The sequence below is a fragment of the Coregonus clupeaformis genome, chromosome 20 (genome assembly GCF_020615455.1).
Source record: "Coregonus clupeaformis isolate EN_2021a chromosome 20, ASM2061545v1, whole genome shotgun sequence".
Taxonomy (NCBI): Eukaryota; Metazoa; Chordata; class Actinopteri; order Salmoniformes; family Salmonidae; genus Coregonus; species Coregonus clupeaformis.
In genome coordinates this window covers 25,929,773-25,996,357 of record NC_059211.1, presented here as the reverse complement: position 1 = coordinate 25,996,357, position 66,585 = coordinate 25,929,773, and the positions used below count along the sequence as shown (strand labels likewise).

The 66,585-nt window shown below is 44.9% G+C and overlaps 6 protein-coding genes and 1 pseudogene across 9 annotated transcripts in view; 3 read left to right on the top strand and 4 right to left on the bottom strand.

Moving 5' to 3' along the window:
• The window catches only part of mpl (MPL proto-oncogene, thrombopoietin receptor), a 6,991-nt gene extending 2,526 nt beyond the window's left edge, over nucleotides 1-4,465 (top strand). Inside the window, exons 4-12 of the mRNA XM_041838637.2 lie at nucleotides 464-615; nucleotides 858-1,023; nucleotides 1,437-1,548; nucleotides 1,705-1,865; nucleotides 2,127-2,269; nucleotides 2,541-2,700; nucleotides 2,933-3,014; nucleotides 3,133-3,220; nucleotides 3,737-4,465. Coding sequence (XP_041694571.2) covers nucleotides 464-615; nucleotides 858-1,023; nucleotides 1,437-1,548; nucleotides 1,705-1,865; nucleotides 2,127-2,269; nucleotides 2,541-2,700; nucleotides 2,933-3,014; nucleotides 3,133-3,220; nucleotides 3,737-4,141 — 1,469 coding nt within the window. The 3' untranslated portion in view covers nucleotides 4,142-4,465. The remainder of the gene's footprint in view (nucleotides 1-463; nucleotides 616-857; nucleotides 1,024-1,436; nucleotides 1,549-1,704; nucleotides 1,866-2,126; nucleotides 2,270-2,540; nucleotides 2,701-2,932; nucleotides 3,015-3,132; nucleotides 3,221-3,736) is intronic.
• Nucleotides 4,466-6,040: 1,575 nt separating this feature from the next.
• orc1 (origin recognition complex, subunit 1) lies at nucleotides 6,041-16,117 on the bottom strand. 4 transcript variants are annotated; one of them, XM_045205440.1, is made up of 20 exons: nucleotides 15,916-16,117; nucleotides 15,632-15,739; nucleotides 15,382-15,509; nucleotides 14,993-15,165; nucleotides 14,308-14,740; nucleotides 13,924-14,173; nucleotides 13,444-13,581; nucleotides 13,019-13,084; nucleotides 12,813-12,917; nucleotides 10,973-11,207; nucleotides 10,696-10,868; nucleotides 9,982-10,083; nucleotides 8,961-9,132; nucleotides 8,785-8,892; nucleotides 8,376-8,525; nucleotides 7,610-7,729; nucleotides 7,230-7,399; nucleotides 7,058-7,145; nucleotides 6,708-6,928; nucleotides 6,041-6,566 (listed from the first exon to the last, which is right to left on the bottom strand). In XM_045205440.1, exons 2-19 carry the CDS (start codon nucleotides 15,727-15,729, stop codon nucleotides 6,728-6,730), a joined length of 2,910 nt encoding a protein of 969 aa, XP_045061375.1. In that variant the 5' UTR covers nucleotides 15,730-15,739; nucleotides 15,916-16,117; the 3' UTR covers nucleotides 6,041-6,566; nucleotides 6,708-6,727. The 4 variants fall into 4 exon arrangements, with proteins under 4 accessions (XP_045061375.1, XP_045061374.1, XP_041696424.2 ...); XM_045205439.1 differs by having other exon boundaries at nucleotides 6,041-6,928; XM_041840490.2 differs by having other exon boundaries at nucleotides 6,041-6,928; nucleotides 10,988-11,207.
• Nucleotides 16,118-16,190: 73 nt separating this feature from the next.
• Nucleotides 16,191-19,893, top strand: prpf38a (pre-mRNA processing factor 38A). The gene is made up of 10 exons (XM_041838638.2): nucleotides 16,191-16,391; nucleotides 16,899-17,058; nucleotides 17,222-17,343; nucleotides 17,441-17,526; nucleotides 17,612-17,722; nucleotides 17,866-17,972; nucleotides 18,106-18,132; nucleotides 18,353-18,444; nucleotides 18,600-18,648; nucleotides 19,595-19,893. Exons 1-10 carry the CDS (start codon nucleotides 16,262-16,264, stop codon nucleotides 19,638-19,640), a joined length of 930 nt encoding a protein of 309 aa, XP_041694572.1. The 5' UTR covers nucleotides 16,191-16,261; the 3' UTR covers nucleotides 19,641-19,893.
• A 1,402-nt stretch (nucleotides 19,894-21,295) lies between these two features.
• Nucleotides 21,296-23,027, bottom strand: LOC121532846 (interferon-induced protein with tetratricopeptide repeats 5). The gene is made up of 2 exons (XM_041838639.2): nucleotides 22,968-23,027; nucleotides 21,296-22,797 (listed from the first exon to the last, which is right to left on the bottom strand). The coding sequence occupies exons 1-2, from the start codon at nucleotides 22,970-22,972 to the stop codon at nucleotides 21,456-21,458; spliced, it is 1,347 nt and encodes a 448-aa protein (XP_041694573.2). The 5' UTR covers nucleotides 22,973-23,027; the 3' UTR covers nucleotides 21,296-21,455.
• A 14,948-nt stretch (nucleotides 23,028-37,975) lies between these two features.
• LOC121532847 (interferon-induced protein with tetratricopeptide repeats 5-like) lies at nucleotides 37,976-39,677 on the bottom strand. Its single transcript, XM_041838640.1, has 2 exons — nucleotides 39,642-39,677; nucleotides 37,976-39,476 (listed from the first exon to the last, which is right to left on the bottom strand). Exons 1-2 carry the CDS (start codon nucleotides 39,644-39,646, stop codon nucleotides 38,135-38,137), a joined length of 1,347 nt encoding a protein of 448 aa, XP_041694574.1. The 5' UTR covers nucleotides 39,647-39,677; the 3' UTR covers nucleotides 37,976-38,134.
• A 3,421-nt stretch (nucleotides 39,678-43,098) lies between these two features.
• Nucleotides 43,099-52,980, top strand: LOC121533017 (annotated as a pseudogene).
• Nucleotides 52,981-61,673: 8,693 nt separating this feature from the next.
• The window catches only part of LOC121532848 (tetraspanin-1), a 24,935-nt gene continuing 20,023 nt past the window's right edge, over nucleotides 61,674-66,585 (bottom strand). Inside the window, exons 4-7 of the mRNA XM_041838641.1 lie at nucleotides 64,476-64,574; nucleotides 63,578-63,721; nucleotides 62,569-62,652; nucleotides 61,674-61,782 (exon numbers count right to left, since the gene is read on the bottom strand). Of these exons, the coding sequence (XP_041694575.1) occupies nucleotides 61,723-61,782; nucleotides 62,569-62,652; nucleotides 63,578-63,721; nucleotides 64,476-64,574 (387 nt within the window). The 3' untranslated portion in view covers nucleotides 61,674-61,722. The remainder of the gene's footprint in view (nucleotides 61,783-62,568; nucleotides 62,653-63,577; nucleotides 63,722-64,475; nucleotides 64,575-66,585) is intronic.

Here is a 66,585-nt window from a genome sequence, read left to right as displayed (position 1 = left end):
AGAGAGAGAGAGAGAGAGAGAGAGAGAGAGAGAGAGAGAGAGAGAGAGAGAGAGAGAGAGAGAGAGAGAGAGAGAGAGAGAGAGAGAGAGAGAGAGAGAGAGAGAGAGAGAGAGCGAGAGAGAGAGAGAGAGAGCGAAACAGAGAGAAACAGAGAGAGAGACAGAGAGAAACAGAGACAGAGAGAGAGTGAAACAGAGAGAAACAGAGAGAGAGACAGAGAGAAACAGAGAGAGAGAGAGAGAGAGACAGAGAGAGAGCGAAACAGAGCGAAACAGAGAGAGAAACAGAGAGAAACAGAGAGAGAGAGAGAGAGAGAGCGAAACAGAGAGAAACAGAGAGAGAAACAGAGAGAGAAACAGAGAGAGAGGATTTTAGTAGTTTGAAATCTAAAGCTCTTACTGTCCAGTAACAACACATCCTCCCTGCTTCATTCTTTCTTCTCTCTTCTTTCTCCTTCCTTAGGTCTCCTGGAACCCCCTGTGAATGTATCCCTTCACCCGACAGGGCAGGCTGGGCAGTTCCAGGTGTCTTGGCACGCACCAAGAGATTGGGAGAACAACGTGCAGTATGGGATGCGTTACTCCTCCCAGGGACTGAGGGAGAGGACAGAACTGGTACTGAAACTCAGAAACACTAAATCAACAATAATTAAACCAGTCAAATTCGCTGCAAGGGGAAAAAGACAGACAAAGTGTTTGGTAAAAAATCCATCATGACTGCTGCATTCACTATTAGTACCCACCTTGATGGTAGGCTACAGGGCATCCATTTTGTGCCAGAACGTCATCACTCAAATTCCATTCACTGTGCTGCTGCTGTAGACTTCTTGTGATATTTCTTCCCTCTCTGTCCCAAGATAAAGTCAGTGAGGTCCCCCATCCACAGCCTGGTTTCTCTGGTGCCAGGGGAGGTGGTCAGCGTCCAGCTGAGGGTCAAACCCAACGGCTACAGTGAGACGGAGACCAGCGGTCACTGGAGCGACTGGTCGGTTCCCATCACTGCCATGGTACCTCAGAGCGCAGGTGGGTGAGCTACTGAGTATTGGCTAAAGACTGATAAAGACTGATAAAGACTACAGTGCACATGTGGGGCGGCAGGTAGCCTGGCGGGGGCAGCAGGTAGCTTGGCGGAGGCGGCATGTAGCCTTGCGGGTAGGAGCATTGGGCCAGTAACCGAAAGGTTGCTGGATCGACTCCACGAGCTGACAAGATAAAAATCAGTCGTTCTGCCCCTGAGCAAGGCAGTTAACCCACTGTTCCCAGGGCGCCGTGGATGTCGATTAAGGCAGCTCCCCCGCACCTCTTAAATGCGGAAGACACATTTCAATAGAATGCATTGTTGTACAACTGACTAGGTATCCCCCTTTCCCTAGATGTTGTTTACTGACAGCACTGTTTGAGTAAGAGTGATGGAGTTTACTACCTCTGTTTTCCAGCTGATATCTCATTGTTGTGCCATACCTCTGACCTGCAAAACATCACCTGCCAATGGAATGGGCAGTCCTACAGAGATGCTACCTACACCTTAAACTACAAGCTGGGATCCAGGTAGCTGTTAACATACAAATGACCTCAACAAACACGCTACTCTACATGCAAAATGTTCCACAGTGCGACATAAATCAAGGCTAAAGCTCATATTGCATTGTAAAACATACTTGATGATTATGTATCATTAAACCTCTGGTTGTATAATCTCTGCAGTGAAAGGGAGGGCTGGAGAAAGTGTCTTCAGAATGAGAACACCTCCTACCACTGCCGTTTCCATGGAGCGGAGTCCAGTGAGATACTGGTCAAACTCAGTACTGGTCCTGGTTCTCTCAAACGGACCTTCTACACTGAACCCTTCAGACTCAACAACAGCAGTGAGTCACACTGGTAATAGACCACTTGGCAGCTGTGAAAGCTTCCCTTCAATCAAAAAAGGAGAGTACCGGTATGCTACATTGCCATTAAGAGTTAAACAAATGGAAAGAGGTTGAGTCTAGCATGCATTTTACTTAATGTTTTAAGAACCCTTGTTGACATAAATCTGTAACAGTACAATCTGTATTGCTGGATATACACTAATCATCTCTGTAAAACTCATGTTATGTCTCTCTCTCCTGTCCCTATGTTGCGGTCAGTTCAAACAGCCCCTCCAGGGAGGCTGAGGGGACAGTGGGAGGGGGGCAGGCTGTGTCTGAGATGGGGCACACCCCTACTGGCTCTGTCTCTCCACCTGATGTACCAGCTCCGCTACCAGCCTCAAGGGGAGGCCGTCTGGAAGGTACAGTACAGAGCCTGCCTACAGAAATACCCTCACTACATCTCATATCCAAAATTATCTACTTCTGTTTACTTCATTCTGTTGTGTGGTAAAACCATAAGCCTGGCTCTGTCCTTATCGCATATGTAAACAGGGAACTACATGTTTTGTCATGAGTTTGTATTTTGCAGTACAAACAAATAACTGGGTGCAATTCAGTGGAGGCTGAATTTAGCAGTTCTCCCCTCAGCAGCCTCCACTGGTGTTTTTGTGTGTTGTCCTCGCTCTCCAGCTGGTGACTCTGCAGGTCCCTGAGAACAGTACTTGTCTGGACGTTCAGACTGGCGGTCAGTACTTTATCCAGGTCAGAGCCAGGCCCAACGGGTCAGTCTATGCTGGCTACTGGAGCAACTGGTCACCCCCCCTCACTGTGGACACGCCTTCGGATATAGGTAAAGTAACACCACTATGGAGATAATCAAGATTCTTTTTTCCCATATCTGATTACATAAAATGCCTACTGTACATGGGAAGGTTGGTTGATAGGTCAAGCTTTTCGTGTATTCTGTGACGTTCAGGTAGGCCTAAAGAGGGGAAACCCATGAATAGTAGATATTACAGTCACTGCACTTCTAATCAGGCAGGCTATTGTCATTCTCAAACTCTGCTTCTTTATTTTATCAGCAGGGTTCCTCATCCTCTGCATTCCTCTCATGATGCTCATCCTATCAGTTGTGTTCCTCTCAATGTTCTCCAGCTATCTCAGGTAAGATGCTTTTTCAGTTTGCTTCACACTAATGCAGCGGGTACCATCTACCGTAAACACATTTATCTTTTCCACCCTATTCATGGACATGTTGTGTACTGAATGATTTTTCCACCAGTAAGCTGAAACGGTATCTGTGGCCACCAGTCCCAAAACTTGACAAAGTACTGCATGGCTTCCTCACAGACATCAACCGACAGACTTGGGTAAAAACGTAATTGATTGCAGTACACAGTAGAATAACATTATGGAACTATACTGAACAAAAATATAAACTCAACATGTAAAGGGTTGGTCCCATGTTTCACGAGCTGAAATAAAAGATCCCAGAAATGTTCCTTATGCACAAAAAGCTTATTTCTCTCAAATGTTGTGTACAAATTTGTTTACATCCCTGTTAGTGAGCATTTCTCCTTTTGCTCCCAAGTGGGTGGGCCTAAGCCCTCACAGGCCCACACATGGCTGCACCCCTGCCCAGTCATGTGAAATCCATAGATCAGGGCCTAATTTATGTATTTATTTATATTGACTGATTTCCTTATATGAACTGTAACTCAGTAAAATCTTTGAATTTTTTGCATATTGCGTTTCTATTTTTATTCAGTGTAGATCAATTGAAGGGGTCACATCTTAACTGTGTGTTCAATGTGGTTTATCTTTATGAGTACGTGTTGGAAACCATTGAATCGGAGTCTCCGTATGTACCTGTGTTCCCTCCATAGGACCCTCCCTTTATTACCAAGCAATGTTCAGAGGAGACCCCAGCCTGTGTGGTGGAGATTATGTCTGAGAGGGAGGCTCCAGGTGGAGGGAAGCTTCCCATGGAGTCCTCCTTTCTACTCTCCTCAGAACGAGGCTCCGCTGGCGGGGAGGAGGAGAGGCTCCCCACCCTGGCCCTGGAGCTCAGCCGGGACTACGTGACCCTGGCCACGGATGACGTCATCCCCTGGCTCCGAGGGAACGAGTATGTGTACGACGGGGAGGTGGGGGCGGAGTCTCGAAGCCTGGGGGAAGAGGAGGTTCTCCAGATGAGGTGTCACTGCCCCTCCAGCTTCCCATCATCCTCCAGTACCACGGACATCCTCAACCGCTCCTACATGCTGCTGGCTGAGCAGCCTATAGATTGACTGGACTGTCAGGGCAGCAGTAGGGCCAGCAAACGCCTGATTGGCACAGCTCAACAAGGGCACACAGAGTGGACAGTTAGAAAACATCCAACACAATATCCACAACTAAAACAGGTCCTTGCATATTAAAGATCTATCTTATGATTCATGGGATAATATATAAAGTGTACCCAAATCTGGATGAAAAGAGATGGATTGATATGTTCCATGGACATACCATATACTGTAAATATATCTATTTCACTTGTCATATACCTGGCTTAAGTGCATTCCGAAAGTATTCAGATCCCTTTACTTTTACCACATTTTTCAGCCTTATTCCAAAATGGATTTTAAAAAAACATCCTCATTAATCTACACACAATACCCCATAATGACAAAGCAAAAACAGTTTTGACATTTTTGCAAATGTATTCAATTGAAATATCACATTTACATAAGTATTCTGACCCTTTACTCAGTACTTTGTTGAACCACCTTTGGCAGCGATTACAGCCTCGAGTTTTCTTAAGTATGACGCTACAAGTTTGGCACACCTGTATTTGGGGAGTTTCTCCCATTCTTCTCTGCAGATCCTCTCAAGCTCTGTCAGGTTGGATGGGGAGCGTCGCTGCACCGCTATTTTCAGGTCTCTCCAGAGATGTTCGATCAGGTTAAAGTCCAGGCCACTCAAGGACATTCAGAGACTTGTCCCGAAGCCACTCCTGCGTCGTCTTGGCTGTGTGCATAGGGTCATTGTCCTGATGGAAGGTGAACCTTCGCCCAAGTCTGAGGTCCTGAGCAGGTTTTCATCAAGGATCTTGCTGTCCTTTGCTCCGTTCATCTTTCCCTCGATCCTGACTAGTCTCCTAGTCCCTGCCGCTGAAAAACATCCCACAGCATGATGCTGACATCACCATGCTTCACCGTAGGGATGGTGCCAGGTTTCCTCCAGAAGTGACGCTTGGCATTCAGGCCAAAGAGTTCAATCTTGTTTCTCATGGTCTGAGAGTCCTTTAGGTGGCTTTTGGCAAACTCCAAGTGGGCTGTCATGTGTCTTTTACTGAGGAGTGGCTTCCGTCTGGCCACTCTACCATAAAGAGCTGATTGGTGGAGTGCTGCAGAGATGGTTGGCCTTCTGGAAGGTTCTCCCATCTCCACAGAGGAACTCTGGAGCTCTGTCAGAGGGACCATTGGGTTCTTGGTCACCTCCCTGACCAAGGCCCTTCTCCCCCGATTGCTGTTTGGCCAGGTGGCCAGCTCTAGGAAGAGTCTTGGTGGTTCCAAACTTCTTCCATTTAAGAATGGAGGCCACTGTGTTCTTGGGGACCGTCAATGCTGCAGACATTTTTGGTACCCTTCTCCAGATCTGTGCCTCGACACAATCCTGTCTCGGAGCTCTATGGACAATTCCTTCGACCTCATGGCTTGGTTTTTGCTCTGACATGCACTGTCAACTGTGGGACCTTATATAGACAGGTGTGTGCCTTTCCAAATCATGTCCAATCAATTGAATTTACCACAGGTGTACTCCAATCAAGTTGTAGAAACATCAAGGATGTTCAATGGAAAAGGATGCACCGGTGCTCAATTTCGAGTCTCATAGCAAAGGGTCTGAATACTTATAAATTAGCAAACATTTATAAAAACCTGTTTTTGCTTTGTCATTATTGGATAGTGTGTAGATTGAGGGGCAAAAAAATATTGTATCCATTTTAGAATAAGGCTGTAACGTAACAAAATGTGGGAAAAGGGGTCTGAATACTTTCCGAATGCGCTGTATGTCTATCATTAGCTCCTCCCTACAAAATATGCTTTGTTCATTCTAACCTCTGGAAAGCAATACCTGTGCAGGTAAATTGTTCAAGTAATGTAATCAGGAGTACATGAAGAATGGAAAACTAGGCCTTCATACACAAGTATTGTTCAATATCTTTATTACATTTGTAGATACAATATTCACACATAACAATAATCAAGAACATCCTAAAACCAACAAGAGCAACTTTAAAATGTTTGAATAAGGATAAAGAGGAAAGTCAAATTGCTAACTGATGGGAAACTAGCTCTCCTCCCATCAACGAGTTAAAACCAGATCTAAATATCCTTAAAGTTTGTAACAAGGGCAATTTTCAGTAAACAAACGTAAAACATATTTAATAGAAGTCATGATTTCTTGTGTTCTTGGATTATGACAGAATTCCATCAAATATTTAAGTACACTGCAAGAGCTTCCAGAAATGTATTGTGCTGACAACGATGACATTGAAAAGCATTCGTAAAAGAATACTAAAACAGAGGATGTCCTAAAACCTCTCAGAAGACGGCATCAAACCAAACTGAGCCACCATAGACACAGATGTCCGTCTGTGGGATTCCCATTCCTGAGTGGTACAGTACTATTGCATGTGGTTGAGGCATGGGACTATGTGGTCCAACGGTGGTCCTGATGAGTTGTAGTGTGAGAGAGGGATATTGGTTGTTGTAAAACAATAAGTTGACTGGTATAGATGGAGCAGGTTCCCTTCTAGGCCCCAATAACACATTCTTGAGTTAGGACCACAGACCCTCATCCTCCCCCCTGTACCTTCAGACACCCGGTGGTGCTCAGTCTCTGACAGCTTTGAGTGCGTAGAGCACGTCATCCTGGCTGACGTTGAGTCTGACCCGCTGTAGCACGTCTAGACGGCTGGCCTCCAGCAGCAGCAGACGACACGCCCCCAGACGCTGACACACTGCCAGACCCTCGGACACGCTGATGGGCTGCAGGCCATCCACACGACACAGAGCCCGGTGCTGCACAAACACCTGGGACAAGGGGACAGTGGACTTTAGATAAGGGAACTTCAGGAAAACTCCACAATGCAGCTAAAAGAGGGAAAGATGTGTTGAGCAAGAGCTGTAGTAAATCAATGTTGTCCTCATTAGGGCCTTTACCTGTTGGAAAGTGGCCTCCTCCAGTCCCAGCCGCCTGAACTCAGCAATGACCGCCCTCAGGAAGAGCTGCTCCTGCAACGATGCACACCTAACACAGAGATTTCAGACTGACAGTTCTCTGGGCCAATTCATTCAGACTGACAGCTCTCTGGGCCAATGGGATGTCTCTTACCTGATGGCTGTGATGTAGGAGGAGGAGAACATCTCATCCAGCGCCTCCATCACATGACTAATTCCCACCAATCCCGTGGAGGACGGGTGCGAGGCGGCGTGTTCGCAGATCTCAGTGGCGCGACGACAGATGTCCAGACAGCGTCGGGCATCTCCTGACAACGCTGCCACCTGGAGGACGGGAGGGGGACAGCGCTCAGAGACAGACACCACTGACCGATGGGTAAAGCCACACAGAACACTTCTCAGTATGGATCCAATAGATTCCATTAACTGACCAATTAAGAGGCAGGGAGAAATTAAAAAACAGCAGGACTGTGGAACGCAAGGATCTGAGTTGTACACCCCTGGGCTGAATAATAGAGCGACAACATGACCTACCTTTCTGGAGACCAGCTGCATAGCGTCCTCCTCGAAGGCCTTGACCTTGTTCAGTCTGGACATGATGATCTGCTGCAGCTGCTTGAAGCTGTATGGCTGGAATGACATCCTGGTCAGGCCCTGGACACACACACACAGACAGAGGGAGAGAGAGAGACACGCACAGGAAGTTACAGTTAAACACAAACACTCCCATATTGACACTGGTTTGATCTGCACTTGAAGAGGCCCGCATACACGCTGAAAGAATTTCACAGCAATACAGACTATATACAGTAAAAGCTGCCACATGGAAGCTCATATGAAAGCAGTGGTGATTGCCAGCCCAGCCCCACCAATCTAACAGCGCCCTCGTGTGGTGGGGAGTGTCCTTAATAGAGAATTAAAATGGAACACTAATGCAGTGGTTCTCCAACCGCTCCTCTGGAACCCCAGCAGGCCGTTCCATAGACGGGTTGGTTGTATAGCAACAAAATCGACACGTGCTTCTTGTCATTGTTGCTAGCTATCCGACCGTTCAGAATAATAACAAAGCTTGCAGTCCGACCACGTCGATGTACGTACATCATTTTCGTAACATTGTCAGCCAACACGTCTATGCGTTTGATCTATTCCAGAGCTAGCAAACCTGATTCAACCGGTCATCAAGCCCTTGACTAGGAGAATCAGGTGAACTAGGTCAGGCCTACTTCCAAATTGTGAAACGTCTGGGTCCCCGAGGAGATGTTTGACAACCACTGCGCTGAAGTATCTCCATGGTCTTTACCAGTCTGCTGGCCACCCTGTTGATCATGATCCTCTCGGGCAGGTCCATGGTGTTGGCGATGGTCAGCACCACCAGGCGGGCGTGGCGCCGCGTCGGCCAATCAAACAGGTTGTACATGACATTCTGCTTCCTGGTCCACAGCAGGTCCAGCTAGAGGGGGGAGGGAAACACAGGGTCAGTCATAAAAAAACAGAATGAACGGGCATCTCCATTCAAGTCAATGATGCGTAATTCTATTTCTAATGGAGTCAGTCATAGAAATATGTAGAGTAGAGCGAATGAGTATAGAACGGAGACAATTCTCTGTCTTGAAATCCATCATCAGCATCTCCCAGTTGGGGTCAACAATGGTTACGTCCAAAATAAAAACGTATTCTCCTATCCTTAAGAGTCGAGACAGTGGCCTTACCTCGTCCACCAGTAGCACGGTGGTCTCCTTCTTGGGGGCGGGGTTACTGAACCTCTTCTCCAATAGGGCTGCAGCGTGGTCAGCTGTCGCCTTCTGGTCTGTCAGTTTCTGGAGGAGAACACACGGTCAGGAGTTACACTGATACTTGGTGTGTGTGTCTAGGTCTGTGTGTGTACCTGTAGAATCTGGACGTAGGCCTGGTGAGGGTCTGTCATTTTCATGCCATTGATCTCAATGAATCGGAACGTGGGGATTTCATCCATATCAGAGGCGTGCTGTAGACAGCGGATAACCTCGTGGACAGTGGCGGTTTTCCCAGTTCCCGGAACACCAGAGATGTACATACACCTGGAGGACAGACAACAGGCTACTGTAACCCGTTTTCCATCAAGTTAAGGAACGTTGACATTACTCGCAGCGACATAAGAAACAAAAGTCAATTTTCCATCAAAAACAATCACAGGTGGAAACATTATGCTTTGGGGTGTTTTCCTGCTAAGGGGACAGGACAACTTCACCGCATCAAAGGGACGATGGACGGGGCCATGTACCGTCAAATCTTGGGTGAGAACCTCCTTCCCTCAGCCAGGGCATTGAAAATGGGTCGTGGATGGGTATTCCAGCATGACAATGACCCAAAACACACGGCCAAGGCAACAAAGGAGTGGCTCAAGAAGAAGCACATTAAGGTCCTGGAGTGGCCTAGCCAGTCTCCAGACCTTGATCCCATAGAAAATCTGTGGAGGGAGCTGAAGGTTCGAGTTGCCAAACGTCAGCCTCGAAACCTTAATGACTTGGAGAAGATCTGCAAAGAGGAGTGGGACAAAATCCCTCCTGAGATGTGTGCAAAACTGGTGGCCAACTACAAGAAACGTCTGACCTCTGTGATTGCCAACAAGGGTTTTGCCACCAAGTACTAAGTCATGTTTTGCAGAGGGGTCAAATACTTATTTCCATCATTAAAATGCAAATCAATTTATAACATTTTTGACATGCGTTTTTCTGGATTTTTTTGTTGTTATTCTGTCTCTCACTGTTCAAATAAACCTACCATTAAAATTATAGACTGATCATTTCTTTGTCAGTGGGAAAACGTACAAAATCAGCAGGGGATCAAATACTTTTCCCCCCTCACTGTATGGGGTTCATACAGTAACAAGATTTTCTGAAACGTAGCGAGGTGTCAGTCAATCTTACCCTCCGGTCCCGTCCATGACCTTGCTCTCCACAAAGTTATAGATATCCTGGAACTCCTGCTCCCTACAGGGAAGAGACTCTGGTACTGCCGACACATGCAGCCTGCAGACAGGGACACACACACACAAATATCAAATGGATTTGCCACATGCACCAAATACAACAGGTGTAGACCTTACTGTGAAACACTTACTTACAAGCCCTTAACCAACAATGCAGTTCAAGAAATAGAGTTTAGAAAATATTTACTAAATAAACTAAAAGTTAAAAATAAATTAAAAAGTAACACAATAAAATAACAATAATGAAGCTATATACAGGGGGTACCGGTACCGAGTCAAGGTGCGGGGGTACAGGTTAGTCGAGGTAATTTGTACATGTAGGTAGGGGTAAAGTGACTATGCATAGATAATAAACAGCGAGCGAGGAGCAGCAGTGTAAAAACAAAGGGGTGTCAATGTAAATAGTCCCGGTGGCCATTTGATTAATTGTTCAGTAGTCTTATGGCTTGGGGGTAGAAGCTGTTAAGGAGCCCAATAAAACTTTTTTTTTTAACTCCCTACACGGAAGAGACAGCTGCGGCCCTTCATGATGAGTCCATATTTTTTGTGGCCCCCACTCCCATCAAAGTTGCCCATCCCTGACTTAAATAAACACAGACGTAAATCATTGGCTGAAATCTACTGTTTGGATAGGATCCCAGTTTGTTCTCACCTAGCCCTGGCGTCCTCCAGGACGTTCCCAGGCTGCCTGGCTGGAATAGTCCGGCTGGGAATACTAGGAGTGGCATGACGGGGGGTCCGGGGGGTACTGGGAGTGGCATGACGGGGGGTCCGGTGGGTACTAGGAGTGGCATGACGGGGGGTCCGGGGGGTACTGGGGTTGACCTGGATGGGAAAACATGGAAAAGAAACAGAATTCCTCGATCCCTTTCTCAGCTCACGACAGAATGGAAAAATATGAATATTAGACAGGCACCACAGAAGCCTACCATAGCCATACGTACTTTCTTGCTGAGCGTTTTGATTGGGGTCCTGGCGGGGGTCTTTTGAGGTCTTCCTCTGGTCTTCCTCACCACGGTCTCTTCCTCACTCTCTGCCTGCTCTTCCTCCATCTCTTCATCGCTGCTGCTCTGTAGGTCCTTCTTGGAGGGAACGAAACAGTCATCATCATCATCATCTTCCTCTCCATCGGAGTTTAGCTCCTGGGTATTGTCCATCAGATTCCTACAAAACAAATTAACACATTTTAGTAAATAATACTTCAAAATGGCATTGCAAAAGTACTTTGTAGAAGGGGAAGTATTTAAAAATATATGTATTTCTTGAGATGCAAATTGAACTGAGTTGATGTGATAACATAAATTGGTGGCACCCACCACATTGAATTATCATTAAACAACCCGTCAATAGCATTACATTTTTTTCAACTCATTTAAAATCACTCAGAAGTGAACGCTTCAAATTACTCCTTAGAGGGTCACAGTTCCTTTCAGCCAGTAGGGGCATACCAGAGATAGAATTAGAGGACTTTTCTGTGTATCTGTCCCATTATGCCATCTGTGAGCGCATCGGCAGCGCCAGAGAGAAAGAGGCAAGTTTTTGTATGGCGGTCAAAGAGTGTCTAATTTAGTCAACAAAAATAGGAATTGCTAATTTTCTACGAGGCTTATTTGATCTAATAGAAGTTTCGTAATGATCAGTGATGTGTATTTTTTAATGGATTATCAGATAAAACTGGGTTAATCACAAACATAGTTAGAATTATTTGTTACTGGGCCAGGAATGTAATTGGGTCATTTCACTGTGTATGGTGGTAAAGAGGGAATCTGACCTAGGGTCAGATTGCTTGCTCTTACTTAGATCCATGGTTGTCTTAACAGATCAAAGACTGAAACTGGCTTGGGCCGTTTGTTTCTGTCTTCAAACACAGTGAAAAGAGCCAGGGTTGAACTAAACATGAGTGTTTTTGCAAGATAAGGGTTGATTGATTGTAGTACTCTGAACTTAATGAAAGTTGAGTTTAGCCGCTCTCAGAGACAAAGGAAGTGGGCGGAGCGTTAAAAGAGCGGGAAAACTGAAGAGGACTATATAAGTTGGAGGGAGACCGTAAGGGGGTGTGCCACTCTGCAGACTGGTATCGGCTTTGTTGAACCTTTAATAAAGTCATTTCTTGATGCAACAAAAACTCTGTAAGACCTTATTTGTAATAAAGTATAGTGGTTATTCCACAACATCAGGTTGTTACGAATGCACTGATATAAGTGGACGCACGTGGCATTTCGGCAACTTTGGGGGAAAAAACTACATTATATCGGAGTTGTTCATTGGCTATAATGGTCCCACCTCCTCCCGTCAAAGACAGTACAGTGCTTCCATCTTTGAGGACATGTATTTCCATTGTTAGAGCGGTCACTCATCTGTCTTGTCAATATAACAGATCATCTTTGGCAGCGCCATTGAGGCCATCTCCATTTTGAAGTAGTCCATTTTCTTCTACTACTTCTATGAATTGGGATACAAACTGCAAGTGTGCATACTGCCACCTGGAGTGTGTTGTTTGAACAGGTATAAAGCAAAGGTTGGTGAATTACTGCCATCCGCAGTTATGGAATGTTTGCTCTCAAGTAGAATTAATTGGCTGATCCCTCCCGATGCCCTGGATGGAATCCCGATGCCCTGGATGATCCTTCCTTAACCCATAGTTGACTACTTTAAAATGGTGGAAGCCTTCAATGGTAATGTCTACACAAAAACAGGTTTTATCCATCTAGAGGCCTCTATCATTCTCTATGGGGCATACCTATAAGTCACATGGCAGCCAGTACTTACAACTGCTTCCTGATACGTGATGACACCAGCTGGGCTGACTTCCTCTTGGAGCGAGGCGTCATGGCAATCGGCTGCTTGGGAGAGTTCTCAAAGTCCTCCTCCGCCCTGAGATAAACAGACGATAATAAGAAATAATATACATGGGATCATAAGAAGATTAGAGTAATCAATAATGTGACTGATCGATCAGACTGTTAGATACTCACAGCACCCCCAGAGCCGGCTCTCTCATGGTCATGGCGGACTCTTTCCTCCTGGAGGGGGTGGTAGCTCTTTGGGAAGACAGAAAAGTGGATGAGTCAAGACACTCAATTTGCAATCTACTATTTGTACAAATATGTGACTCGTCTATTGGTTAAGGTGAGGCGAGTAACTTAGCTGGCCGTAGTAAAACTAGCCACCCATAGTGACACACTGCTTGCTTATCAACATCGGCTAAGTGAAGTATCTTATTAGCTTTTAAGCCATCTCAAATAAAACCAGTGGAACTATGTACCATCTGCTGTGAAGCCATGTCTATTAAGATATAGACAGGCAAGCTCCCACCAAGTGCTCCCCTGTCTGACCGCTAACCCCCGCCCCCACAACCACATCCGTGCTCCTGTCACCGGACCTGGGGTGGCCCACTCACTTCTGCCCCCTAACATAGTTCCTCCTGGGGGTGGCCTGTCTCTTCTTGGGGGTCTTGGCAGAGCCAGAGTCTGTAGGTAACCCTGCCTCAAATACGTCATCCTCTAGGGCCAGGGGAGACACAGCCAGCAACAGGTCACTGGAGAGGGCATGAGGGGACACACTGGCTTACTGATACTACTCACAGTATATTGGAGGACAATGGGAGGATGTTGTTAAAACTTCCACAACCAGGACATTGAGCATGAATATAGTGTTAAGAATGTAATGTTTGTAGGCAGACATGTAGCTATTTTGCAAAGCAAACATAGCTAAAATAGCTAAGATCTAACATAATTGGCACCAGCTGATCGGTGTAACGTTGTACAACTCCTGTAAGCCCTGTATAAACAGCATCACACATAACTGTGTCTATTTCTGTGGTACCAGACTTCACAACTTAGAACGGCTGGAGTTAAGGCTACTCTGTGTCTAACCCTACCTGGAGAAGTCCTGTTCTCCCAGAGCAGTAGGAGACAGTCTGTCCAGGCTGATGGAGGCGGTCTTCCGGGGGAACCCCCCCTGGCCGTTAGGGGTCTTGCGGCCACTTCTCATGGGGGAGAGGCTGTAGCCATGCTGGAGGGAGTGTGAAACTGAGGAGCTCAGTTTGAGGGCCAGAACTTTCTCTGACTCCACCTCTTCAGCCAAGAGCTCACAGAGGTCATCTTCTCTGGTCATTATCTTCCCTGGACCTTGTAGGAGAAGACACACACACGTTACACCACCAGGACCCGCTCTCCCAGGCGCTACACCATCTCCTCTTGACCAACACACTGTTCAAAATGAAGTCATTTGAGATGATCACATCCTGAGATAAGACACTCACTGGACCCGATGCTGAGGTGTAGTTTCTTGCGTACACCCGGTGTGTCTGCAGCGCTGTCCCTCCTCTTGGCGCTCAGAATTTTAGAGGCAGAGAGCTTGGAGGCAGAGTGGCTCGACTCTGCCTCGCGGGTGACCATCTTTCCGGCGCTCATGGTGGCTCTAGTGTCAGACACAGACCCTGCTCTCCTCATCACTGTGGGGTCCGGGGTGGGCAGGGTATGACGCACTGGGCCCCGAGACACAGGGGCTGCCACGGGGGAAGAACAGGGGGGAAACTGAGGGAGAGCAGGTTTGGGAGGGGGTGAGGCAGGGGTATCCTGCATCAGGACAGGGTCTAAGACATTGAAGGCCTTGGTGTTCCAGGACAGCTTCACATAGAGGGTGTCCTTGGTTCCAGGCTCTGGAAAAGGAGTATCTTCAGGGACGTGCTGGACCTGGGGAGCAGAGGGAAGATGTTCAAATGGCATCAGAATCCTTATCAAATCAAACAACGACATTTGTTAAGTGCTTTTATAAGGTCAAGAGTCACAAAAGACTGAGCAAATAACCCAGAACCGAACAACTACGAAAGCAATCCTAAGTGAATAGGGACAAGGAAAAACACATCTAAGAATCATTGAGAGGGCCAATGCTCAAGAGCACAGGTGCTAACACCACGGTTCTACTGGTGAACTATCCTGCCTCACATGCACAGTGCCAAGGATGGACTCTGCGTTGATCTCATCGTCACAGCCACGTCCCAGATAGTAGAAGATCTCCTGGGGGTGGGGACTCCTGCCCAGCAGCTTCTTCTTGTTGCGGGGCACCTCAGACAAGCGCACAAACCACTGCACCAGCGCCTTCTTCTGCTTGTGGGACTCTGAGGACCATAGACACATGCATAAGGTCATTGCAGGACATGATCCACTTTGTTACCTAGTCCTAGATGCTTGAAATAAGGATGACAACGTTTCCCCACATAACAGAGCATTTTCAACGTATTTCTGCCAAATTCATCTGAGCAACAACAACAGTTCATACCGCCTTTAAGTCGCAAGCCCTTAAGTACATTGCATAACATTAAACCATAACTCACCATCGCCAAAGAACTTGAGAAGCTTGGCAACGAATGGGTTGTCATCATCATCTCCCTCAATGAGGATGTACTGGCCAGGGGTTACAGTGGTGACTCCCTCCTGACCCTCCACACTAATTTTCAAATAACTAGAGAAAAAGACCAACAAACATTGTTTCCATTGGAAATCAAGTGGAACAAAATATGAATTAACAGCATAATTGCCGATGCTCGAGGCAAATGTATGTTATGACACTAAGTTGAAACTTACTCAAAGACAAAACTCTTAAATTTTCTGTCGAAGTTAGTCGGTCTTCCGCCCCATTTGTAGATACGTCTTACTCTCAATCTTGTAAAGTAGCGGACCATAATTGCAGACCTTTTACAGAAGACACATTTTGACACAGTGAGTAAATCAAGACTTGGTTACTTGGGACAAAGATAATTCACGTTAGCTAGTTGCCATACTTGCTCTCGAGAACCCAAGGAGCAATGTGGCCTTAGTTAGCTTGCTAGCTAGCTAACCTCTATGAATAGGCTAGCTGCAATACTCACAGAGAAGAGAGTCTGATAAGAGTCGAACGGGCAAGTTGATCAAATTTCAAGCAGTTTAATATAAACGAAGATGCACTATAGTGTAGTAATATAGCTAGTTATATTTTACACGTAGCTAGATAACAAAAAAAAAGAAATAGTCTAGTACAATGGATTGTGTCGCTGCACTAGCTAACTTTCGCGCGAAAAATTGCGTGATTGGCATGTGACTGAAGTATCGACCAATGACCGCCTTCGCATTCTGCCCCGGAAGTGTACGTTGTTACACAGGAAGATATACAGCAACTTCTAATGCGAATTCGTTTACCACAGGAACTCATTTTTCATTCAGGTTTGACCAGTAAAAATGGCAAATAGGACTGTTAAAGATGCAAACAGTATACATGGAACAAATCCACAATACTTGGTAGAGAAAATTATTCGTACTCGAATCTATGAATCAAAATATTGGAAAGAAGAATGCTTTGGACTGACTGGTGAGTTGGAGCTAGCTAACTAACAGCTAACGCTAGGTACTTTAGCTTGAAATACAAATACCACACATGTAAACAAAGTAACTAGTAGGAAGTGTGCTAGCGTCTAGTAAATGTTACCCTGTTAGCTACTTACACTTAATTACACTCACTCACTAAAATGAGGTTTATGCACAGCAAAAGTATTGGCTTAGGTAGCCTCACTTGATGCCATGCCTATACACGGTCTTGGCTAGCTTTGGGAGAGTCTGTGTATTGGTTGAACTCCCTAAATTGTGCATCGTTCTGGTGGGTGGCGACAGAAAATAACCCTACCATAATATAGCTGGCTTCCCCCAAACTATTTTTTCCTGTCAACAAAAGCATATGTATAACCTCTAGAAACTCTACTTACCAGACGTAAAGTGAAATGTGTCCCTCGCTATTAAATACACATCTGAATCCAACTTTTGTCCAAACCGCACCATATTTGATCATCTTTCTAATCACTCGTTTCTCCTTGATCTACAGCCGAACTTGTCGTTGACAAAGCCATGGCGCTGAAGTTTGTCGGAGGAGTCTATGGAGGAAATATCAAACCTACACCGTTCCTGTGTCTCACTCTGAAGATGCTGCAGATCCAGCCAGAAAAAGACATCATCGTAGAATTCATCAAGAACGAGGATTTCAAGTACGTTTTGGCTTTTGTGCTGGTTATTATAAGTCTTTCTGTATTTAATCATGAATGAAAAGTTAGATCAACTATCTTCTGACTCCCAGCTTGACGTGTGATATAAAAAAATCGGTATGTTCATGCATTACACACCTCACTATGATGTTTGTCTTCACCTTAGGTATGTCCGCTTGCTTGGGGCAATGTACATGAGGTTGACTGGGACATCAGTGGATTGCTACAAATACCTGGAACCACTGTACAACGACTATCGAAAAATCAAGAGTCAGAACCGAAATGGAGGTGAGTCCTTTCGTTAATGTGTATTATGGAATGATTGCACATTGCAAAATGTATCCTGGTTTTAAATGGCACCATATCCTTTCACTGTTTGTTTCAGAGTTTGAGCTGCAACATGTAGATGAGTTTATTGATGAACTGCTACACGCTGAGAGAATGTGTGACATCATCCTTCCCAGGCTTCAGGTAAGTCTACCCCCCTTGTATGTGCTCACATTCCTTGTTTCACTGACCTAGACTGCTGATGTTATTTTGTGTGTGTTGACTACAGAAAAGACAGGTCCTTGAGGAGGCGGAGTTGTTAGACACACGCATCAGCGCCCTAGAAGAGGACCTGGATGAAGTGGAGACCAGTGACGAGGAAGAGGAGGAAGAGGAGAAGGTTGTCATCTTAACTTTCTCCACCTAGGCATGGCCTAACTATAAAGTTGACTAAACTTAGGTTAGTGTAGTAGTTGTAGGAATGCAAATGTTGTTTCACTCTGTCCATGTATGTCTCCTGTCTGTCTGTTCAAATGTCTACAGCCAGAGAGAGTTCAGACCCCGGAGCCCCACAGACGGAGTTACCGGGACAACGACCGCCCTCGCCGCTCGCCCTCTCCACGCTACAAACGCAGCCATTCACCCAGACGGTAACTAGTAATTTATCTAATCTAAAGTCCAGAAATATCTTTATTCGCCAAATACATTTACATATACTCAGAATTAATTTCCTTTCACATCCTCAAGACACTAAACATATTTTATCCTTTTTATTCTGCCCAGGAGGAGCAGATCACCCAAGAGACGAAGGTATGTAGAGTCTCTACCTGGGTTATTTTCTGTTGGATTTTCCTTGTGTTTTCCATTGTACCGTCAGATGGTAAACTCAGTTATTAAATATAATGTTAAAGAATTTAGTGTTTGATATATAAAATAACTGAAACTCAGATTTAATTGACTGTGGTCCTGGTTACTTACAAGCAGTGCCCTCTATTAATGTTGGCTGTATTGTTTCTGTTTTAACACACAGCCCATCCCCCAGACGAGAGCGCCACCGCAGCAAAAGCCCCCGTCGCCACCGCAGCCGTTCCCGAGAGAGACGTCATCGCTCAAAGTCCCCAGGTATCATAGCAACGCCAACCTGCATCGCACTACATCAAAAGTCACATCTGTGTTTATGCTTGTGACTGGTAGTGTCAGCTGTAATCATGTGACTTTTTTAAGATGTTTGTAACAATAGTCCCAGTCTGACCGAGAGCTGCTCTGTTTTGTCCCAGGCCATCACAGAAGCCACAGGCATCGCAGTCACTCCAAATCCCCAGAGAGGTAAGTAATGGAGCAAGAGAAAGAAAGAACCTCACCACTATACTAGTTTAAAATGCATCTTTCTATGTTATTGGTGTAGTTAAATTGTCTGTGAATACCAGCATATGAAAGATGTAGATGTTTTTTAGTGAGAGTAGCTAGGTTTCCATCCAATTGGTGACAGATTTTCATGTGAATATTCTAAAATCTGCATGAAACTATAAGCCCATTTTCCCACCAGGGATGTGTTTCCATCAAATGGACTTATTGCAGATAAAAGGCTGTGAGGGATGATGTAGTGCACATAAAGATGTATTTTGCCGTTAAATTCCCATGTACAGAAAAACAAGTTCAATTGGTTTCCATCGCATTCTCAACTCTACTGATGGGTTTGTCACAAAAACTGTGGCGTTATATAGCAAATGTACCCACTCTGGCTTTGGCGCATGCGCTCTAACTAACAGCTTGTGGATACAGTGTGGGTAGGCTACCTACATGATGAGATTATTATGGATAAGAGCAAGATTATTTTCACCAGAATAAGTCCCTCACTGTTTATTGGAAAGGAGCATCAAACTCATCACCTTCCCCTTCACCACCCTGTGAAGTTCATCACTTCTTTAATCTATAGCCTAATAAACTGCACACTTTTCCCAGTCGTAGTGGGAGGGACCACACGACGGGACTCCCCAAGTTTACTTCCATATGGTGATTTATTATATCAATATTTGCGTATAAAGGCGTTTTCACCGCCATTTCTCGCATAATTAATTTTACCAACACAAAAAGATCTCACCGTGTTGAACAAACATTGTCTGTTAATTTATAGAATTGTACCGGCATTTCCTGTTTCCATCAGCCCGGTCTTACTTTTTTAATGCGTAGTGTAATTAATGCGCATGAAATGGTTGGATGGAAACCTGGTTTATGGTTCACCTACTGTTTTATTTCTTCCTCTCTATTCCAGGAGTTCAAAAAAGAGCCACAAGAAGAGTCGCCGAGGAAACGAGTGACCCGTTTTGTATTTTGTTCTTGTGGATATTTCCTCTTTTTGAGTTGGAAGTTAATGGGGCAAAATGTTTACGTCTGTATGGAATCCCTGGTGTTTTGTATTTAAGTCTGGAAACAGATTGCATTTTTTGATATTTTCAGACCATGTTGCAGTAAAAGTCAATCTCAAATGTATTTCTAAAATCTGCAGCTCATATGGAGCTGTCCATAACCCTATGCACCAGTGGATAAAGTTTCTCAATGTTTTAAACATAAGGACCTTTGTTGTGTGATCCAGTGTGTTTATGGCAAAACTTTATCTTTATGACTTCAATGAAAGTGAAACAATGCAATGGCTAATCAGTAATAGTTTCTCTAGTCTAGAAAATAGAACTCAACTCGTAGACAGACCAACACTGACCCAACATCAGAAGGGAATTAAGCTTTGGGATGTCAATAAGGGTTTCCACTCCTCTAGACCAACTCCTTTCTTTCATGAAGTTCCCAAAAGGCATCCACAACCATATTAGCCTTATCCACTCTGGTAGTATGTCGTCTGTTTAGACCACGTGTCAAACTCGTTCCACTGAGGGCCGAGTGTCTGCGGGTTTTCCCTCCCCCCTTGTACTTGATTGATGAATTAAGGTCACTGATTAGTAAGGAACTCCCCTCACCTGGTTATCTAGGTCTTAACTGAAAGGAAAAACCAACGGGCACTAGGCTGTCTGTGGAATGAGTTTCAAACCCCTGGTTTAAACCCTCAGCTTCCTGTAGTAAACTGTACATTTTATCAATGGTAGAAGTCAATTAATCTTCAATTCAACTACAATCCATTGAACATAGGATATTTCTTTTTTTGACTTGGACGTTAATGTGTTCAAAATTGTATGTGTGTATGTGTAACCGGTGTGAAATGGCTAGCTAGTTAGCGGTGCGCACTAGTAGCGTTTCAATCGGTGACGTCACTCACTCTGAGACCTTGAAGTAGTTGTTTCCCTTGCTCTGCAAGGGCCGTGGCTTTTGTGGAGCAACCGCGGCTTTTGTGGAGAGATGGGTAACGGTGCTTCGAGGGTGACTGTTGTCGATGTGTGCAGAGGGTCCCTGGTTAAAGCCCAGGTAGGGGCGTGGAGAGGGACGGAAGCAACACTGTTACATATGGAACCCTTGGTGTTTGTATTTCATTTTAGAAACTGATTGCATTTTTAGATATTTTCAGACCATGTTGCAGAAAGAATCAATCTGAATTGTATTTCTTAAATCTGCAGCTCGTATGCAGCTGTCTACAAGCCTATGCACCAGCGGATAAATTTGCTCAGTGTTTTGAAAATGAAGACTGAGGATGTCATGTGTGCACAGTCTCCTTGTATGTATTTTCAGTCCAAGCAGGTCAGGGACCACGGTAATAATGGTTGTTAAGCCCAATTTTATTTGTTTTAACAAGACCCTTATTGAAAGATGTAATGTGATATGCCTCATCTTTACAGAATAAGTGGAAATGGTCGGATTTGGTTTGGATGTCTGAATGCATATGTTGTCCTCGTGTGAATGCTGTGAGTTACACACTGAAAGTGTTTCTCACACTTATATAAATAACTTATTTTGCCCCCATTGGAAATATTACGAAAAACACAGTGTTATGGTCATGAGGAATTATTTTGTCAAAAAAAAATGAACAAAATTCAATCAATAGTTTTATTTGCATGGCACTTTCAACAACAACAGAAAACATTTGTCACAATTTTCTTAGCAACAACCTGGCCTAAAAGAGCCCAAAGAACAGAAAACCAAGACATTGTATGTACAATATGGCTCCCTCAATTTGGTTGACCTCTAATTGGTTAATTCTCCTCCTTGCTGTTATTCATTCTGTGAGAAGAATGGTTTTTGAGAAATTCACAGATTTCTGCACATCTTTGATTTCTTCCCCGTTCTTCAATCCTCCTCAAGACGCCGATACTCTTTTTACCGTATTTGTTAGGATTTGGTATTTTTGCTGCCTTCATGTGAAAATCAATTGATGCATTGCGATCCTGGATGTGGAAATGCAGGTAACTAGCGTAATTGAAGTAGAGTAACTGTAAGTTGTGTGGATCCTGCTCGCTGGCGAGTAATTCCTCATAGATCTGCTTGGCTAGTTCCCTCCTGCCAATATCTGATTCTGCGTAGATGCTTGCAAGCTCCAGTTTGACCTTTAGTGATGTCTCTGGATAGAGTGAGATCACATCTATATAGAGACTGATGGCTCTGTCGCGCATGCTCTGCCTCCTCAGACTGTCCTCCTTTGAGTAGATTTTCCATTTGTAGGAATTCGCTAGATGTTTTTTCAGGTAGCGAACATTTGGATGTCTTTTCAGAGCCTCGGCTGCTAGGTCAATAGCTTCATTGTGTGATAAATATCTCCTGTAAAACTGAAGTAAGGGTCTAAGACCACTGTAGCAGCTGACAGGCTTCTTTAAAATGTGCTGCGCTAGCTGTTGCGCTTCCTCACTTCTGTCCTGGCCCGTCCTGCCAAGTCTTAACAGGTAGATACTTGCTACATACAAGTTGTCTGGATCGTGTTCCTTGGCAAGTCTCAGCTCCTTTAGAACCTCAGACTCCTTCTGTTGGTTGTCTGGATGAAAAGGATCAATTGAGTCTAGGGCCAAGGCATGGCTTGATTGCCACTCCTTTCTCTCAGGTTCCATCCTAATAGCCATTTGAAAGTAATCTATCGCTTTCTGTCTTTTGTCCTGGTCAAACTTCATGAGGGTCCAGGCTTTTTCAGCACACACCTCGGGGTGCAGTTCTTCCTGGGAAGGCAAGGGGTAATCTCGTAGCAGTCCCTCAACCTTTGTCACGCACCGCTGGCTCTCCGCCTGGTTATCCAGGTGATAGTGTACCCAGGCTAGGTTCCCATAGTGAACCAGCAGCCAAGGACCCATTTTGTCTGAAGGACTGTTTAGGTAAAAGGCCTCCTCTGCCTTACTGAGGCACTGCAGGGCTGCATCAGTGGAGCCCAGGGTGTGGTGTATGTAAGCCCACAAGTTGTACATCTGACCCAGCCATGGAAAGCTCTGGTCACTGCCAATGTCCTCCAGGTGATCTCTGAGAATGAGCAGCTGGTACCTGCTGACTTCCAGTCCCCAGGTGAAGTGACACTCCAGCTTCTCCAGTTTAGTCTTCAGGGCTGTCTGAGCAGGGCTGGTTAAGACAAGGGTTGGAACAGGAAACTTTTTAGAAACTATTAAGCATCAAGATTAATGTTAATGTGACACAAGTCTATCCCTAATCTAAATTGAGTTTGTTAACATTGAGATCTATTGAATCTGCTGTTTTCTGTTGTTGATTTTATTTATTTAAGGAGTACTTACTTCATAGTTGAGCAGGAATATGATTTCTTGTGGCTGTCTCTGAGTTTCCTGGACAAGTGAGTAAACACCCTGGCTTTATATCCATGTCCTTACCTTTATCTTGCAGTGCAGTGGGTTGGGTGCCATAAAACCAATGTTCACCTCCACGTAATGCTTGCACTCTGCTTTCCATTTCAGCAAACAGAAACACACACATTGAAAGCTTATACCGACATGCTGAAATGGAAAGCAGAGTGCAAGCATTACGTGGAGGTGAACATTGGTTTTATGGCACCCAACCCACTGCACTGCAAGATAAAGGTAAGGACATGGATATAAAGCCAGGGGGCGGCAGGTAGCTTAGTGGGTAAGAGTGGGTAAGGTCGCTGGTTCTAATCCCAGAGCCGACAAGGTGAAAAATCTGTTGATGTGCCCTTAAGCAAGGCACTTAACCCTAATTGCTCATGTAAGTCGCTCTGGATAAGAGCGTCTGCTAAATGACTAAAATGTAAAAATGTAAATGTATAGGTGACTGACCGTAGACATTGCTCTCATTTATTTTCCAACAAAGAGAATGAACTGCAGTATATATAATGTTTTAAATGGTAAACTATGCACTTAGTTCAGTATACAATTGTACTTACTGGCCCAAATGATATACAGTAATTGCCCTGTTTTAACATTCAACTTTGATCTTTGAAATCAAGTATGTAGTTGGACAAGATATACAGTATATTACAGCATATTCTTGGTGTAGTTAAATTGTCTGTGAATACCAGCATATGAAATATGCTTTTTAGTGAGAGTAAGTGAGAGTAGCTAGGTTTCCATCCAATTGGTGACAGAACCAATCATGTGAATATTCTAAAATCTGCATGAAACTATAAGGCCATTTTCCCACCAGGGATGTGTTTCCATCAAATGGACTTATTGCAGATAAAAGGCTGTGAGGGATGATGTAGTGCACATAAAGATGTATTTTGCCGTTAAATTCCCATGTACAGAAAAACAAGTTCAATTGGTTTCTATCGCATTCTCAACTCTACTGATGGTTTTGTCACAAAAACTGTGACGTTATATAGCAGATGTACCCACTCTGGCTTTGGCGCATGCGCTCTAGCTAACAGCTTGCGGATACAGTGTGGGTAGGCTACCTACATGATGAGATTATTATGGATAAGAGCGAGATTATTTAGGGTGACCATATTTTAGTTTTCAAAAAAGAGGACAGTGGGAGCGGGAGGCAGACGGTCACCCGCAGTGGGTGGTAAATACAAATGCGTTCACAACCATGCAACTATGTTATTGAACTTTAATACATAAAGTAATACATCCTTTCCATTCAACTGTTGGCCCTCAACAATAGAATAATAACAAACAAAAACAAAAAAATAGTTTAGCTTTTAACACCTTTTACATGACACTTTCTTTTCATTGCCATAGGTTAAAATAACATTTTTAAAAAACAGTTGTCATAAAAAAATCCACTATTTCAGTCAAAAATAATGTCAGTCCTCCTGATGCTCTCTGGTATACTTTCCCAAAGATCGAATCTTTCCCAACAGTCCTTGATTACCAATCAAGTAGGCATGAAAGTCTTTGCAAGACATGTTTTTAAAGTTGTATTGTGTACACAGAAGCCCCTTCAGTGACTCAACAGACAAGTGATTCCTTTGTCCACTGGCTTTGCATCAGTGAAAAAACTCTACATTTCCATTGTGAGAAGGAATAGCAAAGAAAAACTGTGCAATCTTCAGTAGCTCTGAATGAAAATCTATGCTTTTGGACCTTTCAAAATATTTGGTCCACTTACATTTACGTTATTTAGCAGACGCTCTTATCCAGAGCGATTTACAAATTGGTGCATTCACCTTATAGCCAGTGGGATAACCCCTTTACAATATGTTTTTTTTCTTTTTTTCTTTGGGGTGTGGTAAGGGGGGGGTAGAAGGATTACTTTATCCAATCCCAGGTATTCCTTAAAGAGGTGAGGTTTCAAGTGTCTCCGGAAGGTGGTGAGTGACTCCGCTGTCCTGGCGTCGTGAGGGAGCTTGTTCCACCTTTGGGGTGCCAGAGCAGCGAACAGTTTTGACTGGGCTGAGCGGGAACTGTGCTTCCGCAGAGGTAGGGGGGCCAGCAGGCCAGAGGAGGATGAACGCAATGCCCTCGTTTGGGTGTCGGGACTGATCAGATCCTGAAGGTACGGAGGTGCCGTTCCCCTCACAGCTCCGTAGGCAAGCACCATGGTTTTGTAGCAGATGCGAGCTTCAACTGGAAGCCAGTGGAGTGTGCGGAGGAGCGGGGTGACGTGAGAGAACTTGGGAAGGTTGAACACCAGATGGGCTGCGGCCTTCTGGATGAGTTGTAGGGGTTTAATGGCACAGGCAGGGAGCCCAGCCAACAGCGAGTTGCAGTAATCCAGACGGGCGATGACAAGTGCCTGGATTAGGACCTGTGCCGCTTCCTGTGTAAGGCAGGGTCGTACTCTCCGAATGTTGTAGAGCATGAACCTACAAGATCGGGTCACCGCCTTGTGTGCTTGCAGATTACTGAACTCTCCATCACTGTTACACCTTTCTGTGAATTTCTTTAGGTTGGTGACCTGATCAAAGCACTTTGCATCATCAATTGGCACCCCCTTTTCTCCCAGGTGTTTGATACAGGCTTCTATGTCATTCCAGTCAGGTGTCTCACTCAGATCCATCCACATGAAAGAGGAGAACTCCTCCATGGGTGTCATCCATTTCTCCAGATACTCCAGGCACCTCCCGAGTGGCGCAGTGGTCTAAGGCACTGCATCGCAGTGCTATCTGTGCCACTAGAGATCCTGGTTCTAATCCAGGCTCTGTCATAGCCGGCCCCGACCGGGAGACCCATGCGGCGGTGCACAATTGGACCAGCGTCGTCCAGGGTAGGGGAGGGAATGGCCGGCAGGGATGTAACTCAGTTGGTAGAGCATGGCGTTTGCAACGCCAGGGTTGTGGGTTTGATTCCCACGGGGGTAAGAGCGTCTGCTAAATGAGTAAAATGTAATGAACTGTACAGACCCTGTACTTGAGCACTGAAAAGTCCATCCTTGTGCTTTTGTGCCAATAGTCCCTTAAATTTAAGGGACATTAAGTTATTGGTCTTGCGTTCAAGAAGCATGGTGTGTTCAAAAAGTTATTCACTTCCACAATTGAATTGCTCTCCCTTTCCATCTCCTGAATGTGTGAATGAAACACACACGAGTGAGTGCATGTGCCAGAGGTACATTTTACTGAACTCATCTTCAAAAAAACTTATTTTCCTGTGACAAAAATAATGCTTTCAAGGCTGGAAACATCTGTAGCAGCCTCTCAATACCTGGGAATAATGACAGCCATTGCGTCTTGCTGTGAGAAAGGAGACTTCTGTATTCAACATCAACAAATTCACAGTACTCCTTCAGATTCTCTGTGCGCACAGTGTAGATGTGAAAGTATTGACATATTTTGAAGATGATGTTCTCAATATCGACATCTAGTGTGTCTGCCCCGTAATGAACACAATTGTTCAAGACGTGTGCTGGGCAGCCCACACTGATTAAAGACTTGTTCTGCAATGACTTCTTTAAGTTTGCGAAAACATTATTTCCTTCTTCATCACTCCGGATTCCCCCGAACATTGTATTGCAGTTGTCACCTGTAAATGCAATACATTTGGAAAAAATCCCATTCTTTTGCAGTGTTTCTTTGATGTATTGCGCGATCGTATCAGCTGTCTCATTTGGAGTGTTTTTAACTTAGACTAATTTACTTTGCACGCCACCATTCTTCCAATCAAAATACTGAATAAGCAGAGGGAATATTTCCACAGCACCGTGATTGCTCCCATCAGTAGAAACACCACAGTAAGGTATGTCTTCTAGTGCTTTCAGAGCTATGTCGACAGAATGTGGTGCTATCACAGCTTTAACAATTGCATCGGTCTTAGTACGAGCGCTTGAAAATGTTCGCGCAGTCTCGGAATCAGGGAAATACTTTTTTAACAAGGCAGACGTGCAGTCCATTGATCTGTAGCTATTGTGATGCTTCGTGGTGTGGAATGCAAAAAGTCCCTCTGCAGCAGTAACAGCGTCTTCTGTTTTACCTGCTCTCACAAAATAGTCAGTTCTATATCGTGGAGCTCCGCCCCATAGGGGAGCTATGCTCCTAGTGGTTTACCCTCTGCCCTAGGGCAGAACAGCCTGAAGCAAAATTATGCACACACCTACAGCCAATAGGAGTACAGGTGTCCCTATATAAGGAACCCCGTTCCATCAATCTCCCTCCCATTATCTCCCATTATCTTCAGCGACTGGACTAGAGAAGAAGCCTTACGAAGACTCAGGAAGATTTTCGTCGTTGATATCCAGCCATCAACGTCTTCCTAAATGAGCACACCAAGCTTATCCAAGATAAGCATTTTACAAAAGCTCTTTTCAGAGCTCAATGTCGCTGTTCCCCTTGGCGGCTGTCGACCCCCCCCGACATTGTTTCGTGGGTTGAGGGGCACAGCACGCCAGGGACAGCTTCATCAATCCCCCACTATGCGCCAGCTGCGCCCTCCCTTTTTGAAGGAGTGGAAGCAGCATTGGGCATTTTTAGGGAGGATATTCCTCTTGAGGATGTGCTATCAGTGTTAGTCTCAGCTGAGGCATCATCTGAGGGCACTGACTCAGGAGATGACAGGGCTATTGGGGAAAAAATGAATATTCTATTGGAACAATTCATTACACTGACCCAGATGTTTAACACCCCCTTTTCCTTCGGGAAATTGTGAGGTCATTACATCCCTGGATGATGACGCCACAGCCTCTCTGTGCCTGAATTCTCAGGTCTCATTGAGTGGGCTACTAAACAGCGGGAGATTAAGCTGCCCCCCATTCCCTCCAACCCGGAAGTGGATATGAGGAAGGGCGGCCGCTACTCTCGCTACAACTTGGCGTCAGACGGCGGCCTCCAGCAGCAAGGGAGCGGGCCTCGCCCCCCCCTTCAGCGCCAGAGGTGCCGGCGAGAGAGGTCATTAAAGCGTCATCCTGACATCACCCGAAGGGCGGCCAGAGGAGACGCCGTTTATGACAGGCGAGGGGGAGAGAACGGAAGACGGCACAGCGCCCGCTGTGACCGAGCCCACTGTCCCCCCCCCACTCTACCGTTGAGTGTATGGAGGAGAATGTTTTTTGTTGATGTGTGTAATAAAGAGTTGGCTCTACTTGACACTGTCAAGAAAGAGCCCCTTTTCCATAATACATCCGAGAGCGTTCGACCTTCCTCACTCTCGCTCTCTCTCTTACCACTATGAGTGCAGCTCAGCCCACCATGGTGCGTTGCTGAATGCACACATAAGGCAGGTATATAAAAGGTATTAAGTGTACCTTATAGGACCTCACTTTACAGACTCCTAGGAGTGCCGTAGTGAGTGTCTTACATAGCAGGCTGCAGTCTCAGCCAGATAATGGCATGATGACGCGACCGCTATCCGGGACGGCGCTCTGTCTCAGGCTAACGCCTCAGTCAGTGCAGTTCAGACACGTGCTGCGTTCATGGAGGGCCTGATTACTACGGTTACGGGCGTAACCACGTATCGGCGCCCCCGTTTCTCTCAGAACGCGCTGATAATAACCACATTGGGGGTGGCGCACTATCACAGACTAAGGTCTCTGTTAGTACGACCCAGACCCATGCTGCGTTCAAGAAGGGCCCGATTACCACGGTCACGAAGGTGCCCAGTGTATCGGCGCCCCCACCTTTTCCTGAACGCGCCCAGGCTCACCACACTGAGTGTAGTTCAGCCCACCAGAGGTGCAGAGCTGAACGCACACAGGAGGTGAAAGGAGGAATAATACCTAGACGCCGTCTTGGTTTATCTCAAAGAGACCTCACATTACAGACTCCAAGGAGTACTGTAGTGAGTGCCTCTCATAGCAGGCTGCAGTCTCAGTCAGGAGACATGATGACGCAGCCGCTAGTTAGGATGGCGCACTATCGCAGACTAAGGTCTCGGTTAGTGCGATTCAGACCCATGCTGCGTTCACGGAGGGCCCGATTACCACGGTGACGAAGTTTCCCAGTGTATCGGCGCCCCCACTTCTTTCTGAACGCGCTAATACTCACCACACTGAGCGTAGTTCAGCCCACCAGAGGTGCAGAGCTGAACGCACACAGGAGGTGAAGGAAGGAAAGATACCAAGACACCGTCTTGGCTTATCTCAAGGATACCTCACATTCAGCAGGCAGCTGTCTCTGTCCCAATGTGACATGAAGACGCAGCCGCTAGCCGGGGAATGACGCCTTGCTGCAGGCTAATGCCTCAGTCAGCGCAGTTCAGACCCGTGCGACGTTCACGGAGAGCGGGAATACCAGGGTTACAGGTATAACCAAGGTATGGACGCCTCCGGCTTATTCTGAACGTATCAATGCCCATGGCTCTGAGCGCAGCTCACCACACATTGAGTGTGTCGTTGAACAGCCGCTTAGGAACAGTAAAGAGGCATTGTGGCACCACCGTGTGGTATCAGTCAGAGATCACACCTTTCAGATTCTGTTGAGTTCTGTAAAGGATAAGTCTCATGCCAAGCGGCAGTCTCAGTCAGACAATGACATGATGACGCAATCGCTTTCTGGGAAGAGCGCTCTGTCTCAGGCCAGTACCTCAGACAGTGCAGTTCAGACCCGTGCTGCGTTCACGGAGGGCAAGATTACTGGAGTTACGGTCGTAACCATCGTATCAAAGCCCCCGATTCACCCAGAACGAGCTGATGTGTCCTCTCCCTTTCAAAGGGGGCCCACCTTGGGCTATTTCACCAACCCAGTGCTGGGGAATAGCGGCGGCGTGGGCCATAGAGGGGGGCGTACGAGTTCAAGAGGATGCCGTTTGGGTACGTCCTGGCACCTCGAACGTTTTCCAAATGTGTGGAGGCGGCATTGGAACCGCTGCGTTGTCAAGGGATAAGGATATTAGCCTACCTAGACGACCTGCGGGTTTTCGCCCCGTCAGCAGAGCTGACGTTTACTTACACGACACAGACAGTGATTCATCTCACGCGTCTGGGGTTCGCTGCGAATTGGAAAAAGAGCGCACCCTGGCCCAGTCATCAGATAGTCTACCTGGGACTACAGCTAGACACTGTAATGATGAGGGCGCGAATTTCGGACCCTCGAAGGGCAGCATTGGTACTAGCCCTGAGGGAGTGTCGTCCGAATTACACAGTAACGGCGCTATCGATCATGTCACTTTTGGGTCTCATGTCGGCAGCCCACCCTGTGGTCCCGCTGGGGTTTTCTGCACATGCGCAGAACACAGCGGTGGTTCGCTCCAACTAAGACTAGACCCAGTGCGTCAACGTCATCGGTTGGTGGTGGTTCCTCTCTCGCTAAGAGCAGACCTGGACTATTGGAGGAACCCGTGCGTTTTCACGCACGGGGTCCCGATGGGCAAGGTGCCATCCTACATTCCAGTGTATACAGAAGCCTGTCTAACTGGATGGGGAGGGACATGTCAGTCTCAAGCGATAGGTGGTGCATGGCCTCAACCAGGTCGGCACATAAACCTCATGGAGTTGGAAACGGTTCAACTGGTTTTTAACCACTTCGCGTCTACCCTTCGGGGTCGCGATGTGTTGGTTTGATCAGACAACCGGACCACAGTAGCTCACATAAATCGCCAGGGAGGGGTCAGGTCTCCTGCCCTCCATCGGGCGGCAGAGGAATTGTGGCTGTGGGTGCACAAGCACCTTCGCTCGTTGAGAGCAGCGCACATTCCGGGCTACTTGAACGTAGAGGCAGATCTCATGTCAAGTTTCTCCCTGAGACAACAGGACGATCCGCCATTGGGAAGAGACGCATTCGCGCACTGCCCGTGGCCGAAAGTTTATGTTTGATAAGCAGAAATCGCCATCCACCATTCGAGTGTTGCAGCGGCAATTTCAGCTGGTCATGAAGGGTTTAACGTTCAATCACACATTAGTGAAACGTTTTTATTGGGAATGCAACGGCTTAGGCTAATGCCTAGAGCTACGCTGCCCCGATGGGTTTTGGCCTTAGTTCTCGAAGCGCTATGTAAGTCGCCGTTCGAGCCATTGAATCAAATACCCCTCAAAATGCTGTCTATCAAGACGGCGCTGTTGCTCGCCTTGACTACCGTTGTGCTCAGTACGCGCTTTGGCGTGTTACATTGAGTGCACAGTAGCGATTAGGTCATCGCCTCAGCTGTTTGTGTGTCACGGTGCGGCTGCATTGGGTAGACCACTTTCAAAACAGCGATTGCCTCATTGGCCTTGTGAAGGCATTGAGACGGCGTACGAGGCGGCGGGGCAACAACCGCCTCAGGGTGTTAAAGCGCACTCCACTCGTGGAGTAGCAGCTTCTACTGCCCTCTTCAGAGGTACAGAGGTAGTGGATATTTGTAGAGCGGCGTCTTGGGTGACACCGTCTCCTTTTATTCGTTTCTATCTGTTGGATATGTCTTCTAACTCTTTGGCTCGATCTGTACTCAGCGTGGCTGAAGGGAGATCTTGAGAAGGAAACAGAGAAAGAAAGCAGGATTGTGACCATGTTCATAAATCCGCTTTTATTAGAAGAAACATATTATGGCACGTTTTTCCAACTCTTTGAGCTCGGTCGGCATTCAGCAGAGCTGAAAGGCGATTTTGAGCTAAAGGGAGAGGACAGAGCAGGACCTTGGACAGGTTCCAATCAGGTCCGCCTTGGTTAGGAAAACGTGTTATGTCAGGAATAGGCTTTTTAATTTTCAAGCTCGATCGCACTCAGCATAGCTGAAAGAGAATCTTGAGCTAGAGGAAGGAGAAGCAGGACGATGGACAGGTCTCTATCAGGTCCGCTTCTGATGAAAAGCTATCTGTGGCATGTCTCTTGAATCAGGGTCAGGACATAGAGACATGTATTGAAATGACAGAATGTGAGGTCATTTATCTGATTCAGATAGTATGACTTATATTTTGTTCCTGCCTACTAATCTCTGGGTTCCATTGAGTGAGTAAGGCGGTCTGTTGGACACTTAATGTAGAGTGACTGAGGTCATTCTATGATAGTGTTGTCACAGAATATTGAGGCACGGCTATCTGCTGGTACAGATTGGCACGGCGTCTATTCTGAGGATTCGTCCACTAGCGACCCGGGTGGGTTCTATATCGTGGAGCTCCGCCCCATAGGGGAGCTCTGCTCCTATTGGTCTTAGGCCAATGCCTAGAGCTACGCTGCCCCGATGGGATTTGGCTTTGGTTCTCGAAGCGCTATGTAAGTCGCCGTTCGAGCCATTGAATCAAATACCCCTCAAAATGCTGTCTATCAAGACGGCGCTGTTGCTCGCCTTGACTACCGCTAAGCGGGTCAGTGATTTGAGTGCACTGTCGACGAGACCCGACTGCCTTGCCATTAATGGCGATTTGAGCAGAGCGGTGTTACGTCCCAACCCGGCATTTGTGCCGAAGGTTATTAACAGTGCATATAGATCACAGACCGTGGAATTGTGGGCTTTTTATCCCCCTCCCCATGGGGAGAGGAGTGAGAAAAAAGCTTCATTGTTTGTGCCCAGTACGCGCTTTGGCGTGTTACGTTGAGCGCACAGCAGCGATTAGGTCATCGCCTCAGCTGTTTGTGTGTCACGGTGCGGCTGCATTGGGTAGACCACTTTCAAAACAGCGATTGTCTCATTGGCTTTGTGAAGGCATTGAGACGGCGTGCGAGGCGGCGGGGCAACAACCGCCTCAGGGTATTAAAGCGCACTCCACTCGTGGAGTAGCAGCTTCTACTGCCCTCTTCAGAGGTACAGAGGTAGTGGATATTTGTAGAGCGGCGTCTTGATCGACACCGTCTCCTTTTATCCGTTTCTATCTGTTGGATATGTCTTCTAACTCTTTGGTTCGATCTGTACTCAGCGTGGCTGAAGGGAGATCTTGAGAAAGAAACAGAGAAAGAAAGCAGGATTGTGATCATGTTCATAAATCCGCTTTTATTAGAAGAAACATATTATGGCACGTTTTTTCCAACTCTTTAGCTCGGTCGGCATTCAGCAGAGCTGAAAGGCGATTTTGAGCTAAAAGGAGAGGACAGAGCAGGACCTTGGACAGGTTCCAATCAGGTCCGCGTTGGTTAGGAAAACGTGTTATGTCAAGAATAGGCTTTTTACCTTTCGAGCTCGATTGCACTCAGCATAGCTGAAAGAGAATCTTGAGCTAGAGAAAAGAGAAGCAGGACGATAGACAGGTCTCTATCAGGTCCGCTTCGGATGAAAAGCTATCTGTGGCATGTCTCTTGACTCAGGGTCAGTACATAGAGACATGTATTGAACTGACAGAATGTGAGGTCATCTATCTGATTCAGATAGTAGGACTTTTATATTTTGTTCCTGCCTACTAATCTATGGGTTCCATAGAGTGAGTAAGGCGGTTTGTTGGACACTTAATGTAGAGTGACTGATGTCATTACATTAGTGGACGATAGTGTTGTCACAGAATATTGAGGCACGGCTATCTGCTGGTACAGATTAGCACGGCGTCTATTCTGATGATCTGCCCAATAGCAATTGACATTGTCATTGAGCTAGATGGGGCGGGTCTATAACCGATGACGCGGTATATTGTGACGCCCTGATGGGTTCCTTAGTCGCATTACTGCGGGAATTGGTTACAGCCATTGCTGGGCTTGACCTTTTTTCATTTTTGAATGGGAAATGTTAGGCTCGGCAGGGAGTACATTTTGGAGCGTTTCGCTCCGCCTTAAACCACTAGGAGCATAGCTCCCCTATGGGGCGGAGCTCCACGATATAGAACGATTAGTTACCGGAGTGTAACTCCAGTTCTATGAGTGGAGCGGAGCCCCATAGGACTTAAGGCCCTACCGACCCTTTCTAGTCTCGCTGAAGATAATATCTCGGGAGGCAGATTGATGGAACGGGGTTCCTTATATAGGGACACCTGTACTCCTATTGGCTGTAGGTGTGTGCATAATTTTGCTTCAGGCTGTTCTGCCCTAGGGCAGAGGGTAAACCACTAGGAGCATAGCTCCCCTATGGGGCTCCGCTCCACTCATAGAACTGGAGTTACACTCCGGTAACTAATCGTTAATTTCCCTTACGAACTCTCTCCGTTACCTGCAATTTTGTGTTTTGTGGAGTTTATGTGGGCTTCTAGGTCGCTAGCACCTTTATTTGACACTGACACGTACGTGCCAGCTTTGCAGGTCATGCATTCTGCTTCACACGGATCCCGACCAAGACGAAAACACGGGAATTTTCTCTGTAAATCGTCTGTGAATTTACATTTGCGTTTGGGCATTTTTACGCTGTTCTGGAGCCATGTGCCACTGTTGACAAGCAAGCTGCTGCGCTGTCTCTTGGCTGTTGCCATGGTGAGGGTAATGATTGAGATGCAGTTTGACCAATGTTTGCGTAGGTCTACATGACCGACCAATGGTGGCGTGTGAGAAGGCGGGACCTAAAGAGAAAGGTCAAAGCAATGCAAAACCCCCAAAACGCACACAATGAATGGCGACTGTAGAAAGCAAAAGCCAAATCCCGGACATTTTGGGCGATTTAGAAATCCCGGCCCTTTGTATTTAAATCTGGAAACGAATTGCATTTTTTGATATTTTCAGACCATGTTGCAGTTAAAGTCAATCTCAAATGAATTTCTAAACTCTGCCGCTCATATGGAGCTGTCCATAACCCTATGCACCAGTGGATAAAGTTTCTCAATGTTTTTGAAATAAGGACCTTTGTTGTGTGATCCAGTGTGTTTATGGCAAAACTTTATCTTTATGACTTCAATGAAAGTGAAACAATGCAATGGCTAATCAGTAATAGTTTCTCTAGTCTAGAAAATAGAACTCAACTCGTAGACAGACCAACACTGACCCAACATCAGAAGGGAATTAAGCTTTGGGATGTCAATAAGGGTTTCCACTCCTCTAGACCAACTCCTTTCTTTCATGAAGTTCCCAAAAGGCATCCACAACCATATTAGCCTTATCCACTCTGGTAGTATGTCGTCTGTTTAGACCACGTGTCAAACTCGTTCCACTGAGGGCCGAGTGGCTGCCGGTTTTCCCTCCCCCCTTGTACTTGATTGATGAATTAAGGTCACTGATTAGTAAGGAACTCCCCTCACCTGGTTATCTAGGTCTTAACTGAAAGGAAAAACCAACGGGCACTAGGCTCTCTGTGGAATGAGTTTCAAACCCCTGGTTTAAACCCTCAGCTTCCTGAAGTAAACCCTACTCTTTATCAATGGTAGAAGTCAATTAATCTTCAATTCAACTACAATCCATTGAACACAGAATATTTCCTTTTTTCACTTGGACGTTAATGTGTTCAAATTTGTACGTGTGTATGTGTAACCGGTGTGAAATGGCTAGCTAGTTAGCGGTGCGCACTAGTAGCGTTTCAATCGGTGACGTCACTCGCTCTGAGACCTTGAAGTAGTTGTTTCCCTTGCTCTGCAAGGGCCGTGGCTTTTGTGGAGCGATGTGTAACGGTGCTTCGAGGGTGACTGTTGTCGATGTGTGCAGAGGGTCCCTGGTTAAAGCCCAGGTAGGGGCGTGGAGAGGGACGGAAGCAACACTGTTACATATGGAACCCTTGGTGTTTGTATTTCATTTTAGAAACGGATTGCATTTTTAGATATTTTCAGACCATGTTGCAGAAAGAATCAATCTGAATTGTATTTCTTAAATCTGCAGCTCGTATGCAGCTGTCTACAAGCCTATGCACCAGCGGATAAATTTGCTCAGTGTTTTGAAAATGAAGACTGAGGATGTCATGTCTGCACAGTCTCCTTGTATGGATTTTCAGTCCAAGCAGGTCAGGCAGGGACCATGGTAATAATGGTTGTTAATCCCAATTGTATTTGTTTTAACTAGACCCTTATTGAGAGATCAAAATCAAATCAAATTTTATTGGTCACATGCGCCGAATACAACAGGTGCAGACATTACAGTGAAATGCTTACTTACAGCCCTTAACCAACAGTGCATTTATTTTAAACAAAAAAAGTAAAAATAAAACAACAACAACAAAAAAAAGTGTTGAGAAAAAAAAAAGAGCAGAAGTAAAATAAAGTGACAGTAGGGAGGCTATATATACAGGGGGGTACCGTTGCAGAGTCAATGTGCGGGGGCACCGGCTAGTTGAGGTAGTTGAGGTAATATGTACATGTGGGTAGAGTTAAAGTGACTATGCATAAATACTTAACAGAGTAGCAGCAGCGTAAAAAGGATGGGGTGGGGGGCAGTGCAAATAGTCCGGGTAGCCATGATTAGCTGTTCAGGAGTCTTATGGCTTGGGGGTAGAAGCTGTTGAGAAGTCTTTTGGACCTAGACTTGGCACTCCGGTACCGCTTGCCGTGCGGTAGCAGAGAGAACAGTCTATGACTAAGGTGGCTGGAGTCTTTGACAATTTTGAGGGCCTTCCTCTGACACCGCCTGGTATAGAGGTCCTGGATGGCAGGAAGCTTTGCCCCAGTGATGTACTGGGCCGTACGCACTACCCTCTAGTGCCTTGCGGTCGGAGGCCAAGCAGTTGCCATACCAGGCGGTGATGCAACCAGTCAGGATGCTCTCGATGGTGCAGCTGTAGAATTTTTTGAGGATCTGAGGACCCATGCCAAATCTTTTTAGTCTCCTGAGGGGGAATAGGCTTTGTCGTGCCCTCTTCACGACTGTCTTGGTGTGTTTGGACCATGATAGTTCGTTGGTGATGTGGACACCAAGGAACTTGAAGCTCTCAACCTGTTCCACTACAGCCCCGTCGATGAGAATGGGGGCGTGCTCAGTCCTCTTTTTTTTCCTGTAGTCCACAATCATCTCCTTTGTCTTGGTCACGTTGAGGGAGAGGTTGTTGTCCTGGCACCACACGGCCAGATCTCTGACCTCCTCCCTATAGGCTGTCTCATCGTTGTCGGTGATCAGGCCTACCACTGTTGTGTCGTCGGCAAACTTAATGATGGTGTTGGAGTCGTGCCTGGCCATGCAGTCATGGGTGAACAGGGAGTACAGGAGGGGACTGAGCACGCACCCCTGAGGGGGCCCCCGTGTTGAGGATCAGTGTGGCAGATGTGTTGTTACCTACCCTTACCACCTGGGGGCGGCCCGTCAGGAAGTCCAGGATCCAGTTGCAGAGGGAGGTGTTTAGTCCCAGGATCCTTAGCTTAGTGATGAGCTTAGAGGGCACTATGGTGTTGAATGCTGAGCTGTAGTCAATGAATAGCATTCTCACGTAGGTGTTCCTCTTGTCCAGGTGGGAAAGGGCAGTGTGGAGTGCAATAGAGATTGCATCATCTGTGGATCTGTTGGGGCGGTATGCAAATTGGAGTGGGTCTAGGGTTTCTGGGATAATGCTGTTGATGTGAGCCATGACCAGCCTTTCAAAGCACTTCATGGCTACAGACGTCAGTGCTACGGGTCGGTAGTCATTTAGGCAGGTTATCTTAGAGTCCTTGGGCACGGGGACTATGGTGGTCTGCTTGAAACATGTTGGTATTACAGACTCAGTCAGGGACATGTTGAAAATGTCAGTGAAGACACTTGCCAGTTGGTCAGCACATGCTCGGAGTACACGTCCTGGTAATCCGTCTGGCCCTGCGGCCTTGTGAATGTTGACCTGCTTAAAAGTCTTACTCACATCGGCTACGGAGAGCGTGATCACATAGTCATCCGGAACAGCTGGTGCTCTCATGCATGCTTCAGTGTTGCTTGCCTCGAAGCGAGCATAGAAGTGGTTTAGCTCGTCTGGTAGGCTTGTGTCACTGGGCAGCTCGCGGCTGTGCTTCCCTTTGTAGAGATGTAATGTGAAATGCCTCATCTTTACAGAATAAGTGTGGAAATGGTCGGATTTGGTTTGGATGTCTGTGAATGCATATGTTGTCCTCGTCTGAATGTGTGAATGCTGTGAGTTACACACTGAAAGTGTTTGTCACACTTATATAAATAACTTATTTTGCCCCCATTGGAAATATTATGAAAAACAGTGTTATGGTCATGAGGAATTATTTTGTCAAAAAAAAATGAACAAAATTCAGTCAATAGTTTATTTGCATGGCACTTTCAACAACAACAGAAAACATTTGTCACAATTTGCTTAGCAACAACCTGGCCTAAAAGAGCCCAAAGAGCAGAAAACCAAGACATTGTATGTACAATATGGCTCCCTCAATTTGGTTGACTTCTGATTGGTTAATTCTCCTCCTTGCTGTTATTCATTCTGTGAGAAGAAAGGTTTTCGAGAAATTCACAGATTTCTGCACATCTTCGATTTCTTCCCCGTTGTCCAATCCTCCTCAAGATGTCGATACTCTTTTTACCGTATTTGTTAGGATTTGGTATTTCTGCTGCCTTCATGTGAAAATCAATTGATGCATTGCGATCCTGGATGTGGAAATTCAGGTATCTAGCGTAATGGAAGTAGAGTAACTGTAAGTTGTGTGGATCCTGCTCGCTGGCGAGTAATTCTTCATAGATCTGCTTGGCTAGTTCCCTCCTGTCAATGTCTGATTCTGCGTAGATGCTTGCAAGCTCCAGTTTGACCTTTAGTGATGTCTCTGGATAGAGTGAGATCACATCTATATAGAGACTGATGGCTCTGTCGTACATGCTCTTCCTCCTCAGACTGTCCTCCTTTGAGTAGATTTTCCATTTGTAGGAATTCGCTAGATGTTTTTTCAGGTAGCGAACATTTGGATGTCTTTCCAGAGCCTCGGCTGCTAGGTCAATAGCTTCATTGTGTGATAAATATGTCCTGTAAAACTGAAGTAAGGGTCTAAGACCACTGTAGCAGCTGACAGGTTTCTTTAAAATGTGCTGCGCTAGCTGTCGCGCTTCCTCACTTCTGACCTGGCTCGTCCTGCCAAGTCTTAACAGGTAGATACTTGCTACATACAAGTTGTCTGGATCGTGTTCCTTGGCAAGTCTCAGCTCCTTTAGAACCTCAGACTCCTTCTGTTGGTTGTCTGGATGAAAAGGATAAACTGAGTCTAGGGCCAAGGCATGGCTTGATTGCCACTCCTTTCTCTCAGGTTCCATCCTAATAGCCATTTGAAAGTAATCTATCGCTTTCTGTCTTTTGTCCTGGTCAAACTTCATGAGGGTCCAGGCTTTTTCAGCACACACCTCGGGGTGCAGTTCTTCCTGGGAAGGCGAGGGGTAATCTCGTAGCAGTCCCTCAACCTTTGTCACGCACCGCTGGCTCTCCGCCTGGTTATCCAGGTGATAGTGTACCCAGGCTAGGTTCCCATAGTGGACCAGCAGCCCAGGACCCATCTTGTCTGAAGGACTGTTTAGGTAAAAGGCCTCCTCTGCCTTACTGAGGCACTGCATGGCTGCATCAGTGGAGCCCAGGGTGTGGTGTATGTAAGCCCACAAGTTGTACATCTGACCCAGCCATGGAAAGCTCTGGTCACTGCCAATGTCCTCCAGGTGATCTCTGAGAATGAGCAGCTGGTACCTGCTGACTTCCAGTCCCCAGGTGAAGTGACACTCCAGCTTCTCCAGTTTAGTCTTCAGGGCTGTCTGAGCAGGGCTGGTTAAGACAAGGGTTGGAACAGGAAACTTTTTAGAAACTATTAAGCATCAAGATCAAGAGTGACACAAGTCTATCCCTAATCTAAATTGAGTTTGTTAACATTGAGTTCTATTGAATCTGCTGTTTTCTGTTGTTGATTTTATTTATTTAAGGAGTACTTACTTCATAGTTGAGCAGGAATCTGATTTCTTGTGGCTGTCTCTGAGTTTCCTGGACAAGTGAGTAAACACCCTGGCTTTATATCCATGTCCTTACCTTTATCTTGCAGTGCAGTGGGTTGGGTGCCATAAAACCAATGTTCACCTCCACGTAATGCTTGCACTCTGCTTTCCATTTCAGCAAACAGAAACACACACATTGAAAGCTTATACCGACATGTATAGGTGACTGACCGTAGACATTGCTCTCATTTAATTTCCAACAAAGAGAATGAACTGCAGTATATATAATGTTTTAAATGGTAAACTATGCACTTAGTTCAGTATACAATTGTACTTACTGGCCCAAATGATATACAGTAATTGCCCTGTTTTAACATTCAACTTTGATCTTTGAAATCAGTTATGTAGCTGGACAAAATATACAGTATATTAAGGCTTATCTTCCACTACTTCCATAAAACTTCAATCAAATAAAATGTAATCCTTATTAGTGTTGTTCCACGAAATGAGTTTCTTTTGCGTCCTTTTGATATTTTATGTAGAAATTGTGCACAAATATTGCATTTTAAAATCTAATTATATTACATGAAGAGGCCTTTAATATAGAACACATCTAAAATTGAATAATTCCGATTTTTTCTAAGATTAAAGACTTGATAAAGTGCCAAAATTCATCATTCTGACATGTCCCTCTGTGCATCCTTCTAGGATGGTTTTAACCCACTTAACTTGGTTACAAGTAAAGCCCTAGTTATTTTGTTGCTTTGACAGTAATTTTTAAAGAGTGTTATTTATTTCATGTGATTAGTGATTCATTTTAATGTATAAAAAAAATGAAAATAACTCCCTCATTTTAAGGTCAAGTTATGTGAACAGAACTATCGTTTTAATATGGTGAGATTATTCATTTTTAAATAATATTTTCAAATGAAACATTGAACATATATAGTCAAATCATAGTGTAAAAAGCAGGTGAACTGGTTCTACTCTTTTTGGCCCTTTTCTGGTGTTTTGTGGTGTAAAACTGGTTTTTATCCTATTAACTCAATATTTGTTACATTGTTTGCAAACTGATAGGTGACATGTATTAATGCCATAATAACATGCAAAACAGGCACCAAAATGATGTGTTGCCACTGCTCTGGTTTGACATTGGAGAAATATGGTAAGAATGCCTATGTCTCTGTCCATTCTTCCCTGAAACTTCCATTTTCATTATCCACCTTTCTATTGAGACTTTTTCAAAGCGACATTTTCTCTTGATTGCAAGCTGTTTATCCCCAATAAAAAACACACACAAATAAATATAAAAAACGAATATAAAAGAGACATTGGTGATTTTATTAGTGTAATCAGATTGAAAATATTAGGCTATGTTATTGACATTGAACTGATTATAAAGCCTATTAAACACATGTTAAAAATTGTGTTTAATTTTTAGCGTAGGCCTATTATCTGAGAAGAAAATGGTCCCAAGGTCAAACCTATTACCGACCGCTGCGGTAGTTACACTATTCTAGATTAGCAGGGATAGGAGGGGGGCGGCCATTTTTTGTCTCGGCTAGCGGCAGAACGTCCAGGGCCGGGCCTGGGTTACAAATCTCTAAATATCACAGAGGAGCATAACATAAAGGTGCATAACTTCCATAAAATCAAATGTAATCATTATTTTACATTTTACATTTTAGTAATTTAGCAGACGCTCTTATCCAGTTAGTGAGTGCATACATTTTCATACTGTTTATTGCTGTATTGCTGTACGGACTCTTGGAAGACTAGCCCTTGATGGGCTAAAAGAGATCCAAATCAAATCAAATTGCTGTACTTTTTTAGGCCTCATTTGGGGCGATGTTTTGACAGATATTGTACAGACGGGTATTTTACTACATGTTGCTGAAAGGTTGATAGTTGCATGATCCAATGTGTTGTTTATGGCTTAATCCAGGATAATCCAGGATGCAATACTTTATCTTTATGACTTCTATAAAAGCAAAACCAATGGGTAATCAGTAATAGTTTCTCTACAAACTAGAAATAGAAGGGCCTACTCCTTTCATCTTCAATGATGTGAAACACCTGGATAGGTTAAATGAAATTCCCAGAAGGCATCTATGCTCTGGCGCCCCCTGCTGATTTAAATAGGCAGGTACCTGAACATGGCTTGTGTATTATTTTCAGTGCAGTACCACATTCTGACCAGTGTGGGGAGGTGTTTGTGCAATTCTAAGTCGGGGGGCAGGAAAGATGTCTGCTACCATAGTAGTTAGCATCAGTTAGCAGCCGCTAGCCAGCTTCCATTTACAAAAAAGCAACTCTGACGATTATCCGGCATAAGTATTGAATTATTACTAGCTACATAGCTACTACAATTTAACTTGATTTGTTTATGCAATCAGATGTATATCCTACAACCAGGTGGCAATGAGTGAAGCTAGCTAACGTAAGTAGCGTGTTAGGTAGCTAACAGTAAATATCTATAGGTGTGATGAACCTGCAGTGGTGCTTCTCGTTGATCTTGCATTTGTTCACTTGGCTCATTATTGGTGTGTTAACTACTACTACCTGCCATGTTATGTTTGTTATTGACACTACCTCTCACAGAATCATAAACGTGTTATGTTTAGCTAGGGTCCATGCTATATGGGCTCCTTGGGATGGCCCTGCATGGTTAGGGAAAGGGTATGGTATGGTAGGCATGTCCCAAGGATCCCGGATAGCGCTAACCGTTTAGCTAGCAGTACACAAACTAGGTAGTTAGCTACGGCATTCTTCAACTTCTGCCCTATCTACTTTCAAGATGACGAGGTGATTGCAACTAATCACTTTAACTGGTTATCAGCTTGCACTGGATGCTGTGTAGGTATATGCATTGTAGTAACGCGCTCGGTATAAGGAGGAGGAGAGGGGTTGCAGTCTCGTGCCACAGTCAGGGATGGACACCTGGACACCCAATCCTTGAGCGAAACCGTTCATTCCATGCCAACAACTGAGCCTCTACCTAACCTGGAAATACAAACTCACTAACAAGCGAGTTATCCGTGCAACGCTGCCAGTTGAGCATTCACTGTCACCTTTGGTTCGCCTACATTTGGGATACTTTTGAGAACAACTTCTTGTCTTTTACTTCTGTACAGGCCAGAGCGGTTCTATGTTATTCAAGGTCACTGTCATTGTGAATATCAAACTAATCTTAGACACAAGAAGAGTAGCCAACGAGGAAGAGCCAGTACAGGAGTATGGTGAGTCTTGAACATTCTTCCACCATTTGTTTCACACATTTCCATTGTGCATATCAAAAGTTGTTCCTCACTAGCTATAGCCTTAAGAAGTTGATGACATATGAAAATCATACAGCTGAGCAATGTTATGCACAGTCTTAGTCAACTTATAAAACAGGTTTCCACAATTCAAAATGGCTGACCTCCTCTCTGCTCCCTTCCAGACGACGCCCTGCCCACATGGAGACCCTGCGCAAGCTGGCAAGCGGTAGGAAGATTCTGGACATCGAGGTGTACTCCAGCCACTCCAAGGTCTACGTGGCAGTGGACTCTACATGGCAGTGGACTCTACATGGCAGTGGACTCTACATGGCAGTGGACTCTACATGGCAGTGGACTCTACATGGCAGTGGACTCTACATGGCAGTGGACTCTACATGGCAGTGGACTCTACATGGCAGTGGACTCTACATGGCAGTGGACTCTACATGGCAGTGGACTCTACATGGCAGTGGACTCTACATGGCAGTGGACTCTACATGGCAGTGGACTCTACATGGCAGTGGACTCTACATGGCAGTGGACTCTACGTGGCAGTGGACTCTACGTGGCAGTGGACTCTACATGGCAGTGGACTCTACGTGGCAGTGGACTCTACGTGGCAGTGGACTCTACATGGCAGTGGACTCTACATGGCAGTGGACTCTACATGGCAGTGGACTCTACATGGCAGTGGACTCTACGTGGCAGTGGACTCTACGTGGCAGTGGACTCTACGTGGCAGTGGACTCTACATGGCAGTGGACTGTACATGGCAGTGGACTCTACATGGCAGTGGACTCTACATGGCAGTGTACTCTACATGGCAGTGGACTCTACATGGCAGTGGACTACATGGCAGTGGACTCTACATGGCAGTGGACTCTACATGGCAGTGGACACTACATGGCAGTGGACACTACATGGCAGTGGACTCTACATGGCAGTGGACACTACATGGCAGTGGACAGCACCACTGTAAGTAGGGATTTCACTATTCGGTTACCCTTTTTACACTACTGAGCCAAGCTGTACTGGGCTGGCCTAGTTACACATCCACCATAGTTCATTCCATTCAGTGCATGTCTTGCGCTTAAAGTTGTTTGTGTGTGGTGTGTGTGTGTACAGGAGCCCATGGATGTGGTGGAGCTGTTTGGACTGAAGGGGGTTCAACACACTCCCATCAGCATCAAGAATGCCAGAGTATCACATGTGAGATGTCGGTCAGCCAACACACTCCTCACCCTCCGAGCAGCCGCCATCAGAGACACAGACCAACTGAAACACTGTCATTAGTCAACTAGAAATAACTTATTTTCTCTATGAGACGGACTGTTTCAGCAAAGCAGCAATATCATAAGGACTGGTTTATATAACATGAACTCCTGTCAGACACCAACCAACAACACAATTAATGGCAATGTTGTGTTGTAATGCACAGTGTTTTGGTATCACTCAACCACTCACTACCACCTCTTTCTCCTCTCTCAGCACTACAAAGCCAGTCTGACTGCAACCTTCAACCTACACCCATTGAGTATTTTCATCTTTCCGTCTACCTCCACCTGGTTATGTGGTTGTTATGTGGTTGTTACAGTATGTGGTTGTTATGTGGTTATGTGGTTGTTACAGTATGTGGTTGATATATGGTTGATTTGCAGGATACCAACTTTGCCATAGGCCTGGAGGAAGACCTGGATATCTCCATAGATTTATTCAGGTAAGATGCCTATAGTTTTAGATTGATGGAAGCTTTAACTATACAACATATAGAGGGGTACATATATATATCTAGAATATGCCCTCAAAATAACTGTCTGTGTTTCTTCAATCTCCGAGTAAAGATCATTGGAAGATCTTCAATGAGTTGAATGTAGCCGAGCATGTGCTTTAGTATGAATAATACCATTAATGACCAGAAGGGGACAGCAGATCCACATGCTTCCTGCTGTTGTAACTCACTGGGACACTCATTCTCCGTTGTGTGCCCCAAGCCTTCAATGTTTTTACTGTTGAACAGGTATTACTTCTCCAGCTGTGCTCTCTGTCCTCTATAAACTAATGACAGCAAATGCTTTAGAAACATTTGGACGATTGGGCCGACTGATTTCAATGCGTGTTTACCCTCGCAAACATGCCCTTTTGAAATGACATTTAGCCAATCAACTAGGAATCAGACAAATCAAAGCTGTGTATACACAGGGAAAGACCAGCAAGAACTGGTAGAGGTAGATAGCCAAGTTCAATTGTCACCTTACAGGAATGGAATGTATTATAGTAGAGTAACATAGTCTTGAATTAACTTTAAAGATTTCCAGCATGAAATGAAGCTATCCAAGTATTGTTGGTGAACTGATGCTGTTCTGGTGGTGACATCATGTTTATTGTTGTTGATGCTGTCCAGTTTCCTGAGCCAGACCTGATCTACTGAACGAGGATGACAGCCTGAACTGCATCTCAGCCTGGAACGACCAGGTCAGTCCGTGTCCTGTCTCCACCTCTCACTTTAACACCTCTACACCCTTAAACACTTTCCCTTCGTTGCTGTAATGTGTGGAAATTATGTGCTTATGTAATATGTAATATCTGTTGTAATTCTGCTATGCAGGATTATGAGCACACAGCAGAGGAACCCGCCCTGCTCTACAGTGGAGAGTGTGCTTATGTAGTGTATGTGTTACAACAGGGCTATGAACACAGCGGAGGACCCGGCTCTGCTCCACAGAGTGGCCTTGGCTGGGTGCTGAAGAAGAGCCTCTACAAGTATGACCTGGAGCCCAAAGTGCCCACGCCTGAGAAGGTGTGGGTGTTTCTATCACTCAATATTCATTGTGTAATGATAACATGTGTGTTTCTGAAACTAATATTTTTTCAGTGTCTGTGTAGCTGTGGGACTGGGACATGTGGATGCGTATGCCAGAGCAGAGGAAAGGCAGAGAGTGTATCATCCTTAACGTGTCCTGCTCCTACCACATTGGCATCATCGAGCTGAACATGAACGGCTAATTCCACGTAAGGCCCTCTTCTTCACTACTAGCACAGGGTCAATCATAAAGCCCATTGTCTTACCTTCAGAGCGCGACGACTCTGTCTGCGCTGATGGCAACGGGGTCGAGTTAGGATGATGCCATCTGTCGGAAGACAATGTCATATAGCCTGAACGGACTGTATTAAAGGCTGATTGTGTTAGTCTTACCTGTCCGAGTGTTTCATCCCCTATAGGAAGTGTATTTCAAGAAGCCCAGGCTCAACACGGTACCTAACGTCCAGATGAAGAATGTAGATGGCTCGAAAAAAGATGCCTATGAGCTGGAGATTGGGAACTTACTGAAGTGAGTGAGAATGTATCTGATGTACACTACCGGTCCAAAGTTTTAGAACACCTACTCATTCAAGGGTTTTTCATTTTTTTAAACTATTTTCTGCATTGTAGAATAATAGTGAAGACATCAAAACTATGAAATAACACATATGGAATCATGTAGTAACCAAAAAAGTGTTAAACAAATCAATGTGTGTCTAATATAACTGTTATTCTGTCTGTTGTGCCCAGGGAGGCTGAGGTGGGATGTCTAATATAACTGTTATTCTGTCTGTTGTGCCCAGGGAGGCTGAGGTGGGATGTCTAATATAACTGTTATTCTGTCTGTTGTGCTCAGGGAGGCTGAGGTGGGATGTCTAATATAACTGTTATTCTGTCTGTTGTGCTCAGGGAGGCTGAGGTGGGATGTCTAATATAACTGTTATTCTGTCTGTTGTGCTCAGGGAGGCTGAGGTGGGATGTCTAATATAACTGTTATTCTGTCTGTTGTGCTCAGGGAGGCTGAGGTGGGATGTCTAATATAACTGTTATTCTGTCTGTTGTGCCCAGGGAGGCTGAGGTGGGATGTCTAATATAACTGTTATTCTGTCTGTTGTGCTCAGGGAGGCTGAGGTGGGATGTCTAATATAACTGTTATTCTGTCTGTTGTGCCCAGGGAGGCTGAGGTGGGATGTCTAATATAACTATTATTCTGTCTGTTGTGCTCAGGGAGGCTGAGGTGGGATGTCTAATATAACTGTTATTCTGTCTGTTGTGCTCAGGGAGGCTGAGGTGGGATGTCTAATATAACTGTTATTCTGTCTGTTGTGCCCAGGGAGGCTGAGGTGGGATGTCTAATATAACTGTTATTCTGTCTGTTGTGCTCAGGGAGGCTGAGGTGGGATGTCTAATATAACTGTTATTCTGTCTGTTGTGCTGGGCCACAATAAGAACCCATGTGAGGACTCATCCCTGATGCAGAGGGGAAGACCTACGTCATGTACGTCAAGACAGAGCTGGAGACTGATACCTTCACCTGGACTGAGCTCGCCAAAGGTAGAGGGGGAGGGAGGGAGAGACTGAAGGAAAGAAGGGGAGATGTGGAGACACAAGCACTTAGCCTTTGAATAAAGATAGTTTACAATTGTCAAACTGTTCAGACTAACTTTCCCCGCTCTCCCTGTCACGACTTCCTCCGAAGCTGCCTCCCCTCCTTGGCTTCGGCGTTCGTCGTCACCGGCCTTCTAGCCACTGCCGCTTCTCATCTCATCATTCCATTTGTTTTGTCTTGTTTATTACACACACCTGGTCATATCCCCTCATCAGTACCTGTATAAGTGTTCCCTCTGCCCCCTTGTCTTTGTGTGTGATTGTTGATTGTGGAAGTGACTACAGCTCGGTGGAGCTCTATTGTATTGTGTATCGCCGGGATATTCACCCGTTTGCCTTGTTTTCTCCAGTGCACCGTTTTACTGCACTGGACTGTTTTACGCATTGACGCGTACCGCTGTATTGCCGAATAAACCATTTATTCTGTGATTTACCTTCCTGCGCCTGACTCCGTCCAAAATCACCCGCTACACCTTTCCCCCTTCTGATAACCAGGTGGCGAATCGCATCTCTGCATGTCTGGCAGACATATCAGTATGGATGACGGATCACCACCTCAAGCTGAACCTTGGCAAGACGGAGCTGCTCTTCCTCCCGGGGAAGGACTGCCCGTTCCATGATCTCGCCATCACGGTTGACAACTCCGTTGTGTCCTCCTCCCAGAGTGCGAAGAGCCTTGGCGTGACCCTGGACAACACCCTGTCGTTCTCCGCTAACATCAAGGCGGTGACCCGATCCTGTAGGTTCATGCTCTACAACATTCGGAGAGTACGACCCTGCCTTACACAGGAAGCGGCACAGGTCCTAATCCAGGCACTTGTCATCTCCCGTCTGGATTACTGCAACTCGCTGTTGGCTGGGCTCCCTGCCTGTGCCATTAAACCCCCACAACTCATCCAGAATGCCGCAGCCCGTCTGGTGTTCAACCTTCCCAAGTTCTCTCACGTCACCCCGCTCCTCCGCACACTCCACTGGCTTCCAGTTGAAGCTCACATCTGCTACAAGACCATGGTGCTTGCCTACGGAGCTGTGAGGGGAACGGCACCTCCGTACCTTCAGGCTCTGATCAATCCCTACACCCAAACGAGGGCATTGCGTTCATCCACCTCTGGCCTGCTGGCTCCCCTACCTCTGCGGAAGCACAGTTCCCGCTCAGCCCAGTCAAAACTGTTCGCTACTCTGGCACCCCAATGGTGGAACAAGCTCCCTCACGACGCTAGGACAGCGGAGTCACTCACCACCTTCCGGAGACATTTGAAACCCCACCTCTTTAAGGAATACCTGGGATAGGATAAAGTAATCATTCTACCCCCCCTTACACCACCCCCCCCCCCCCCCCCCCCCCCCAAAAAAAAAAAAAAGAAACTTTGTAAAGTGGTTATCCTACAGCTAATAAGGTGAATGCACCAATTTGTAAGTCGCTCTGGATAAGAGCGTTTGCTAAATGACGTAAATGTAAATGTACACTCCCCTACCATCAAACTGTTCAGACTGTAACTTTCCCCGCTCTGGGAAATAGTTTTTATGGTGGTCAGACACTGACTGGACTGACCCCTGATCTTTCCGTCCATTCATGGCCTTTCACTGTGTGGTGAGTAGGTCAACTAGAAGGTTTTGGACGAGGTGGGAGGTTTGAACGCATTGTGCCGTGCCACAATGGCACAGTATTTTGTCTGAAATGGTTATGTATATGCACCAATGTATGCACTCACTAACTGTAAGTTGCTCTGGATAAGAGCATCTGCTAAATGACTAAAATGTAAATGTATATACAGTTGAAGTCTGAAGTTTACATACACCTTAGCCAAATACATCTAAACTCAGTTTTTCACAATTCCTAACATTTAATCCTAGTAAAAATTCCCTGTCTTCGATCAGTTAGGATCACCACTTTATTTTAAGAATGTGAAATGTCAGAATAATAGTAGAGAGAATGATTTATTTCAGCTTTTATTTCTTTCATCACATTCCCAGTGGGTCAGTTACATAAACTCAATTAGTATTTGGTAACATTGCCTTTAAATTGTTTGACTTGGGTCAAACGTTTCGGGTAGCCTTCCACAAGCTTCCCACAATACGTTTGGTGAATTTTGGCCCATTCCTCCTGACAGAGCTGGTGTAACTGAGTCAGGTTTGTAGGCCTCCTTGCTCGCACACGATTTTTCAGTTCTGGCCACACATTTTATATAGGATTCAGGTCAGGGCTTTGTGATGGCCACTCCAGTACCTTCACTTTGTTGTCCTTAAGCCATTTTGCCACAACTTTGGAAGTATGCTTGGGGTCATTGTCCATTTGGAAGACCCATTTACGACCAAGCTTTAACTTCCTGACTGATGTCTTGAGATGTTGCTTCAATATATCCACATAATTTTCCTTCATCATGATGCCATCTATTTTGTGAAATGCACCAGTCCCTCCTGCAGCAAAGCACCCCCACAGCATGATGCTGCCACCCCCGTGCTTCACGGTTGGGATGGTGTTCTTCGGCTTGCAATGCATCCCCCTTTTTCCTCCAAACATAACGATGGCCATTATGGCCAAACAGTTCTATTTTTGTTTCATCAGACCAGAGGACATTTCTCCAAAAAGTACAATCTTTGTCCCCATGTGCAGTTGCAAACCGTAGTCTGGCTTTTTAATGGCGGTTTTGGAGCAGTGGCTTCTGCCTTGCTGAGCGGCCTTTCAGGTTATGTCGATATAGAACTCGTTTTACTGTGGATATAGATACTTTTGTACCTGTTTCCTCCAGCATCTTCACAAGGTCCTTTGCTGTTGTTCTTGGATTGATTTGCACTTTTCGCACCAATGTACGTTCATCTCTAAGAGACAGAACGCGTCTCCTTCCTGAGCGGTATGATGGCTGCGTGGTCCCATGGTGTTTATACTTGAGTACTATTGTTTGTACAGATGAACGTGGTACAGGCATTTGGAAATTGCTCCCAAGGATGAACCAGACTTGTGGAGGTCAACAATTTTTTCTCTGAGGTCTTGGCTGATTTCTTTTGATTTTCCCATGATGTCAAGCAAAGAGGCACTGAGTTTGAAGGTAGGCCTTGAAATACATCCACAGGTACACCTCCAATTGACTAAAATGATGTCAATTAGCCTATCAGAAGCTTCTAAAGTCATGACATCATTTTCTGGAATTTTCCAAGCTGTTTAAAGGCACAGTCAATTTAGTGTATGTAAACTTCTGACCCACTGGAATTGTGATACAGTGAATTATAAGTGAAATAATCTGTCTGTAAACAATTGTTGGAAAAATGACTTGTGTCATGCACAAAGTAGATGTCCTAACCGACTTGCCAAAACTATAGTTTGTTAACAAGACATTTGTGGAGTGGTTGAAAAACGAGTTTTAATGACTCCAACCTAAATGTATGTAAACTTCCGACTTCAACTGTATGCACTTAACACCTGCACCTGTGCAGTCTCTGAGATGAGGGGGGAGTGGGGGGGACATGCCGTACCAGGAAGCATTATAAAAGGGATCTGGTAACATTTTCTGTATCTTTGATGTGGCTCCTTGACGACGGTTGGATGACATATCAGCCCGGCCTTTGGGTCAACAAACTGCATGAAAAGGACGATAGAGCAAGAGAGCGGATGGCGTTCAAATCTCTCCCTCAACTTTGTGGACACCCACATTAAAGAAGTGGCTTCTATTGAAACTTGCCCAACCAGAGGTTTTTTAATTTATTTTTTTACTACTGAGTGCTTTGTCCATCATGTACATACTATTTATTTCACTTATATCAACCAACAAGTGGTTCAAATGTTTCATTTTTAAACTGCTTTAATTAAATTATATATTTGTTAAGGCTTAACATTTACAGATCTGACATAGTCATGTATATAAATGTAAATTTTGATGAATAAAAAGGGTTTGTTTATTTTTCAACATGAACCTTTCAGACTGAAGGAGGGAGGGACTGTGTTTATTATGTATTTAAAGTACTAGTTGTTGCAGATCAGGTACATAAGGGGGTGTGTTCCAAATGGTACCCTATTTTCCTTATGTAAAATTGTTTAAAGTCTGCGTAGGATGGGTGGGAGATACCCATTGTGTTATGTCTGCAAGAACACAAGGAGAGGGTAGCCTTTTGACCTTTCATTAAACCAGGTTTCTTTGGTCTTTTGTAGGCTTAAAGTTATGAGATGATAAATGAGGATGTAGATGGTTACAAATCAACGCATCTCTAGTGGTCCGTGCTGGTTGGTTGAAAGAGGTCTAATGACTGCAAGTGGGGCATTTAAAGGCGTAGCCCTACCTCTTTCAGGTGGACGTGATTGTTCTTAACAAGCTTTGATGGATGTGTGTGGCGACCAATGAGGGGAGGGCTCCCCTCCAGGTAGGCGGGGAATGGGAGGGTTTTTGGACACCCCATGTAGTGCAATAGGCCATAGATTTGAACTCTGACCCTATGAGGTCCGGAGCCTGCTGGTTTCCTCTTCTACCTGGTCATTATTGCACCCGCCTGGTGTCCCAGGTCTAAATCAGTCCCTTATTAGAGGTTTAAGAATGAAAAGAAGCAGTGGAACTGGCTTCCAGGTCCAGAATTTGAGGGATATAGGGAATACTACGGTGCCTTTTGGGACGCAGACAAAAACAGTGGTTGACATCAACCCCTGAACATTAGTCTCAGTTTGTTACTGAATATACTATGGTTTCTGACCAGTGTGAATCAGAGAGATATTTCACAGTACTACTGGTGAAGGATTTCAGAAAGCCGATCACTTGAGCATGTTATCTACCGTAGGGCTGATGGACATGTTATCTACTGTGGGGCTGATGGACATGTTATCTACCGTAGGGCTGATGGATATGTTATCTACCGTAGGGCTGATGGACATGTTATCTACCGTAGGGCTGATGGTGTCACGCCCTGACTCAGGGGACGCTTATATGTTGAGTCAGGGTGTGTATATTCCTTGTTGTGCTTTTTCTATGTGTGGTATTCTAGTGTGGTATTCTACTCCCTTTTTAAGAGTGTGCTCCTAATCTCAGCTCATTACCTGTATAAAAGACACCTGGGAGCCAGAAATCTTTCTGATTGAGAGGGGGTCAAATACTTATTTCCTTCATTAAAATGCAAATCAATTTATATTTTTTTTACATGCGTTTTTCTTGATTGTTTTTGTTGTTATTCTGTCTCTCACTGTTCAAATAAACCTACCATTAAAATTATAGACTGATCATTTCTTTGTCAGTGGGCAAACGTACCAAATCAGCAGGGGATCAAATACTTTTTTCCCTCACTGCATAGACTCATTCATAGACACATCTATAGACACATATATAGACACATCTACAGTATAGACACATTCATAGACACATTCATAGACACATCTATAGACACATTTATAGACACATTTATCTCTTATGCAGTTTGACTTACACGTGTTCTATATTCCTAAAGATTTTGTTTTTAATAGTGGTGTCAGTTTTTCTTGCAATGTGTGTATTATGGATTAAGGGAGTTGTAGTGAAATAATTCATAAGTATGTTAATTTATTATAGAGGTGAATATACAGCAGGCATCACAACATTAATTTATTACTACTAGAATATTCATAATATATTTTCTTGTTCTTGGTGAGGTTGTTTTCTCCTGTTCTGTCTACAGCCTTGTCCTTGTATCCAGATTTCCCAGGAGAGGGTGTTCGGTAAACCAACGAAGAGGAGAGAAGAGGGGAACAGAGTGTGGGCTAAGGAAATGTATGCAAATCCCCTGCATGGTACATTTCCGTAACCATAGTGGTTGACCAAGGACAAACGCCTTCCTGTCCTTTGAGTTATCGTCCCTCACCATCTCAATGATCTCATAATGGGGACGTCCAGTCAAAACCCAAAGATAGACTGTATGTGTGTGTTCATATGTACATCAGTATATGTGTGTGTGTGTTCATATGTACATCAGTATCTGTGTGTGTGTGTTCATACAGTTAGTCGGAAGTTTACATACACCTTAGCCAAATACATTTATACTCAGTTTTTCACAATTCCTGACATTTAATCCTAGTAAAAATTCCCTGTCTTAGGTCAGTTAGGATCACCACTTTATTTTAAGAATGTGAAATGTCAGACAAATAGTAGAGAGAATGATTTATTTCAGCTTGTATTTCTTTCATCACATTCCCAGTGGGTCAGAAGTGTACATACACTCAATTAGTATTTTGTAGCATTGCCTTTAAATAGTTTAACTTGGGTCAAACATTTCGGGTAGCCTTCCACAAGCTTCCCACAATAAGTTGGGTGAATTTGGGCCCATTCCTCCTGACATAGTTGGTGTAACTGAGTCAGGTTTGTAGGCCTCCTTGCTCGCACACGATTTTTCAGTTCTGGCCACAAATGTTCTGTAGGATTGAGGTCAGGGCTTTGTGATGGCCACGCCAATACCTTGACTTTGTTGTCCTTAAGCCATTTTGCCACAACTTTGGAAGTATGCTTGGGGTCATTGTCCATTTGGAAGACCCATTTGCGACCAAGCTTTAACTTCCTGACTGATGTCTTGAGATGTTGCTTCAATATATCCACATAATTTTCCTTCCTCATGATGCCATCTATTTTGTGAAGTGCACCAGTCCCTCCTGCAGCAAAGCACCCCCACAGCATGATGCTGCCACCCCCGTGCTTCACGGTTGGGATGGTGTTCTTCGGCTTGCAATGCATCCCCCTTTTTCCTCCAAACATATGTGGATATAGATACTTTTGTACCTGTTTCCTCCAGCATCTTCACAAGGTCCTTTGCTGTTGTTCTAGGTTGATTTGCACTTTTCGCACCAATGTACGTTCATCTCTAAGAGACCGAACGCGTCTCCTTCCTGAGCGGTATGATGGCTGCGTGGTCCCATGGTGTTTATACTTGCGTACTATTGTTTGTACGGATGAACGTGGTACCTTCAGGCATTTGGAAATTGCTCCCAAGGATGAACCAGACTTGTGGAAGTCTACAATGTTTTATCTGAGGTCTTGGCTGATTTATTTTGATTTTCCCACGATGTCAAGCAAAGAGGCACTGAGTTTGAAGGTAGGCCTTGAAATACATCCACAGGTACACCTCCAATTGACTCAAATTATGTCAATTAGCCTATCAGAAGTTTCTAAAGTCATGACATCATTTTCTGGAATTTTCCAAGCTGTTTAAAGGCACAGTCAACTTAGTGTATGTAAACTTCTGACCCACTGGAATTGTGATTCAGTGAATTATAAGTGAAATAATCTGTCTGTAAACAATTGTTGGAAGAATTACTTGTGTCATGCACAAAGTAGATGTCCTAACCGACTTGCCAAAACTATAGTTTGTTAACAAGACATTTGTGGAGTGGTTGAAAAACGAGTTTTAATGACTCCAACCTAAGTGTATGTAAACTTCCGACTTCAACTGTAGGTACATCAGTATCTGTGTGTGTGTGTTCATATGTACATCAGTATATGTGTGGGTGTGTTCATATGTACATCAGTATTTGTGTGGGTGTGTTCATATGTACATCAGTGTCTGTGTATGTGTTCATATGTACATCAGTGTCTGTGTGTGTGTTCATTTGTACATCAGTATCTGTGTGGGTGTGTTCATATGTACATCAGTATCTGTGTGGGTGTGTTCATATGTACATCAGTGTCTGTGTATGTGTTCATATGTACATCAGTGTCTGTGTGTGTGTGTTCATATGTTCATCAGTATATGTGTGGGTGTGTTCATATGTACATCAGTATCTGTGTGGGTGTGTTCATATGTACATCAGTATCTGTGTGGGTGTGTTCATATGTACATCAGTGTCTGTGTGGGTGTGTTCATATGTACATCAGTGTCTGTGTGTGTGTTCATATGTACATCAGTGTCTGTGTATGTGTTCATATGTACATCAGTATCTGTGTGGGTGTGTTCATATGTACATCAGTGTCTGTGTATGTGTTCATATGTACATCAGTGTCTGTGTATGTGTTCATATGTACATCAGTGTCTGTGTATGTGTTCATTTGTATATCAGTATCTGTGTGGGTGTGTTCATATGTACATCAGTGTCTGTGTATGTTGTGACGTCACGAGAGGCTACACAGCTTTCAGCGGGATTGCTCAAGTAGTGCAAGGAGACAAGGTTCAAACAAAACAAGGATTTTATTATAGGTCTTGGGAAATTAACGAAAATATAACAAAATTCTGTTCTCTTGTGGCTCTTTAAGGGTTAACAGTTCAGGGATGTCTCTTCCACATCCAAAATCATAATTCTCACTCGCTCAGATAACTTTTCCCCAGCCTTACTGTAGTCCACGTTGCAGCTAGTGGCCAACCCAGCAAAAAGTCCTTCCAAATGTCTCTCACGTATTTCCACAGGTGCATATATCCAAAGGTGAGTATTTCCCAAAGGTAAGTATCTCCAAATCCTTATATTCCTCATGGAAGTGGACGTGCAGCACTCTTGTCCTCCAGAGAGCCCAGGTTGGAGTCTGTGTCTCTTCCCTTCCCCAACCTTCAGCTCATCAGCTCCTCATTTGTTTCAGCTGCGTGGGAAGATTGGCCATAGAGGGGTGGAGTTCCCGACCATACCAGCAGATGGAGCCATAGCTGTCTGGGTTTGCAGCCACCTCAGGGGGATGTAACGTCCCTCCAGGACACAGCCTCTCGTGACATCACACATCCCCCTCCTCGGGACCGACGTCCTCGTCGGGGTAAAGGCAGCGAAGAAGGCATCACGCCGGGAGAGGGCGTCCGCATTGCCGTGGTGCTTGCCAGACTGCTCTCTCTTCAACTCCTCCAACTCTAGGACCAGGGACTCAGCCTCCTGTTTTCTCTCCTTGAGTTTCTTACTGAATGCATCAGCCTTGGTTTTAGCAGAGTTTAGCTTCTGTTGAGCAGCTTTCAGTTCCTTCTCTCTCTCTGCCTCCGCATTCTTCATCTTGTTCTCCAACACCTTGTACTTCTCCTCTGCCTTCTTCGGGACCTCCTTACTACTGCGCAGGGTCTCCTCACACTCCTCGATGGTCCTGCGCAGCCTCTCCAGCTCCTCCTGTTGCTTATGGAAGGAGCTCTGTTGGAGTTTAGCCTGGAGGATATCTAACTCTTCTGTCTTCATGTCTAACTGTTGCTTTAACAAACGATACCTCTCAGCGGTCCCCTTCAGACCAGACAGTTCTTTGTCCAGATTCTGTAGCTCCGTCTCTGTGTCGGTCTGGGCACCTGCCATCCCTATCAGAGCCCGGGCGGGAGTGAGTAACTCGGAGGATTGCACCGGAGCCTTCCCAGGATGAGTCTTGCCTCTCCGTTTCCGAGGTACTCGGGTTATCCTCTCCTGAGACTCTCTCCAGAGTGGGTAAAAGGCTGGGCAGTCTCGTCCAATTAGGACAGGGACGGGGAGGGAATCAACCACCCCCCGCCGTCGTGTGTATGGTTCCCCGTGTGCTGGTCATTGTAAGTTCAGTAATGGGGTATTCTCTGGTGTCCCCATGGACACAGGAAACTGGGAGGACTTTCCCCGGGGTCAGACACGTTGGGCCCACCAAATCCTTACGCACCAGGGTGGCCCGGCTACCAGAATCCAGTAAGGCCTCCACATCATGGTGATTCACAGTTACCGGGCAGGTGGGGGGGTCGATCTGGGCCGCCATCTACGACTCCCAAGAGCGAGGCAAAACGGTGTGTGGGTGCTGAGCTGGAGGACTCCGCAGTGGGCATAGGTTCATCGGCTGGTTTCCCACACTGCCAGGAGATATGTCCCATCTCCCCACACCGGTAACACTGTCGAGTTTCCCCCTCCTGGTGTACTCTTCTTGGACCCGCCTGGTTTCTGGCTCCCCCTGGAGCCGGGATAAGTCCTGACGTGGCTGGGTTCGAGACCTTGGGGGTCCTTTGGACGGGTTCTTCCCATTTGTGGTGGGGCCGCACTCCTGGGGTCTTTCCGGGGAAGCATTCAGCATCTCCGCTGTGGCCTGGTACTTTTCCACAGCTTCCACGGTCAGATCAGCCGTGGTCAAGGCCTGTTGACTGATGAACCGTTTTGCCTCATAAGGCAGGGCGCGTAGGTAACGATCCACCACAACGGCCTCCACCACCGCCGCTGCTGTATTCCTCTGCGGATCCAGCCATTTCCTTGCGATTCGGACAAGTTCATGCATCTGCGCCCGAGGAGGTTGGTCTGGTTGGAAGGTCCAGCTGTGAAAGCGCTGGGCCATACCAAACTTTGTGAGTCCATATCTGCTGAGGATCTCAGACTTCAGGGCATCATAGTCAGTAACCTGGTCAGGGCCCAGGTCCCGGACAGCATTCAGCGATTCCCCGGTTAGAAAGGGGGCTAACAGACCAACCCACTGTTGCTTGGGCCAGGCTTCCCTAGTGGCCGTGGCCTCAAATGCATGCAGGTATGCCTCAATGTCATCGGTAGCTCCCATCTTAGATATAAAGTCACTTGCCTTTATTGGGCGGGTATTTTGGACAACCCTCTGTCTCTGCAACTGCAATTCCTCTGCCTTCAGAAGGTTGGCTTTCTTTTGCTCCTCCAAGAGAGCCACGTTTGCTTGCATCTGGGCTTGCTGGCCAGCAACAAGGGGCTTTCAATATGTCCTCCATTTCAGTCGGGCGGGGAGCCTACGGCCAACTTGGAAAACTGGGTGATCAAACCTTCGGTATCCTCCTCTGACATGCACTATTAACGCTTGAGCGTGCCCGTATTCTCCACCATCTGTGACGTCACGAGAGGCTACACAGCTTTCAGCGGGATTGCTCAAGTAGTGCAAGGAGACAAGGTTCAAACAAAACAAGGATTTTATTATAGGTCTTGGGAAATTAACGAAAATATAACAAAATTCTGTTCTCTTGTGGCTCTTTAAGGGTTAACAGTTCAGGGATGTCTCTTCCACATCCAAAATCATAATTCTCACTCGCTCAGATAACTTTTCCCCAGCCTTACTGTAGTCCACGTTGCAGCTAGTGGCCAACCCAGCAAAAAAGTCCTTCCAAATGTCTCTCACGTATTTCCACAGGTGCATATATCCAAAGGTGAGTATTTCCCAAAGGTAAGTATCTCCAAATCCTTATATTCCTCATGGAAGTGGACGTGCAGCACTCTTGTCCTCCAGAGAGCCCAGGTTGGAGCCTGTGTCTCTTCCCTTCCCCAACCTTCAGCTCATCAGCTCCTCATTTGTTTCAGCTGCGTGGGAAGATTGGCCATAGAGGGGTGGAGTTCCCGACCATACCAGCAGATGGAGCCATAGCTGTCTGGGTTTGCAGCCACCTCAGGGGGATGTAACGTCCCTCCAGGACACAGCCTCTCGTGACATCACAATGTGTTCATATGTACATCAGTGTCTGTGTATGTGTTCATATGTACATCAGTGTCTGTGTATGTGTTCATTTGTACATCAGTATCTGTGTGGGTGTGTTCATATGTACATCAGTGTCTGTGTATGTGTTCATTTGTACATCAGTATCTGTGTGGGTGTGTTCATATGTACATCAGTGTCTGTGTATGTGTTCATATGTACATCAGTGTCTGTGTATGTGTTCATATGTACATCAGTGTCTGTGTGTGTGTTCATTTGTACATCAGTATCTGTGTGGGTGTGTTCATATGTACATCAGTATCTGTGTGTGTGTGTTCATATGTACATCAGTGTCTGTGTATGTGTTCATATGTACATCAGTGTCTGTGTGTGTGTTCATTTGTACATCAGTATCTGTGTGGGTGTGTTCATATGTACGTCTGTGTGTGTGTTCATATGTACCTCAGTATCTGTGTGGGTGTGTTCATATGTACATCAGTATCTGTGTGTGTGTGTTCATATGTACATCAGTATCTGTGTGGGTGTGTTCATATGTACATCAGTATCTGTGTGGGTGTGTTCATATGTACATCAGTATCTGTGTGGGTGTGTTCATATGTACATCAGTATCTGTGTGTGTGTTCATATGTACATCAGTATCTGTGTGGGTGTGTTCATAGGTACATCGGTATCTGTGTGTGTGCGCATTGAAGCGCGTGTGATCACAGATGCATGTACTATGTATGAAATAGTCTGTCAAGCTGAATGTTCCTGTTTGTTCATAATTAAATGTGTGTGTGTGTGTGTTTCACATGATCATCCCCACATAAAGACAGTGTTTAGTTTCCTACAGGGCGATTGTTTCTGGCTCTGTATAGACACACTGAAGCTGTCGCTGGATCCGATAGATAGGGGGATTCTGATTGTTTTATTGTAAACGCTAAACCTGTTAATTTGGCCTGTCCGTCAAGAGCAGTGGATCCTATCAGAGCCAAGGTGGTGGGCAGCGCTGCTTTTTAATGTCACTTTGACTTATTGAACATTGAGATGAGCAGTACTCTCTCTAAGCCCCTCGGAGCAGGAAATGTAGATTCAATATTGATCAATCGCTGGGACTGTAGTCCCAAGACAGGGTTGCTGAATGAAGGTTATTGTTGAGAGAGAGGGTTGGTGTATGAAGGTTATTGTTGAGAGAGAGGGTTGCTGTATGAAGGTTATTGTTGAGAGAGAGCGAGAGAGAGAGAGAGAGAGAGAGAGAGAGGGTTGGTGTGTGAGGGTTATTGTTATACATGGGAGGGAATGAGATGAGCACAGTGGGTCTGAGATGATGAGAGATTTATCTCTAAAGGGGAACAATAACATATGCTTGGCGTTCAGGGTTTGTACAGGGGTTTAAGATGATGATTCCACTAATTCAGGTGCAATAACCAGAGGCACGGTATATGAGGCTTGAACAATACCCTATTTCACGCTATCTCTCCATTCCTCCTTTCTATATTTCAGAGGCCCCCGATTGGTCAATATTTACTGTAACTTGTGTGGACAGTGTGGTAATAGGACAAAGACTAAAAACATACAGTATTCTATTCATCTGCACACAGTATAAAGGCTTGGGATGTTTGTGTCACTATACTATTATAGGTGACACACATTATAATGCAGTATGTTGTTGCACACTGCTCATTTAATATACTTGGGTTTGAATTATCTCAAATTCATATTACAGTATACACAGAGTACAAAACATTAAGGACACCTGCTCTTTCCATGACATAGACTGACCAGGTGGAAACTATGATCCCTTATTGTTGTCACTTGTTAAATCCACTTCAATCAGTGTAGATGAAGGGGAGGAGACAGGTTAAAGAAGGATTTTCAAGCCTTGAGAGAATTGAGACATGGATTGTGTATGTGTGCCATTCAGAGAGTGAATGCTGAACAGTTTCCCGTGTGCATCAAGAATGGTCCACCACACAAAGGACATCCAGTGAACTTGACACAACTGTGGGAAGCATTAGAGTCAACATGGGCCAGCATCCCCAGTGGAACGCTTTCGACTCCCTGTAGAGTCCATGCCCCGATGAATTGAGGCTGTTCTGAGGGCAAAAGGGGGGGTACAACTCAATATTAGGAAGGTGTGCTTGATGTTTTGTACACTCAAATGTGTGATTTTGTTGTAAAACATCAAGACATGTTGGTAGCAGGAATTTATTGTAAATATTAAGTGTATTTACAGTAGATAAATGTGGCAATCTCTAAAACAGCATTACACACAGTATTATGTTTTGGCTTTTGTGTGCTATTAATTAATTTAAAAGATATCTCATTTGATGAGTGAACGTGAAATAATGGATAACAGATTTACATTTGTAGATAATAACATCAAGGCAACCTATCAGATATGATGGCACTACAATCACTATTATTAACCTTTACAATATACAGTTGAAGTCGGAAGTTTACATACACCTTAGCCAAATACATTTAAACTCAGCTTTTCACAATTCCTGACATTTAATCCTTGTAAAAATTCCCTGTTTTAGGTCAGTTAGGATCACCACTTTATTTTAAGAATGTGAAATGTCAGAATAATAGTGGAGAGAATGATTTGCTTCAGCTTTTATTTCTTTCATCACATTCCCAGTGGGTCAGAAGTTTACATACACTCAATTAGTATTTTGTAGCATTGCCTTTAAATTGTTTAGCTTGGATCAAACGTTTCGGGTAGCCTTCCACAAGCTTCCCACAATAAGTTTAGTGAATTTTGGCCCATTCCTCCTGACAGAGCTGGTGTAACTGAGTCAGGTTTGTAGACCTCCTTGCTCGCACACGCTTTTTCAGTTCTGCCCACAAATGTTCTATAGGATTGAGGTCAGGGCTTTGTGATGGCCACTCCAATACCTTGACTTTGTTGTCCTTAAGCCATTTTGCCATACAGTGAATTATAAGTGAAATAATCTGTCTGTAAACAATTGTTGGAAAAATTACTTGTGTCATGCACAAAGTAGATGTCCTAACCGACTTGCCAAAACTATAGTTTGTTAACAAGAAATGTGTGGAGTGGTTGAAAAACGAGTTTTAATTACTCCAACCTAAGTGTATGTAAACTTCCGACTTCAACTGTATAGTAACATATTGTATCTACAACAAAAAGTCTCAGCTGACATTGTTGTCCAGGTAACAGTACAGGTACATGGATAACACCATGGATGCCACCTAGGAGAGAGAAACTTGTGTTAGGATTATCTACATTAGAACTACATTGACATGGCTTTCATTACAAGTACAGTGCCTTCAGAAAGTATTCACGTTTTGTGGTGTTACAGCCTGAATTGAGATTTTGTGTCACTGGCCTACACACAATACCCTATAAATGTCAAAGTGGAATTATGTTTTTAAATTTAAAAAAATAAAACAAACATTTGAATTCAGGCTGTAACACAACAAAATATGAAATATGTCAAGGGGTATGAATACTTTCTGAAGGCACTGTAACAGCCCCTGTATCAAACACTAGCTGTCATTATGGCCAGGAGTTATTCCTGACACAATGACCTAACCAGAGCCACATATGACTGGACCATAACAGGAAAAACTCCCTAGCCCTGGTCCGTACGGTTCCTACCTGAACCTACCCTATCTCCTCTTCCTGCCTGCTTGTGAATGTGCGTGAGTCACTTTATGATGACATGATCAGATTTTAGACCAGATTCCTCAAAGCCATAAAATGTCATGTCTGTCGCCATGGGATGTTCAGTACATGCAAATCAATGGCTTTTACTCATCCTGCGACTAAAGGTTGATAGACACGGTACTGGGTTGTACTCCTGCACTGAACAATACACAATTACAGACACTCTTAACCAGAGCGACTTACAGTAGTGAGAGCATACATTTTTCATACTGTTCCCCCGTGGGAATCGAACCCACAACCCTGGTGTTGGCAGTGCCATGCTCTACCAACTGAGCCACACGGGATCAGTTATGATGTGTTGATTTTACCTCCAACCCTCCGATTCCAATAGCTATTCCACCTATGATGTTGGCGTTCTTCTGAAGGGCCTCCAACAGCTGTTCAAAACAGCCCTGGAGAGGAAAGTGTACAGAACATGAATTATTTATATAACAATTGTTGTACACGTCTAAGTGGTTTTAAAACACAAGGTCATTAAAGGCAATGGGTCAGATTTGTTACACATTTGCACCAGATGCAAAGGTTGCACCTGTTTTTCTCTAGATCAAGTGAAGGTTGTTGAAGATGTTTAGTTTATAATACATTTGAGTGTAAACAAGGAGACTTATGGTTGTTCCTGTGGGAAACAATGTCACTCTGTGGGCGTCTCACCCTATTAAGTCTATGGAATGCATCCCAAATCAAATCAAATCAAATTTTATTTGTCACATACACGTGTTTAGCAGATGTTATTGCGGGTGTAGAGAAATGCTTGTGCTTCTAGCTCCGACAGTGCAGTAATATCTAACAAGTCATATCTAACAATTTCAGAACATATACCCAATACACACAAATCTAAGTAAGGAATGAAATGTAAGAATATATACATATATGGACAAGCAATGACAGAGCGGCATGGACTAAGATACAGTAGAATATTATAGAATAGAATACGGGTATATAAATGACACCCTATTTCTTATATAGTGCACTACTTTTGACCAGAGCCTTATTGGACCTGATCAAAATTAGTGCTCTATATAGGGTAGGGCAGGGCGATGTGTTGTATTTTAACGTATACTGGTATGGATCCATATATACCCGTATAAATGTTTACGATACCGTCTGTAACAATATTTTGAAACAGTGATGAAATAAATACAAAAGTTCTACAAATCAGACTACTTCTCTGTCAGTTTTGTCCTCGTTTGGTTGAGTATAAAACCATCAGAATGGAGAAAGCCCATTAAAACCACTTAGAACTAATGTCGCCATAAGGGTCATGCACCGCTCATAAAACATATAACTTTTATCATTCATTGGCAGGTGTGGTCTCACCTGAACAGCATTGAGCAATGCCTGCTGCTGGCTGCAGGGGGCAGTGTCTAGCTGGCAGCAGCTGGGTGGGTAGCTGCCCTCGCTCTGCTCAGAGTAGTACGAATCCGTAAAGTCTGTGTAGTTGGTGAAGCCACAGCAGTTCAGCTTCAAGGACACGGAGAGAAAGAGAGACAATTTGCGATGTTGTAGCGTTCTCTCAGCATTTCCTTGTAACAGGCTTTGAGAATTTCACTTGAGTGGCATGCTAACAACAATGCGTTGGAGATGGACTAGCACACTGGCAAGTGTTCACCAAAATAAAGGCATTTCATTTAGTTATTGATTTAGCATTCAATAAAAAGCAACACGACATGGACGGTTATGTTACAAACAGCTTTTCTTTGGCATTCTACTTAGGATATTGATTTTTATTCCTCTGTAATTTCTAGCCTGTAGGCTTCTTAAATATTGTGGTCATGGTCCTAGAGAGTTACATGATGTATTGACATACTCATTTAGCAGAGAGAGAGTTTCACAAGTCAAGGTCTTTGCATTAATCAAGCATAATAAGGAGAGCTGAACAATGGCAGAAATGTAGAATTGTATGCAACTGAAAACACTATTGACGGTAAGGCACAATACAGAAGCTTTAGAATACAAAGAGTAAAAGCCATGTCATTACAATTCTAAACTCTTACAGGGTAGAATGTGATTGACATGTGATAGATAGTGTATGGCAAACTCAGCAGTTATGGCCCATACCGTATGGGACTAAATAACGCAGATAGGGTTAGTCAGGACTCAGGAGGGCTAGCCATGGATTTGGATAGTTCAGGCTCACCATTGTCTATGAACAATGGCACCTGTCTTGCTCCTGGATAGCGGAGAAATAGTGAAGTAGTGGTAACTCGAGCCATACCTCTGTCATGGTGTTGTTCCAGATCTTGGTGACCACCAGATTGCTGCCATACTGGTTCTTCAAGACAGGGGTGGCCCATGCTTTAAGGATCCCCTCGGCCTGGAGACCATACACACACATACACATGAAAATCCCTGGGTGCATGTACATGCACTGTAGCAAATAGGGCCACTAAGTTCCTAAGATCAACGACCACTACACACACACACACACACACACACACAAGCCACTGAACGAACACACAATATATAGGCGGTTTTTACAGGCTTAGAGGGTACAGCTCAGGCAGTCACCTATGCATCAATAATGAAATAAATGTCTATCTGAACCAAACAAAACACCTGGGAAATAAAACCCATAGCCTGCACCTGAAAAGATGACTGGGACATTTTTCTCAATTTTCTCCTTTGTGATTGTAAGTGGCCACATTTACATATATATTGATGCCCCTGCTTGTTCGGTCAGGACACTTTTCCCATTGTGTTTCACACCATATTTATTTCATGCAGAGAGAACATATCAATATAATACAAAGGAATACGTTCATGCCAGAGTGAATTCCTATATGACATACAGGCTGGCTTTCTTTCAGCTCCCCCCTCTCTCTACCTCCCTCCCAATCTCTACCTCCCTCCCTCCTTCTCTCTACCTCCCTCCCACTCTCTACCTCCCTCCCTCTCTCTACCTCCCTCCCTCTCTCTACCTCCCTCCCTACCTCCTTCCGCTCAGTCAGTCCCTGTTTTTTCCATTTTGATTAATAAGCCCTTGGCGTACAGTCACACAAAGACTCAGGGGAGGGAGGGTGTGTGTGTGTTATCAGGGTGCAGGGGAGAGTAGCCTGAGGGGACGTGGAGACATGCTACAATTAAAAGTGCCCCCCAAGAAGTGGGAAGAGAGGCTCAGATCAGAGGGGTTATTACCAGCTAGCTAATTCATCATTGTCACTCTGCCTGCCTGGTTACCTGCCCTGCGTGCCCCTCGCTACACTGCATTCCCTCACACACACGAACGCACGCACACACACACACACACACACACACACACACACACACACACACACACACATACACATACACATACACATACACCCACACCCACACACACCCACACACACACACACACACACATACACTCACACATCCACTGTGGACAGGAAAAAGGCATAACCAACAAACACGCCTCTGAGCCAGGAGGGGATAAAGTACCTGCTGTATCAACTAAACTGTGCAAGGAGAGGAGAGTTGTGGAGGATATTAGGCTATATGCCATTGTGTGTTATTGATAGAAAAATACTGATATATATATATATGTATATATATATATATACTATATATATATATGTATATATATATATATATATTTTATCTATATAAATATAAATCCTGAAAAAGTGTTAATTATCTGACATTATTTAATGGTAACAAACAGAGGAAGCCCTATAGCAGAGTAGCTCTTACCGACAGAAACAACCACCTCTCTGTCATAATCGATCTGTTATTAAGGCCCTGCAGTAACTTGCAGTGTTGTTTTACATTTTTGCATCATATATGCTCACGTGTCACCTCTGAATGCCTTTTAGAAGAACTATAAACCAGCCATATAACGCTTGTATAACGCTCCCTAAAATTGGTTATTAAATCTGGGTTATTCAGATTCCATCGGGTCATGGCTTTTTGGTTAGATTAGGGCATAGGCCTGATGGGGAAAGAGAGATTGATGTGGTAGATAAAGTAGTAGGAAATAGATCAACACCCTATATTTATTGCCCATTTCATTGTCTGCAGGGGTATATTTCTGAGAGTTATTATGTTCATAGATGCCTATGTATATTACTACCCAATCCATATTAATTATTGCAATGATACTGTGTCATCAAAAGCCAGAGATGGGCAGCTGCTCGGAGAATGCCATATACATTATCGAAATGGTAGTGTTCTTTGTCTAGGTAATGAATTAATAGGATTAACGCTAAAAAAAACAGCACAATAGATTGACTATATGCATATCTAATTAAGTAACAATGAGAATCTATAATGCACACCTACGATCTCTTCTGGTCCTAGACAAAAACCCACCAACATACACACACATTAGGGTTAGGTTAAGGTTA

What these genes read in the sequence shown, in the direction of transcription:
- orc1 (XM_045205439.1), bottom strand. Translation starts at nt 15,729, where the DNA reads ATGGTCCGCTACTTTACAAGATTGAGAGTAAGACGTATCTACAAATGG. An exon ending in TTTAAGAGTTTTGTCTTTGA is followed by an intron (nt 15,510 to 15,631) that starts GTAAGTTTCAAC and finishes CTTTTTCTCTAG; the next exon opens with TTATTTGAAAATTAGTGTGG. An exon ending in AGAAAGTACGTATGGCTATG is followed by an intron (nt 10,869 to 10,972) that starts GTAGGCTTCTGT and finishes TTTCCCATCCAG; the next exon opens with GTCAACCCCAGTACCCCCCG.
- prpf38a (XM_041838638.2), top strand. Translation starts at nt 16,262, where the DNA reads ATGGCAAATAGGACTGTTAAAGATGCAAACAGTATACATGGAACAAAT. An exon ending in CGCAGCCATTCACCCAGACG is followed by an intron (nt 17,973 to 18,105) that starts GTAACTAGTAAT and finishes TATTCTGCCCAG; the next exon opens with GAGGAGCAGATCACCCAAGA. An exon ending in TCATCGCTCAAAGTCCCCAG is followed by an intron (nt 18,445 to 18,599) that starts GTATCATAGCAA and finishes GTTTTGTCCCAG; the next exon opens with GCCATCACAGAAGCCACAGG.